Source organism: Ipomoea triloba, chromosome 5, assembly GCF_003576645.1.
Source record: "Ipomoea triloba cultivar NCNSP0323 chromosome 5, ASM357664v1".
Classification (NCBI taxonomy): domain Eukaryota; kingdom Viridiplantae; phylum Streptophyta; class Magnoliopsida; order Solanales; family Convolvulaceae; genus Ipomoea; species Ipomoea triloba.
Genome location: NC_044920.1, coordinates 2696038 through 2759194, shown reverse-complemented (window position 1 = coordinate 2759194; position 63157 = coordinate 2696038). Strand labels below are relative to the sequence as shown.

Sequence of the window (63157 nt, the reverse complement as noted above, 5' to 3'; positions counted from 1 at the left end):
TGGGGGGGGGGGGGGGGGGGGCTAATTATTGTGTTCTATAATCCAGGTTTATATCATATGGCATCCCAATAGCAACAAAAAAGTGGTCATAACTCCACTGATGATGACAGCACCAATTCAATAATACTAAAGTCTTTCTTTTTCAAAAGGTTAAATTTACAACCCTAAAGACTCCACATGTCCCGGTTTAACAAAGCATTTAGAAGGATGTAAATTTTCATGATAACTCAGTTGAACACAGAGGCTAAAATTTCGCTTACTGTGCACAAGAAGCCCCTCACTTTGAGAGGTCGTTACTCTCACACTCCACTGATGAGACTCAATCGATCTCTGATCTTTCTTTTCAAACTTCACCCTTGTGACCAACTGAGTTGTCCATGCATGCAAGCTGAAGTTGTAAGGAAGCTTAAGAAAGATGGATGAAGATAGCACCCATGAATGAGTGCAATTGTTATAACATGGACCAAGGTCTACATCATGGTATAATTTGCCCCATGAGTGGGGTTTGGCCGGTTAACGTGGTAGTACTACGTACGTTGTGCCTGCCTGCCTGGGCTTTTGAAGTTGATACATGCAACAGTGGCAATGTACTATAATGTTTTAGATCAGATCAGATTTAAACATTGATGTGAAATCTGCGGTAGCAATAGTGGCAATTATGGTTTTTTTTTTTTAAGTTTATTTTTTAAAACAATTTCTTACCAACTAGGGTGATTGCGAATCCGAAAACACTTTTGACTATCTATTTAACTATATAAATTTCATAATTATCTTTGCCGGTAATTAGTATCACCTATCATTTTTGACTAGTGGTTAGAAATAAGAATGAATATTTTTTAGATTTTCAAAGTTAGTCACAAACTCAATTTTTGACCGTATGATGGTAAAAAAATTAGAGTTTTTTACTCATGCATTTCAATTAAAAGATTAAACTAAGTTTATATTAATATAATGTATATTTATTCTTTAACATTATCAATTTAGCTTGTGTATTTTCGAATTGGGAGTCTTTCTAATTAATGACTCATTCACTCATTCTATTTATCTATCTACCCACGTTCAAAAAGTGTTTGGTATTTTATAATATAAAAATTAACATAAAAAACGTACACAAAATTAATTAATTAATCATCATTAATTCATTATCATAGCATGTCGTTGAAAATTGTAAGGCTATGTATCTTTAAATGTTCTCTTACTTTTAAAAAAAAATGGCTCTAACTTCTAATGTATCATTACATTTGCAATCCACCACTATTTACTCATCAACGTAACGTCTATATAGTTCCAACACATTTTCAAAATTATTCTCTTTATTTCATCAATATATAAATTAATTTCAAATGTTATGTAAAATGATTTTACAAAATTCAAAAAAAAAAAAAGAAGTAATCATATTATAAGTATGTATTATGTATTACAGTACACACGCACAGAATTATTTGTTTGAAGTAAATATACAAATATACAAAGTATAAATTTTGAATAAAATAAATACTTTTTTGTAATTATTATATAATAATTTTTTAAATTACAATTATAATAATTGAGAAAAGGACAAAGTTGGGTCCACCAATCTTATTACAAAATTACAAGTATGATTACAAATTTTGCAAGATTACAAAAGAAAAAGTTGAGCCGTTTTTATTAAAGAATATATTGTTATGAAACAAAAGGAAAATAGTGGATGTCCAAGTTGTGGTTCGAACCTTGGACCATTCACTTAAAAACTAAAATCTAATCCACTTAGCTATCACGGCTGTTGGTGACAGATTGCAGAACATTTAATAACTAAATGTTGTCTGGAAAGCTAATTCAGGATAGAGTCAAAAGCTATGGGTTAGGGGAATTGAACCCGTGACTTTAGGCTGGCAGCTAAGCTTTTAGGCGTTTGACAAATCCATCCAGACTAGGACAATTATGTGCAATTACTGTAGATATATATATTTGTTTACTCCACTCCTGATAGTATAAATACCCCCTCCACTCTTTGAAAAGATTATCTCAGAAACATCAATGAAAGTGCTTCTTCCTTCTTCTAGTTTCGGTGTTTTCCATTTCAGTTTCTTCATTTCATATTATCACTATCATAGTTATTATTAATATTATTTACAACACGTTATCAGCACGAGTGCTCTACCCAAACCCACAACAATACCTTCCACCACTTTTCCGACGAGCCAAGAAAAAAAAAAATGAAAGAACCACTGCCAACGTTCTCCATGGCTCGTCGTCCACCACCGTCGACGCCGTACTGTCCACGTTGCACACCGCACAGCCACCTGTCGCCGGCTACCTTGGTCACTCGCCGTCGCCTCCCACTGCCGCCGGCGCCATCACCATTTCTGGTATATCTCTTTCTCTCTTCCTTCTCGGTTACGGACAAACAGGTGAAGTTGGAGATGAAAATCACGGCTCACGGGTATGCTTTTACTATTCTTATTATTATTATTAAAATGAAAGGAATAAAGCAAGTGGGGAACCTGGAGATTCTCTACAGTATGCTGTATGCATAATGAAATTGCTGATCTTTCACTTTTTTATTATTATTATTATTATTATTATTATATTATTTATTAATATAATACGTATATCAGCCATGTGCTCATACACCACATTATAATTGATTATTAATGATGTTTGGAATTAGGCCATCCGTGACTAATCCTGTTAACATCAAACTTGATTGTGTCTCCTGGAAGCTAATCCGATTGACAGATTCAAAATTCGCAACTGGTTAAATACATTAATTATGGAGCACGACTGAAAATGATTAGGGAGAATTATATCGGAGATTTTGACCATACTTCGATGAGGTTTGCTTCCTTCATATTTTAAATATGATATAATATTATCAATGCCATATATATGACAATTATGTGCAAATGATTATTCATTGCACTAGTGAAATATTATTAGGAATTGATCATATTTCCTAGAATTATTATTATGGCATGTTTTAGACAAGAATATAGTCCATATATTTGTTTGATGATTAAATTTTGAGAGTATAATTGAATATTGTCACACTTTTTAGATCACCATTTCATATATTATATAATGATGTATATATATGAATATTATGTGACAATTGTTTTTGTCTCAATTTGCTCCATTATGGTTTATAAATATATGCCATATGATTTATCCCATTTGCTATAAATGTTTTGATATGCTTATCAAAATTATGGGATTAATATGCATGCGTATTAGGTATATGCTATCCATAAATATCATATATTGAAAATGGATGTGAACTATGATATTTAATGTGATGCCTAAATTTTAAAGGCTATATATATGCTTGAAAGAAGCATATTAAATGATCAAGTTGATGAGGAAGTTTAAGATGAACAATAAGTCATAATGTTTTTAATTGTCAGTAGTATTATTGGGAGGAGGAACATCTTCATCTAACAAAGCAAGTACTTCCTGTATGTCCTCCGGTGCTAATTCAGGAATATCAGGAAATATAGGAGCTTGTGATGAACTCTCAGGAATAGTAGAAGGAATAGCTGCCGGATCTATATACCTTCTCTTTTTAGAACTATTCCTGTCACATTTGTCTCTGAGTCTTGTTGTTGCCTCAGCCAATTCTATGTTTGGATTCTGTAGAATCGCTTTCTTCTCATCTTCTAGCCCCTTTATTACTCTTTGCAGTTCAGATTGATCTTTGATTTCACCGAATTCCTACACCACAAATTGTGTTAAACCTACTTCAATATATCAAGTTGAAAGAAAATTAGAAATTACCTGGACATTTGCTAATAGCCTGTCCAAACTCACAAGTTTCCGATAAGGCCAGTAGGCAATCCCTACTTCCCTACATTTTTTCTTGAAAGTTGCTCGCCCGACCTGCAATTCTTCTGCAGCTTGATCAGCGGTCAAATAGAAATATTTAGAAAACTTTTCAAAAGTTAGTGTGGTAGTATCACAAAAGGTTCTCCTAGTCCTCTTTCTCCCAATAAATACATTGGCATTTATATTTGCTACATCTACCGCTGTAATGGTATTATCTTCCTCTACCACTACAGTATTGCTTTGGTCTGCAACCACAACATCTGTAACTGCAGTACCTGCATTAAAAGCTATAAGTTAATATCACACTTATAGAATAAGAATTCTAGAAAATGGTTGAACCCTTACCAACTATCTCGTTCAATTCTGGTGGAGCATTCTCAAAATCTCCCACAGAAGTATGATCTGTACTCTGTGCACTATCCCTTAACGGTGATAGGTGAATCTCATCCCAAAAGGAAGAATTATCCTGAGATGAGGAATTAGTAGTATTTGCCATTTGCAAAAAGTACAAAAGAAGTAAACGAGTAATATGTCTAGAACGGTGAATGCTCAGAAGTGAATGTGAGCGATAGAATGTCAAAAGGGAAAAACGGATAATGAATTTATAGCAATGAGCAATCGGTATTAGAATGCTAATACTGTTTGAACCGATTGAGTATTTCAAAGTCTGTTGTCTCGTGATTCCTGTGAAAAGATAACAATTATCGCATTTTTCTGTTTACAACGATTGCGGTTTTCAAACATCTTTAGGGAATACTGATTTGTCAGGGCTAACATTGATTTGGGCTAAATATTGATAAGTCAGACAGTAGTCTCCCTATTTGCATGATTATTTTATGTAGCATGCTTAAATGAAAATTTTCAAATTATATGGGAGTCTAATTTGATATACTACTGTTTATGAAATCTGACACACTGCATATCATGATTATTCCCCNTTATTTGATCCCAACGATGCCAAGTCCCCAAAACTGGTTATACTAGGTTTTTACCGCATTGTCTTATAAGGAGACAATGAAGATAGTGTTGCATCTATGATAAATGAGTATATTATGATATCAGTATTATACCCACGTGAGCTCTAGAAGAGTCACGAGATTATTTACCCCATTAATAGTTGAACATATTTGTTCACAAAATCCCTTTCTATATTTTGGAGATATATTTCATATAAGGGATTTGAAGAATGTTACCTTCAGGGGGAGTATCATTTACTTGAATCATGAATATTATGCCCTGAAGTTTATATTGGGGTTATGGTTGCACTCTTTTTCCCTTAACTAAGTTTTTCCCATTGGGTTTTCTTAGCGTAAGGTTTTTAATGAGGCAACCGGTGCAACACATAATTTAACATATATCATGTACTCTTTTCCTCATTAGGTTTTTCCCACTGGGTTTTTCTAATGAGGTTTTTAACGAGGCATGAGTATAGTCTAGTAATCCTGAAGATTATACACTGAAAGTTTATGACTGGTTATCCCGAAGATTAGACCCTGAAGGTCATGAATGATTTATGGTTGTACTCTTTTTCCTTAGCTAAGTTTTTTCCCACTGGGTTTTCTTAGCGTAAGGTTTTTAATGAGGCAACCAATGCAATACATAATTAGACGTACCATGTACTCTTTTTCCCTCGGCTAGGTTTTTCCCACAGGGTTTTTCTAGCGAGGTTTTTAATGAGGCATGTGTATGATAAGATGATGGCCAATGAAAATGCTGTTAATCAATATGGCATCATCTCAAAAATCTTTAGAAACAAGGAGGAGCACACGAACTTGATCTTCAATGATGTCTTGATCAGGGGGAGCACATATTGTACTCTTTTTCCCTTATCCAAAATTTTTCCCCAATGGGTTTTTCTTTGGTAAGATTTTTAACGAGGCAATATAGTGTTCATCTTTTGGACATCCAAGGGGGAGTGTTATGAAACAAAAGGAAAATAGTGGATGTCCAAGTTGTGGTTCGAACCTTGGACCATTCACTTAAAAACTAAAATCTAATCCACTTAGCTATCACGGCTGTTGGTGACAGATTGCAGAACATTTAATAACTAAATGTTGTCTGGAAAGCTAGTTCAGGATAGAGTCAAAAGCTATGGGTTAGGGGAATTGAACCCGTGACTTTAGGCTGGCAGCTAAGCTTTTAGGCGTTTGACAAATCCATCCAGACTAGGACAATTATGTGCAATTACTGTAGATATATATATTTGTTTACTCCACTCCTGATAGTATAAATACCCCCTCCACTCTTTGAAAAGATTATCTCAGAAACATCAATGAAAGTGCTTCTTCCTTCTTCTAGTTTCGGTGTTTTCCATTTCAGTTTCTTCATTTCATATTATCACTATCATAGTTATTATTAATATTATTTACAACATATATATATATATTATTGTTCAAGTGGCATATATGCAATCCGCGCCCCTTTTAATGGTGTGAATAACTTAAGAATTATGTGGGCTCATACCATATCATCATCAGACATCAAAACCTCTCTAATCAATATATATAATAGGGATGACTTAGTAGAAAATTAATTAATTATATATGTCGAATGTTTTGGACTATGAAATGGAGAATTGAAGATGAGATCAGATGATGTGTTATCCACTCATTCCAAAACACACACATATATAATCTGAATAAGATGCAGCAACCTCACGTATAGATCTGAATCATTTGATGGATGAGCTCAAATCAAATCGTTGAAAATTAATAAAAATTGAAGAAAAAAAAATGTAGTTACACCACCAAATGTTGAACAGATACTTCATTGTAATATAGTCAGTAGTATTCAAAAAAAAAATGTAGTGGCATTTTTGTAATTTTTACACTAAGTATATTTTTGTAGTGTACTAAGTGCTGGTATGTGGTACACTAAGCGCGGGTCTGTGTTACACCACCAAATGTTGGATTGTGGTGCATTAAGTGTTGATATGTGGCGCACACAAGAATGCTTGATGGTGCGTTACTATCAAGCATATCTAAACGCACCAGCATATCATTGAAATGATTAAAATGTCACTGTGTTTTTTTTTTCTCTTTTTATTGATTTCCAGTCGTTAATATGAATTCATCCAATGGTTCATATTTGTCCCCATGTCCTTACCTAGGGAGACTACCACACCAAAATCATACCTCTATATATATGTATATATATAATTTGCACGATTAGGTGGGGACGTGGGGTCAAATCCACACCATCAAATTAATAATTTACACGGCCCAGATTAAACACCAATGCAACCCATATATATATAACCACCACTCTTAACTTTAAAAAACTACCCCACTCTTAAAAAAATTGCTAATAATAAATATATCAAAATAAATAATAACTATTAGATCTAACATAATCAGCAGCCATAATTTGTCCTACGTCCACACCTAAAGATTTATTCTCACCACTCTAATATATTAACCACTCTAAGTAATGTAATATATTTAAATCTATTTTTATTATATTTACTAGAATTTAATTTATAATTAACTTGACATGATTTATTTGTTTTGACTCACCAAACATTATAGGAAAAGTCTTATATAAGCCTCCTAAGTGAAGCGCAAGTGTGACACACCCCTAATTGGAGAAAACTGCAATTGATTATATATGCTACCTATCCAAAAAGTTACTATTAATTTGATATTGGTTAAACCTCAATGTGTACATTTTTCAAAGATGGCCAGATTGCACTAACATATAAGAAAATAGTGTTGACTAAGCTTTCACACTAAACTCATTTTTTTTAATAGTCATGGTTATCACAAAGATTAGAGCACCAAAGATTAGAAGATTTGACATCTTTTTAAAAATAAAAATAAAAAATAAAAGACAATATGATTGTATCAATGGTGGTTACGACTTACAAAAATTGTCAATAGCTAAATTATATTTTAAAAATTAAAAATAAAATTAAAAAATAAGTTATACACTTAAAATTCATGCAAGTATAAGAAGTCCATGTGTTTGTCACATTAGCAGTAACCTCTTGAACAGTTAACATCCAATCGTTATATCGTGCACCACGGTGCACATAGCAATGTGCACCCTGATCCAAAATGACGTCGTTTCGATGTTAGTGGACGTGGACGCGAATGAGTCCAGAGAATTCATTATCTATAATACACATAATCATTATCTAGAATACACAGAACGTTTGCCTAAAATACACAGAATGTTAGCCCTGAATACACAGAACTCATCCTCCTAACATTCGAATGCACAAACACATCACAACATGTGTTAATAACATGAATACACAGAATATTGACACAAAATACACAGAACTCATCCTCCTAAACATTCGAATGCACAAACACATCACAACATGTGTTACTAACATGAATACACCGAACGGTTGCCTAGAATACATAGAATGATTGCCTGGAATACACAGAGCGATTACCTAGAATACACAGAATATTAACATAAATGCACAAACCGACCGAAACGGGAAACGTGATTTCCAAAAAAAAAAAGACAATTAATTTACAATGCTCAAAACGACGTCGTTTACGTACGTGGTGCACATTGCTGTGTGCACCGTGGTGCACGGTATAATTTGCCGTTAACATCTAGGCTCAATTGTATAGAGGTTGAAACTTGTTTGTTGCACTTCTTTCTATTTTCAGCCAAGCTCGTTAGTGTGATTTACCTCTTTTGTGTGGTTTACAAGCTATTACAGGCAGCAAAGTCTATCTAGTGTATATACCCTATAGTAGTGGGACTAGTGGCTACAATTTCCCTTGTCGCGAAGAAAAAAAAATGTTTGATAGAATTTCTTTTACGATTAAGAGTCAAAACTCAATTCCACTATTTATTGGATTTTGGGGACTGATTTCACACTCTTCTTTTCATATATTGATGGGCATTAATGCATTATAATTGGGGGTAGAATGAATGCTAGAAACCAATTCAAACAGTGTATTTTGGGTGGTTGTATGGTCTTGTTGACTTGGTACAATAATATATATGAACATTCATTCCAGTGGGAAAATCTTGAAGAAGTGATGCTCAACACTGACTTGTCTTCCTGACTTTGTGGCAGCCAATTAATGCCTAAAGCTTAGACGTTAAAGCAACTCAAACCAAACCATTAAAACAATCATTTATTAGGTACCCATATTTGGTTGGGGTTGCAAATTTGTCATTTCAGGTTGAGTTTTACTTTTGTGGTATTTGTTTGTTCCAACTCATTTTGGTTGGTATAAGATGTTTTTAAAAGGTGTTTAAGCTTGACAAGTTTCAATAGGATAATGGACTTGAACCAACCCATATAAATTATCATGATCCAATTCAGATGCCCTAGTTCAGTCCAAAAATATTATAGTTTAATTTCAGGTCTTGAATGAACAATCATAGACAATTCGACTGGCACGGACAAGTTATAAGTATACTAGTAATGCAGTAACAAATTGAAGAGATGAAGTTTTAAACCTCATCATTATAATCTTATTATAGCAAAATTTATTGTTGTAAAATATAAAGCATTCAAACAAAGCCTTGTTCAAGACCAACATATTTGTTAAACCAACACTAGAACAAGATTGAATTTTGAGTTGAACAACATGGTTGTATGAGAAATACAGCCCAAAACAAGACCACCTTGGACCTAGGTGGAATGTATTGTCTGGTCTCCTGGCAGGTTTAACTTTTGGGCCTTGCCATATAGCTCTAAAACCCATTTACATTTCTCTAAGTAAGCCCATCTTTGAGCATTTCAAGATGATTTTCTTGCAATAGTTAAATCACTGGGTGATTTTTTATTATTTTTTTATTTTGTGAAAATGACCGTGCCTAGCACAATGAACGTTATCTAATTCTTCTCGAGGAAGCCTCGCTAGCATCTGCCGAGGAGTGTCAGAAGATTCTCTGGAAGCTCAGTCACAATAGTTATACCCCACTCCATGATTTGGCCCAAGTTTGTCAAGTAGTTAGCGCATTTGTTTCCTTCTCTCAACACATGGGAGAACCGGATAAAATTAAACACTTTGCCAGATGTTTACAATCGCGGATCAATCCAATTGCCCTGTCATCAGGGGTATCTCTGCCCTACATGATTTTGACAACGGCATCCGAGTCCATATCAATGTTCGCTTATTCACACAAAGAGCCCAACTCAAACACAAACCCCAATGTTTGTAACAAGAATCAAACCCCCACTCTACCGCTGAAAACAAGTCTTAGACTTCTCATCCATTAGACCAATGCTCTAAATGCAATTTTAAATCATTTAATGATCGAGAAGTCTAATGATCCTTAAAATGTGTTTCTATGTTAATCGCATTAGATGAGAGAAAAATGAGGTAAAAGTTGGTTAAAATGGCATTTTGTCCCCCAACTTTTTCCTATTTCATACAGTAGAAGAAGCACTTGCAGCCTCTTTCTCTTTCTTTCACTCATATCAAAGGATGTGTTCATGAACCTGTTTGCAGATGAGAAGGGGACATAGTAACAGCCGCCAACCATTATTTAGTGGCCAACAGCCGTACTTGATACCTGAAATGTTTTAAGGATTAAACTATGTATAATAATTGAGAATTAACATGTTCTCTCACTCATGCAGCCTACAAAGTAGAATTGAGTGAAAAAAACCAAAAAGAAGTGGCTTTGATGTTGACCTAAAAACTATTTACCATTACATATTTAAAAATAACACACCATCTGCTTCTTAGCACATGTATTTTAGGGCAACTCGGGCAATTTCTTATCTTTTACATGACACCGTCCCATAAGAGCTTTTTTTTTTTTTACGAGTAATATATTAAGTTTCACAGCTAAAGCTGGACTAATCATAAGCTCCTAGAACCTCTGCCCAAGAGTCATTGGATGAGGTAAATCGTGAGCAACCCAAGAAGCCTCCTAATCAGTTCCTGTCATTGACTCTGTGCACAAGAGATTTATCTCCACACTTCCCTATCGTTGACTCTGCTCACAAGGAATTCATCTCCACACTTCCGCCAACTTGAAGAGCCCAAGGGTCCAAACTCTAACCTAGGAAGCCTAGCTCCAAAATGTTTGTGGGAGTCAAACCACCACCCTGCTAATAAAATGCTGCCTTTAAGTCAGGTAGTCGACCACTTAAACTAACCTCACGGTGACTAATTCTAGGGTGGTCTGCTTCTCAACTTTCATCCTCAACCAGACCCCATGAATCCCTCCACGGGGTGTCTAGAACCCTAGTCCTCTTGTGCGTCGAGTGACCAAATTAACAAGAACCCTTAGCTCAAATGTTACCCTTACACGGGATGTGACTCGTTCAACTTCATCGAGTGTTTTAAATCAGAAAAAGTTCCAAGAGCTTACAAGAATGTTAGGTCAGCCGCATGATTTCTAGCCTTGAAAAAGAAAAAGTATATCGACATGTAAAGATAGTTTAAATCTAACCCATCTAGATCTCGCCTTAAATTATATTCACTAAAATAGTCCCAAGGAGGTTGTGTCTTTGGAACTGAGATGATGATGTTTGTCATAATTGCCACATGAGGGGAAGGAGGGGCAGTGCACTATAACAAATAATAAGAATTAAATTAAGTACTAATAGGCAAATTATATCTGATTACCTTTAGAGCCCAGCATGCGCCAAGATGATGATTAGGTCTTCCATTCCATTCTGATCATCCCAAAGAAAGGCTCTTTTAAGGCACTGCATTGCCCAATTTGTGAATGAAACTGTTGGCCATAAAGGAGACACCTAAAAGAATTTGTGTTTTAATTAAAGCATCTCGGTCCCATTCAGCCTCACTATATAACAACATATGACCCTTTTTCCAGATGATTATAAAGCTTGGATCTTGAGTTTGATATTCATTATATGAAAAACCAAGAGAGGCAAAAGTGCAAAAACGTACTTTAGCTGAAAGGGTTTGAGAAAATGACAGGACCTGGCTCGTCGTGCGGGGCGTGCAAGTTCTTGAGAAGAAGGTGCTCCAGTGGGTGCGTGTTTGCGCCTTACTTCTGTTATGACCAGGCGGCTAGCAACTTTGCGGCTGTTCACAAGGTGTTCGGTGCCAGCAACGTCTCGAAGATGTTGCTACACCTCCCGGTGGACTGCCGAGGTGAAGCTGCCATAGCAATATCGTACGAGGCCATAGCTCGGATGCAGAATCCCAAATATGGCTGCGTTGCTCAGATCCTTACGCTGCAACAGCAGGTTTCAATTCCCTAACCATGATTCTTCTTGAAAAAAAAAAAACAAAATTCCGTTTTTCCTTTTTAAATCAAATTCAAAAGACGCATTTATATATACTTTAGCTACTTACCTTGCAGGTGGAGAACCTCAAGCAAGAGATCGAGAATTTTGAGAAGCAGATGCCTCGTCCTGCCTGTGAGGTCCCCGAACAAAACACGATAGATGAGATACAGTTCTCTTCCAAGTACAAGAACACGAGCATTAACAATTATATGAATCAAAACAGTGAACAGTCATACCTGGAAGATATGTCTGTGAAGCCCTTCGATAGACAAACAACTATGCAGCACCCCCCAACAATGACCAGATGGGAGGACGAAATTATCCTCCCATCCTACGATACAGACATCTATGATCTCCTCGATGGAATGGAGCAGAACATTTATCTGCAACATCTACTTATGAACAGTGGCAGCATTTATCACTAAGGAAAGTCACAGGTAGAAACCATGTTCTTTTCCTCGGTGTGTATCCTAACCCTGCCAAGTTATCATCAACCATGCAGAAAATTGAGTTTTTCACGAGCCGCTGTTTATATGTAACTAAAACTCTCAAAGAATGTCACAAATAACAGCACAGGAGTTTTCCATTCAGCAAAATCACATTTGCAGCTCTGAACTTCACTAGAGAATATATGAAGGATATAAAAATCCATATTGAGTGTACATAATAGATCAAGTATGGAATACTAAGAAAAACTTGCAGGCTTAAAAGAAAAGCCCACCCTGTGTAAGTAATTTCAAAGATCCAAATTTGATGCCTCGTTTTTGAAGCAGAAAGTATTTTGAGAATTACATCAGTGATGAAATGGAAATAAACTTCTATTCAAAATTTATGTGATTTACATCGAAAAGGGAAAACTAAGCAACACAACTTCTTCCATCTCATACTTTAGAACTGTGCTCTTCCTTCTCTCTTTTGATTTGATTTGATAAGCGTTTCGGAACAGGAAATAAAGAAAAAATATGCCTCTTTAGTCCACCAAAGATCTGCACATTTGAATCAAACAGCAGAAATTTAGTACTGAATCATAGTGAAGTTTAAACAATGGTTGAATGTAGACTCGAGAGTTGAGACTAGAGAGTTACCTCATGAGCACCATTCTCTGGCATTTTGGAACATACGCAACCAAGGACTGGGCCCTTTCTTATCAACATCCCAGTGCTTCGGATACCATGGGAACTGCCACATCAAGAAGCAGCGTTCAGGGTGAGGCATCATAGCAAGGTGCCTCCCATCGGGAGAACAAATTGCAGCCACACCGAGGGGTGAACCATTCAGATTGAACGGATAAACTTCTGTTGGTTTACCGTCATCATCACAATATCTCACTGGGGCCAAGTTCGAATCAAGAACCTGATTTAAAATACTACCGTCGGGGAAATAAGCTCTTCCTTCACCATGCGCTGCCCAGACACCTAGAGTACTACCCTCCATCCCTTTGAACATTATGGCTGGTGATTCTTGTATTGCGACACTTGTAAAGCGACATTCAAACCGTCCAGACTCATTGTGTGTGAACCTTGGCTGTGATGGGTCTCCTCCTTTACCAAGAACACCTCCAACCTGTGGCCCCGGTATCCAACCTAAAAGAGCCATAAGTTGGCAACCATTGCAAACCCCAAGACTGAAAGTGTCTGGACGATTATAGAATTCTTGAAATTGATTTAATAGAGGTTGATTAAAGCGTATTGAAGCTGCCCAACCTTTTGCAGAATCAAGCACATCAGCATAACTAAAACCTCCAACAAACACAATCCCGCGAAATTCATGCAATGATACGAGTCCATTCAGAAGGTCTGACATTGCAACATCCCACGGTTCAAATCCTGCAGCATAGAAAGCTGCAGACATCTCTCTGTCTCCGTTGCTACCTTCCTCTCGAATTACAGCAACCTTAGGTTTTAACGTCGCAGTCATATATTTCCCATTGGTGAAATCTGGTTTGAAGGATAAATTCCATGAAGGTTCACGCCGATTCTTCAAACCTTCTTTTTCTAGCTCCACACAAGAGGCTAACCTTTGGAACTTTTCCAGTTCAAAACTGGTATCTTCCCAGATGTCACGCAGTAGAGAAGTTTTGTCATTCAAATAAGAAACACCATCAATTTTCAGGTCTACCATTGGAGAAGCAGTAACTTGTCCAATGACTTGAGCAGTAACACCACCACTGTGGAGCTTTGCCAAGACCACCTCCAAGTTCTCCCAGCTAACCTCAAGGATAAGGCCAAGCTCTTCTGCATAAAGTGTTTGGAATACACTACTATCTTCTGACGTCAAATTCAATGAAACACCACAATTCCCAGCAAAAGCCATTTCAAGGATGCCAACAAGAAGTCCTCCATCACTGATATCATGACCAGCAGAAATAAGATCACCAGAGAGGAGATTCTGAACCTCATTGAAAACTGTTTTAAGGTAAGAAACATCTTCAAGATCAGGACACTCATACCCAATTTGACCAAAAACCTGAGCAAGAGCAGATCCACCAAGACGCTTCTTTCCCTTTGCCAAGTCAATGTAGAGCAGTATACCATCATCTCCAAGCTTCAAGTCTGGTGTAACTGTTTTTGTTATGTCAGGACAAGTTACATAGGTACTGATGACTAAGTTTCCAGGAGCCTTCACAACTTCCCCTGAAGCATAGGCAGCCATTGAAAGACTATCCTTCCCACCATCAATTGCAATGCCAAGTTCAATCATAGCTTCTGAAAGAGCATTGGCAGCATCATACATGGCAGCTCCTTCCCCATCTAGCTTTGCAGCATACATCCAATTCCCACTAGCTTTCACATCTGAAAGGGATGTAACTTTTGCCCATACAAGATTTGTGAGTGCTTCCCCAACAGCTAGTCTTGCCATTGCTTTTGGATCCAAAAGACCTTTAATCGGTTGTTCTCCAATTGCACAAGCACCTCCAGTAAAGTCGGTGTAAGTTTGAGCAATAACAGCAACATCAGAAAGTGTTATTTGCAAGGGACCCACGGTTTGCTGCTGTGCCACTAGACCAGTAACACACCTATCAACTTTAGTGGTCAAGAACCTTTTTGAACCGACAGAAGGAAGCCTCAATACCCTCTTCAAAGTTTCCATAACTGTTGTCCCAGGAGCAATATCAAGAGGCTCTAGCACATTATTCACATGATGAAGTTCAAAGGTTTTTTGAGGCATATCCCCAAGAACTTTCTCAAGCTCAAGATCCACAGCTGGTGGAGGAGGAGGAAGTCCGTCAGATTTGCATCTTTCAACAGCTAAGCCATCCACCAAAGTAATGCGCCCCTCACCATTAATTGTTCCAATAACAGCCATCGGTAGCCTTTCCCTCTTACAAATTGCCTGTAGAAGACTGCCACTTTCAGGTTTGACCAATATTGCATCTTGCTCTTGATATTCAGCTCCCCAAATCTCAAGGACGGACATAGTGTGGTCACCAACTACAACTGCCCTTATATCAATCTCAGCACCCTGAGGATGTATGATTTCCTTGACAACATTGCAGTTTCCACCGGCACCCTGATCATGAATGCTGACAATTGGGTTATTCTGTCCCATTTCTACACAGGCACGAACAACACGATACAACTTCTGTGCCATCTCTGCATCTCCACGCTGTACAGCATTGAAATCAAGCTCAGCATCATTTTGGCCACTAACCATGCTTGATGCTGCCCCGCCTCCCATTCCTATGCGATATGCTGGGCCTCCAATCTTAACAACTAACATTCCAATCTCAGGCTCACCCTTTGATATATGGTTGTGATCAATTTGCCCAATACCTGCACTAAACATGATTGGTTTCAACCATTCCCTCCTTTCACCACTTGGGAGTCTCATTCCAAAGGTCCTCGTATAACCCTGAATCAAGGGCTCACCAAATTTATTCCCATAGTCAGATGCTCCATTGCTGGAATCAATGAGGATCTGCAATGGTGAAGCCAAGTTTGCTGGGTATTGGAATGAAGGATCTTCCCATGGAGCATATGACCCTTCAATATTAAGATTGCCAACACAATATCCAGCTGTAGATGCAACAACGAAAGAACCCCTTCCAGTAGCATGTGTATCCCTGATGCGGCCTCCTGCACCGGTCTCTGCTCCAGGATATGGAGCTACAGCACATGGGAAATTGTGTGTTTCAGCGGTAAATAAGATATCAAGATCATGAGCACTAGTTTGCAAGGGGCATGAAGAACCAGGATGAATAGGTCGCAAATGCTTGACTAAAAATCCCTTGATAGCACTGGAGTTGTCCTTAAATCCAATAACAGAATTGTTTGGATTTGCCGCTAAAGTGCTTTTAACAATTTGCATAAGAGTTCTATTTACAGGCTGACCATCTACTACTAGTTTCCCAGTGAAGAACCAATGCCTGCTATGTTCACTATTAGACTGTGCAATATCAAACAACTCAACATTTGTTGGGTTCCGTTTAATGTCATCCCTGAAGAGCTTAGTGTAATATTGTAAATCTTGTTCATCAAAGGCCAAACCCATTTTCTCATTTATTTCTTCCAATGCTTTGCGGCCCCTCTCCATGACTGGTATGAAGCGAACCTCCTCTGGAATGACACTTGTCTCAAAAGAAGTAAGCTTCTCAGGGTAAGCACACTCAGTCATTCGATCATGCAGCATAGCAGCAAACTCATTGATTTGACTATCAAGCAACGGACCACTTCCAGGCTCAAGAAATAACAGGTATCTCCTCGAACGTTCCATTCTAGTAATCTCTGTCAACCCACAAGCTTGGCAAACTGAAACTGCATTGGCAGACCAAGCTGTAGTGAAAGACAAGCGTGGGCCAACTTCCACAATAACTGCATCTAAATTTTTGGTCTTATCAATATGTAGAAAACTTTCAGTCCCCAAATTCTCAGGCTCATATGTCTCTCCCAAAACCCACTTAAGCACAGCATGCTTCTCACTTGGAAGATCAGAATTCAAACCAATATTGAAGCACTGCTCAGTTTTCAAGCCAATTATTTGATGTGAGATTTTTGTTTGAACCAACTTGAGAAGTTCTGCAGTTGCACTATCTTGAAGCAACGGGACACGATAAAAATGAACAACACTTTCTGCAGGCTGTTGAACCTTGCTTGCCTCCTCACCTAGTAATGTGTTTACATTCCCAGAAACTACTGCTTTGACCTTTGCAGAAAGATCTGATCGTACTCCGGCATTTTTATTAGTAAACTTGAGAGGACCTTGCTTTGGAGTTACACCCCAAAGCAGGTTCTGCCTAACTGAATGCCTTGATAAAGCTATTTTCTGTCTATTTGAGCCCTGCAATTAATTAGCCAAAACCAAAATTAAACAATTATCCAATTAATAATTGACCCTCACAAATTCAAGATCCAAAATAAAAATAAGAAAGCATACCAACAAAAATTCTTTTGCTGCAACATTCCAAGCAGTGGCCTCCATGGCGTCTACCTAAAATAAACAGTCAAAATGAATGAATTTTAGCTTCACATATCAAGCTGTGCCAACTATACCTCTAACACAACAACCATTAACTTCATTAAGAAACTACCTCAATTACCACTTACCAGGCAACATTCTAAGGTTCAAAAAACCAAAACTGCCCAAATTCCTAAACATCTATCCATGGTTAATCTATATGCTGCAGCCCCAGTGAACTTAAAAGAAAATAACTATTACAAATTCATTCCCTTTTTCATTATTATTTGCAAGTCAGTCCACAAAGTCAACCAAATTTTTGCATCATGACAATAAAGAGCTAGGCTGCTAGGGGTTTACCAATCATCATGAACTTAAGATTTGACCATTTTCTTCCCCACCAGAACAATAAGAAGCAGGAAATTAGATAAAAACAACAACAATTGAAAGATATAAAGAATCATGCAACCGATAATCTTTCGAAAATACTGTAGCTTTAGCTAGGCCGGGATAAAAATAAAGCACAACCGGTTTGCAGCCATATAAAAAGATGGAGGGGAGGAAGATATACCTTCGATTGAAAAGAAGAGAGCAACAAAGATTCGAATGGTACGAGGAACTGCTAAACGTTAGAACCCAAGGCTTGAAAACATGGCGAGACCCAAATGTTGAAAGAAGCCACTGTTACTAATACACTAGCAAAAACCCTACTAATACACTAGCATTCAATGTGATACTGCCAAAGGAGAATATATACAATGCACCATTGCACCGTTGAGAATCTCATTTTAAAAATAAAAATAACAACGGTTTGGTTCACTGGAAAAGAAAATATTTGATGATGAATGAAATTAAAATTAAAAAAAATTCAAAAAATAGATTTTATTGTTTGGTGGATTGAAAATAAATTATTTAGGAATATGAATTTCATTGTTTTATTAGGTTTGAAATGGTAAGTAATATATACTATAAATAAAAACAAAATCCTTCCAAACACTTCTATACTATTACTGGACGTTTGGTTGGAGGGAATTTGAATTCTATTCCTACCTAATTTCAAAGGCAACTAAATTCCTTAGTTTGGTTTGAGGGAATTGTGATTTCAAGGAATTGTAATTACCTCATTTTCATGGAATTAGAATTCCATGCTCCTTGGGATTTTAATTCCATGGATTTTAGGAATAAAAAAAGATAGCCCTAAGACAAAATTACCCCTCCCTTTTTTAACCTAAAATTAATGCCCAAACTTCCCTTCTAGATGATAGAGTGTATTATTCTTCGACTATTGTCAACAGAGAACGCTGCTCCTAAGCAATAATCATTCTAGACCAACCTTAATCAAGTATGTTTTTTCAAAACTCTCAAGTATTTAAATTTGATGTGTATATAGCATATTTGCCTACATTTTGAAGAACAAAATTTTGAATTTAATATGTTATATTTTTTGGGTGTTTGAATATGCAAATGTGTCCAAGAGATACTTGTCATATAAGATGATTAATAATAATAATAATAATAATAATAATAATAACAACAACAATGGCCATTTTGGACTTTGTACTACTTATTCACTTTCAATTCCCATGTATACCAAACATTTGAATTTAAACTCCACTTTATTCCCACATTATTCTTTTCTCATGAAATTACAATTCTTTTCCCACATAATTCATTCCCTCAACCAAACGCCCTATTAAGGTGTGGGTAATATCGTAAAAATTATGATAATACAATTCATATTCGTACTACAATTGTATATTAAAATATGGTAATACAATTTCTAATACAATATAATATTTTCTATTTTCTTATTCGTAATAGAATTTTAGATTAAAATTACTAATTGTAATAATACAGTATATATATACTTCCCTGCAACATAATCTACACTATTAATAAAAAAAAAATCCTTCATTTTAACTTATTGCCCAAAACACTCATATACTATTAAGGTTTGCATAATACTGTAAAAATTATGATAATACAATTTCTATTCGTACTACAATTGTATATTAAAATATGGTAATACAATTCCTAGTACAATATATTCTTTTATACTTTCATAATCGTAATACACTTTTATATTAAAATTACTAAGTAATAATACAGTATATATACTTCCTTGCAACATAATCTATACTACTATTAAGGTTTGCATAATCTATAGTCTATAGCATTAATAAAAACAAAATCCTCCATTTTAACTTCCCGCCCAAAACAGTCTTATACTTTGCTTAATATTATAAAATAGTGTAATACAATTCCCAATAGAATATATTGTTTCCTACTTTCCTATTCGTACTACAATTCTACATTCAAATTCCTATTCTAATATTGTAAAATAGTGTTAGCAGCCAAGGATGCCCTCAACCATGGTGGCTGAGGCCTCGATTTCTTCCAGTCACGGTTCCAGAGCAAGATCAAATCACGGTTGTAGTTGAGAATCCAATTGAGGTATGTGTCACAAATGAAGCTCAAGTTGAAGAGCCAGTTGAGATGTTAGTCACATATAGAGTCACAATCACACATAAGGATGTCGTAGCTGAAGTTGAGGAACAAATCATGATTCCTAATGTGACTAATGCTCATAATATTTCAATTTCAGTTACAGTTCCAGTTGAAGTAATATGTGAAGGGGCAGTTATTGCTCAGGATGAGACTCTGGTGAAAACTAACTTGGATGAAAATCAACATGGAAACCCAACAGACATGCCAGCTGCAACACAATCACATGAAATGGATGTTATTGAAAATCTTCCAAACACTTTGGAAAATACTAATGAAAATTTGTTTGAAAATTTTATTGATGCACAGGTGATTGATGAAGAACACTTGCAAAACTTTGAATCTGATGAGAAAGAAGCAAGCTTGAAATCAACCAAGAGAAGGAAAGTTATCATGTCCGAATCTTCTGATTCAAGTAAAGATGATGATGAAGATGAAGAGATGATCATGCCAACTAAAGAAGAGGGAATGCAACTAATCACAGTTCCCATTCACCATAAAGAAATGGAATTAGCCACGCAACTAAAGTAGATGAAGAAGAATCTGACGAAGAATATGGTTGAAGATGATGAAAACTTGCTGAGCAATTTGTTTATGACTTAATTCCAGCAATGGTCCTCCGACTATGTTGATTTTCCAAAATTAGTCCCCGACTTTTAATTTGGACAATTTAGGTCCATTGACTTTCAAATTCTTTCCAATGTTGGTCATTTCGTCAAATTTTGGTTAAGTTGAGGTCAAATAAAGGGGTAAAATTTTCTGTTCACATGTTTAGTTTATTATTACTAGTATTTCTCATGTCTTATACGCTGTATATATGAATATAATCTCAGTTGAAGTCTCAATCGAAGTCATATAATCTCAGTCGAAAACAAAAGTCATTACAAACTTTCTATAACTTAATGAAAATTAGCGTGAACAATTAAACATATTTTGTTTTTTTTTTTTTCCTTTTATGACAACTTGTATAATATATAATTTTCTAATCTTATAACAATTTAGCACAATATATATATATATATATATATATATATATATATATATATATATATATATATATATATATATATATATATATATAAACAAAAGTGGCATTTTCTCACTCATTTTAGAAAAAAGATTAGCTTGAAATTTGAAATAAGATTACAATACTTAACAAAATTAAATTAGTGAATACTTTGAATCCGATATGTGTGTGTATATAAAAGTGACATTCTCTCACTCATTTTAGAAAAAAGATTAGTTTGAAATTTGAAATAAGATTACAATACTTAACAAAATTAAATCAGTGAATACTTTGAATCCGATATGTGTGTGTATATAAAAGTGACATTTTCTCACTCATTTTAGAAAAAAAATTAGTTTGAAATTTGAAATAAGATTACAATACTTTACAAAATTAAATCAGTAAATACTTTGAATTCGATATGTTTGTGTGTGTGTGCATATATATATATATATATATATATATATATATATATATATATATATATATATATATATATGCCATGTTGGAAGAAAGAGAGGCAATTGATAGAAGATGAAAATTGCTCCTACAAATATGGAGTTTTTCGCAGAAAGTGGGGCCAATAATAAATGCTAGTTGCTTGGCCAGCTGCATTTTTTTCTTTTTTTTTTCTTTTTTTTTTTTAATTCTGGCCGCAACGACCAACTTTTTTTTTCAAATGTTGTTAATTAAATATTTACTAAGTAAAATTACTTTAAAATAGTAAATATTTATAATTATAAATTTGTTTTAATTTTAATATGTTTAATTTAAATATAATACAAATAATAATTATAATTATAATTTTTATAATTATAATAAATAAAGAAATAATGAAAATAGTGTTAAAACGGTGGGTCCACAAAAAAAAACTTAAAATTAATGCGAATAAAGATTTTTGTGATTGATTGAAATAGTAGATGATGAGGTGGATTTTGGGACACACAAAAAATTATTATTAAAAAAAAAAAAAAAAAAAAAAAAAACCTCAACTACTGAGGAAAGCCCTAGTAATAATATGGTTGTCACTATTGCGACTAGGCACACCGTGGTCAATAGCAACCCAAGAAGTGTCATGACGACCCCAACCAGCCCTCATCTTTCAACCCCAGTTGTTATATCGTGGACCATGGTCGACCGTTTCTTTAAGTGAAGAAACGGTTGCCGTCAAGTCTTAACGAAGCTCCGTAAGTGAAACTACAGTTCATCTCAAATAATACTACCTCACATTTGTTTTTACATTATTAAATGAAACTGTAGTTATATAGAAATGAAATTGTTATTGTGTTGAAAGAAAATTGTAGTGTATATCAAATTAAACTAAATAATAGTTTCACATATTTGAGTGTATATTTTCCAATGAAACTGTAGTTATATTGAAATTATATTGTAGTTGTGTTAAAAGGAAATTGCAGTGTATTATAAAAGAAAATATAGTTGTGGTGAAAGGAAACCGAATAACGGTTTCACATATTTGAGTGTATAATGTCGAATGAAACTGTACTTAGATTGAAAAAAACTATAGTTGTGTTGAAAGGGAACTGCAGCGTATATAAAATGAAACCGAATATGTTATACACACATAGTTAACGGTGCAAAACGAAGTCATTTCTGTCGTTTCTTTTCATTAATCAAAACGACATTATTTTAATTTATGAACTATCATGCATTGTGGATCGGGGTCCACCCTAAAATTTGTGTTTCAACCCCTTGCACTTCCGCAAATTATGCCGTGGATCCAGGTCCACCTTGCAAGGTGGACCTAGGTCCAATACGAAGCCGTTTCACTATATATATATTTTTAAAAAAATAAAATTACTAAACATATAACCCTGAAATGTGTGAATTGGAGGTTTCAAATTGTGAATATGGAGTATAGAATTTGTGATTGTAGAGTTATGAATGTGTGAATCTGTAGTAGAGTTAACAGAGTTCTAGCAGCCCTGAAATGTGTGAATGTGGAGGTTTCAAATTGTGAATATGGAGTATAGAATTTGTGAATGTAGAGTTATGAATGTGTGAATCTGTAGTAGAGTTAACAGAATTCTAGCAACTTGTAGCCATGTAATGTGTGAATGTGGAGTTTCCAAGTTGTGAATATGGAGTATAGGACTTGTGAATATAGAGTTTTGAATGTGGGAATGCATAACAGTGGTAATATAGTTACTAAACATATAACCATGTAATGTGTGAATGTGGAGTTTTCAAATTGTGAATGTGGAATATAGGGTTTGTGAATGTAGAGTTTGTGTTCTGTTGCGATGAGGAGCCATTAACGGTGTTAAACTTTTTTTTTAATTGTGAAACGACGTCGTATTGGACCCAGCGGTCCACGGCATAACTACTGTTGCACTTCACCCACAAACAATTCCACCCAACCTAATTCTTCAGCCCCAACCCAATAGGCCCATACACGGCCTCATCAATATTTAACTTTTGCATAGAGTGGTGATAGTATTGTTAAAATATTCATTAATATTCTATTATGAACCATCATCATATGTAATAAAATTACTCAAATTGTGATAAATGATTGTGATCCTAGTTGGACCTAAATTTTGATTTGGAAAATCCTAATCCCTCCATTTGGTTTTTTGGTATTATATTGGGCTTGTTTGATTATCAGCGGTTAGCGGTTAGCGGTAGCAGATTGTGTTAACGGTTGTCAAATAGCGGACTGTATTAGCGGGTTTGACTAACGGAATGTATTAGCGGTTTGTAAAAAGATGTTTGGTAAAATTAACTGTTTAGATTAGCGGTTAACATGAAAAATGACCAAAAGGATATACATATAATAATACTCCGTAACAATAATAATAATAATAATAATAATAATAAAACAAAAAAGAAACAAAAAAATATAATAAAAAAACTGAAAAGATGTAGGATGAAAATGATCCCACATCGCAAACTTAGAAAAAAAAAAGGGGGCATTGAGCTCCCTTATAAAAGGGAGCTCAACGCCCCTTAAAAGTCTCCTCTTGCCCATCCCACATCGGATGGCCAAGAGAAGAGAAGCATGAGGCTTCTTTATTAAAGATAAAGATGCCTCGGGCTTCTAAATAACCTTTTTTTTTAAATTATTATTAAGGGAGGGTGTTTTGGGGAAGAATTAAATCTTCCCAAAACGCCAACCTCAAACGTTGCTAATAGCAGCGTTTGGGATTTCAATAGTTTGGAGTAAACCGCTAATAACCAAAGATGGTCAAATTCATCAGTAGTTTGGAGTAAACCGCTAATAACCAAAGATGGTCAAATCCATAGAAAATTGACGGATCCGTCAACAATTAAACACGTTCATTATATCATTTATAGAAATAATAACGAAACAATTATGGTGTGCTATTTTATGGACTGAAAAATTTAAAAGGCAAATTAATAGAAAATGATTCACCATCTTTTGCAGTCATCCATTGAATAGTCATCATAGAATTTTCTTTTTAAATTTATGTCTAATCTAAGATCTATATAAATATTACTTGTATAAGTACTTTTATTTAGTACTTATTCTCAAATGTATTGATCAATTATTTATCAGAAAAAAAAAATCACTTTATTTCTATCTTCTTCTTTCTTTCTTTCTTTCTTTCTTTCTTTTTTTTTTTTTTTTTTTTTTTNTTTTTTTTTTTTTTTTTTTTTTTTTTTTTTTTTTTTTTTTCGTGCAACTAATCTAACAAGAAGAATTTGCGAGAATACAATAACAATATTCCTTTTTCTTTAAGAAACATAGCTTTAGCAGCTGTCAATGGTTGTGCTTAGACAACATGGGAGATGAGTCAGCCACATGATGTTCCCCAAACAACAATTGAGCATAAGTCGATTCCCACAAATTAAACGAGTCTCAATGAGAGCCGTGAATGCGGCCACCACGACACTAACCAAAATTTATTACTACCTATTTATTTTTAATAAACAAGGGAATAAAACATGATTCTCGTATTTTTTAAAATAAATTTTAATTTTGTTTATATATTTTGTTAAAATTTAGATTTATTCATTACACACCAATAAATCGTGTCTGTCATTATAAAACTTATAATTTTTATCAAATTGAGAAATCAAATTTTAGGCTATAATTTTTAAAGTCACACATTTTACATATTTAAAGTAAATAATGTTGAATAATAAAATATAAGCGGAAGAGTATACATTTTCATATTAAAAATTCTTATCTTCTAACACAAATTACTTCTACGTTGGGGGATTGACTTTTGTAGTAGTGTGGTACTTTCAAATTCAGGAAAGTTTATAACAATTTTTTTTTAATAAAGAGTATGTAATATCAAAATTAAATTATAGCTCTTTCACCCATTTTGTAGATATCATTTATATACTTACTATTTATTGTAGTTTTTAGATAAAATGACAACAATTTTATTCCCTTAGGTGTGGTTATGGTATACATTTATTATATTCTCGTACTTTTCATCAGAGAAAATATCGCTTTTGGTCCCTTGACCATTATACATGAATCACATTTGGTCTTTGACTATTAAAATTTTCTAATTAGGTACACGACTATGTAATTTGTATCACATTTGATCTTGTCATCCAATTTCTCAGCCAACTATTGCCGGAAGTACTCCTCCCGAAAGGAGCACTGCATTCATTTACTTATTCCGGAATGAACACTTTCAACAATAGTTGACCGAAAAAATTGGATGCATGGCATAACCAAATGTGATACAAATTACATAGTCATGCACCTAATTATAAAATTTTAATAGTTAAAAACCAAATGTGATTCATATATAATAGTCAATGGACTAAAAGTGAAATTTATTTTTTTCATATAATAGATTTACTCGTTATTTTTATTTTAATAAAATCGTAGATTTGGTGAACATATTTTAAATATAAACTAATTAACTTTAAGAACCAAATTAATCATTTTGCTAAAACTTTATTGACTAAAATTTACACTATAATAATTGAGAAACTAAAGTAATACCACATCCATAGTTGAATAACTAAAACTTTCATTTGCTTCTCATTTTTATTTTTTATTTTTATTGTATTTAATAGGTCTTTTACTCTATGTTTTAAATATATAAAATGTATTTACTAAACCTGAAATGAACATTACAAAAATTAAAATATAAATAATCCTAATTAAGTTTAATTATCCGAGTCATGTAATCATTTTATAACAAATGGAGTAAATTTTAATACATCTATCTCATTTAGAGATGTCAAATTACTTTTGAGTTACTCAAGTTTAATTCGGCAATTGTTTAATTAAATTCAATTACCGTTAAGTCAAATCTAAATTTGAATAATTTGAGTAAAAAATTGAGTTGAATTCAAACATTTTAATACATGATTCAAGTAGCATCGAGAACCTAATCAATTTTTTTAATATTTTATATGTAATATACACATAATATTACAAATTTAGTTGATATATTTATGTAAGTGCCACAACCTAGACATATGTTGAGTTTTATTATTATATTTTTATTACAAACTTTTTTTTTTTTTACATATATTGAGTTTACTTAGCTTGAGTTAATATTGAATAGCTTCAATTTGAGTCAAATCAAGTTCATACTCAAACAATTAGACAGTGATCAAGTTTGAATATGACTATATATCTTAATACTCAACTTGAACAACTTGCAGGTGAACTGTGTGTATACAAATTTACTAATATTATTATATTTATATAGGGAAAAAAATAAAATTTTTAACCCTTTCTTTTTAGTACTATTGATTCTATTACAAGATAATATATATTCTATATTTCCTCCGGTAGCCTAAAGAGTCAATATCACACTTTCGGTCCATTAATTGTAGGGTATAACTTTTATTCACACTTTATGTAAACTATTTTTGTATGTAAACCATTTTTTAAATTTTAATATTTATATTTTAGGAAATAATTTATATAGTACTCCAATATATAATGTCTATATATTATTTATATTGAATAAAATATATGAAAATATATGGTGTATACATGTGCATGACAAAAATAGTTAGAAAAGATAACGAAAATTATAATAGTAAAGTTATTTTTTTACCAAAATATTATATAATACAACTCTTATAGCATGATGTATAAAAAAATAATAGAAAAAATGAACATAATTTAAGGCAGCACAGTTCCATTAAAAATAGGGGTCCTGTCTAATAATTTTATTTGGACCTTCATTATTTTTGTTTCTGTTTCGAGATGCAATCTAAATATAATCCAGTAAACTACAAAGACAAAGACAATAATAGAGAGACAAGAACATATGGAGAGGGATAGAGATATTTTTAATATTTAAATTTTGCTATAATGATAGAGATTTCTAAGGTAAGAAACATAATCTCAAAATACATCTGGAATATGAAAATAGAAGTATAGAAGATCTAGAAAATCTCTACAACTGAGGTAATTGAGTTTAAATCCATTTGGATATCAAATTATTGTATTCTATGACAAAAATAAAGATGTAATTAAATTTTGTTGTCCAAATATAATGCATAAAAATTTAACAAAGAAATAATACAATTCAAAAGTTAATTTAAAAGTTTTATTTTTCGTTCATATTTAAATACAAAATTATTCACCAAAATTTTGATGTCAATTTTATTTTCAATTACAATTAAGACCAATTTTTTTTAAAAAAAAATTATCAAGTATAAAAAGTACGAGTAATAGATTATATCTTAAATATTAAAAAAAAAATTGAGAATCTAGTGCAGTCACCCTGGCCATACATGATCATGACCGTCCTTGAATTAAGAGTATAACTTTCATTCATACTTCTTAATTTTTAGATATTTATTTTTCTTTAAAATGAAGTAGAAATTTGAACTTAGGGGGTGTATTCAATCATGACTTTCATAGAATTTTAAAGACTTTTATGAACTTTAAAAGTTTGGAGGTATTCAATTCAAACTTTTAGAGTGTATTTAAAAGTCATGCAGTATTCGATCAAGATTTTTAAAGAGTTTTTAAAAGTCATGTGGTATTCAATTAAAACTTTTAAAGAATCTTTAAAAGTCACGTGGTATTCAAAAAGTTATGAATTTGTAAGGACTTATTAATTTTAGAACTTCTATAGACTTTTATATACTTTTCCTTCTCAAATATAAATAGTTGAAATCTAACCCCCAACCCCAAGATTTCAAAATTTTCTTTCTACCAACACTGAAGGTTTTTTTTTTTTTTTTCTCTCTCTCTCTCTCTCTATTTAAACTCTATTTTTTTCTCCTTATTTAAAATTTTAAACTTTATAAACCTTATACCTAAATTCAATAAATTATTTTTTTCTTCATTATCCTATATTTTCTACACACCTAAACTCTACCAATTTTTTTCTCTCCCCTAAACTTTACAACCTTCCTCTAAAAATTCAAAATAATATTATTTTTATTTCATTGTTGCTTGTATATTTTTATTTTTTTTCTATGAACTTTTTATCCCTAACTTCTAAACTTTTTCTCCTAAATACATGAACAGAGTAAATTTTTTTATCTATCACCGTCAATTTTTATTATATGTTTCATAATATTCATATCTTTATTCGTAATATATTTTTTCTTTTTTTTTTCTTTTTAACAACATGCTATTACGAATAGCGAACTATTGTTCGCAATAGCAATTTGAGGCTACAAAGAGAAGCACCTTGTTGTTGTTAGCAGTCTCATATTGTTATTGCAAATAATAGCTCTTTGCTTGATACCTAGCAGTATATCAAATATAATTTTTATATATATTATTAATTTTTTTTATTTTATGCAACTAGTAATTATATTTTTTTAAAATATTAATTTCTCAAGAAAAAGTAATTATATTTTTAAATATTTTATTTGAACAATTCTATAACTATCAATTTTAATGTTTAATATTGTTATGAATTGCTTATAAAAGTTTGTAAAGATGTATTCAATTTAGAATTGTAATGATTTTTGTGGACTTTTTAAAATAAAAAAGTTGATAAAAGTTTATGCTAAGTTTTTTATATAGACTTTTATAGAGTTTTACAAAGTTTTAAAAAGTTTTGAACGACTCTATGAAAGTCAATAAAAATTTATTAAAATCTATCATTTTAAAAGTTTTTAAAAATCTATAAAAGTCATGATTGAATACACCCCCTTAGTTATACAAATTAGACTCAGATTTGATCATACCTTAATTACAGTATAGTAGAAAAATGAAACAAAAGAAAAAAGAGTAAAAGCACATGTCAATATACCACAATAATCTATGAAATTATGGGAAGATTGGTTACGTACTACGTGAAAATTTTATAGCAGATGAAGTGAAAGAGACGGGTCGGGGCGTGTGCCCCGTGGAAGTACCCGGTCACGTGCTGGGCATCAAAGCTGTCTGTGGTTGCCAGCCCAGACCTGCTACGTGTCTTCCGCTCACTGGTGCCGTTTCAGCTTTTTTTTAACTACGGATATTATGGCCCCGCAAATCCTTGTACCGGCCCCACATTCTCGACCATTTGATGTTTTCCACGTTTTCTTTTCTTCAACATCGGCCCCTCAAAGTTTCCGAAATTGTAACTCGCCTCCCTCGAAATCTTCGAAATTGCATTGGGAGTTCTACGGGACTTGGGAGTACCGAGTACGGATAAGAAGGACACGTGTCGATTAGAAAGGTATGATTGAAGTTGGGATAAGACCCGTGCGTCACTGGTGTTGACATGTGGCCCATTGGCCCCCACTCATGTCTTCTTCTTCTTCTTCTTTTTTTGAACACCCCCACTTATGTCTTTAATTCATTTGGATTGTACAATTTTTTTATTTTTATTTTTTTACAGATTTCTCAATACTCAATAATCTAAGATATTTATAACTGAAACATAGTCTTCATCATTGTCTCGAGGCAACAGTATGGCGAGGTCTCTCAGTAGCCACATTTGGCAAATTATATGATATACCATATGCCAATATAGTGCAATGATGGAGTTTCAGTGGAGGAAATTACAGATATTACATTGTAAAAATTATGAGTGTTTTAAAGAAAAAATTATACACCATATATATACGAATAATATTGTAAAAATTGCATCAATTAATTAATTATTGTTTAAATATATTATTTTTTTTAAATAACAACAATGTTAAAAAAAATCTTGTTGAGATATTTTAAATAATTTATTAAATAGTTGAAAAAAAAAATTGTCCATATAGTGTCAGATCATTTAGAATACCTTAATTATATTTTTTATATTTTATTTGTACAAAAAGATAAAAAGAAAAACATAAATTTAAGTTTAAGAAAACAAAAGGTTAATACCACAAATGGTCCTTTGAGTCTTTGACTACTGGGCTAGTACTCGATTTAGTCATTGACTTTCAATTTGATCAAAACATGTACATTGACTTTCATTTTTTACTTATCAGGAATAAAGTGTTTGCTACTTATAAAGGGATAATATATAATAATATTGAAAAAAAAAATGTAATGTTTTTACATTTTGATGTAAAAGTATTATATTTTTAATCAAAAATATTATACATTCATTATAAGCCTTTCCTCGATAGTGGGGATTTTGGTGTGTTTTTTGAGGAGTGTTTATAAATGCGAATGTGTGATTAGGAAATAGAAAATAGGAGTGAAAGAATTTTTTAAAAAAAAAACAAAACAAAATAAAAGAAATTTAAAAATTTATAAACGCGCCTAGGCGGGTGCGTGAGGCGCGGTTATTCTGAGCAAAAGTGGGCCCCTGATTTCTTCCAAAACCTCCTCTCTTGCAGGAGAAAGAATCCATTCAAATTTTCTTTCCACATTTGTTAAAAAACTCATTCCAAAATTTTTGTTCTACCAAAATCCCATTGAAACTTACAAATAGGATGCCCTAAGTAATGTTGGTAAATGACTAAATGGTAACTATTTGTTACTTAAAACCAATAATCATTTTTTTTAAAAAAAAAAACATTACTTAAGAATTTGGAGTGTAATATAAATAATTTGATTTCACACAATACAAGCGAATATAAAAAATAATCATCACGTGTTACATTAGCCATAAAATTATCATATAATATATATAACTGTTAAGCAGAAATTTTTGAAATATATAACATTTAATTTGCTTGCACAAAGTCATTTATACTTGATATTCTTAACTTTGTAGTTGATGAAAAAATTAAAGAAAAAAAAATTATGCTTAGGTGTCGTTAAGGCTGCGAAGTGGGATTTCATATTGCACCCACAAAGTCAAGGGTACAAGTCCTATATAATTCCAAACAAAAATTTTATGTTGTTTTAAACGGCTAAACCAAAACTATTATTAGGTCATCCCAACAATGAATTTTGGGGTTTTATAATTAAAAAAAAATTAAAAATCATTTGTGGAGAGTTGGATGCGAAAGGGAATGAGATAGAAGAAATTTGATTTAGGCTGTTTTGAATTTTATATGAGATTTAAAAAAAATGAAAAATAAAATAAGATTGACGCACGTTATGCGCTCCACCTAGTGAGCGCGTCAGGGTTACTTTACCAGGCACCCTAAAAACTTTGTTGTTTTGTTTCACAATCAATTTCATTAAGACTCTATGTGACAAACTTGACCAAGAAGATGTTGACAATAAGCGAATTCGTGACCTTTTCGTACAAAAATCATGATCTAGCACGCGTCACTCCTTTCAGAGCTAAAAATGACATTTTTTTTAATACTTAGGTGATCCCAACTTTGACTGACTAATTCTAAGCCCAAAAGACTTCGCTTGTAGAGTATACATAAATCGCGCAATCAGCTTACCGGTCATACTCTACTCTTCATGTCCACACAAGGGACCAATAAACACCTTTCATTCTTTTTTTTTTTTTTTTTTTAAGAAATAAACACCTATCATTCTCTTGTGCCCTTTTTCCATTCATGTTTTCAGTCAGATTTGAACCCACACAGGCTTCAGTCGTGACTTCAAGTCAAGCGACGAACCACTACACTAATTCCCGTGGTAACAAAGTAACACTTTTTCTATGGGGGATAAGCGGTCAAGTTTTTACCATACAAATTTTAAAATAATTGAAAATAAAAAATTTATTCGTAAAGTAAATAACATTAACATGTAATATTTTTAATATCGCATTTATAATTTTTAAAAGAGTAAATTCCAGCAAAGATCCTCCGAGTTTGGTGTTATTGCCACCTTTCATCCTAAACTTTCAAATCGATCATCTGTGATCCTCTAAGTTTTAAAATGTACCACATATAGTCCTAAACTTTAAAATTGACCATATATGGTCCTCCGAGTTTCAAAATATTACCAATCATGGTCCTCCGAGTTAAAATGTTACCATCGTGGTCCACCTGTTAATTTGTTCAATTTGCACTGTGTAAATGAAGTGTAAAAATATACTTTCATTTTATTCTTGTATTTTTAAGTGAAAATATACTCTTTGGGCACACCAATGCACCAGGTCCAAGAGTTTAATAATAATGGCGGCATTTCCATAATTTTCAAGAGTTTACGTATGTAGAAGGTAGATGCATGCATACTTGATCTTGGGGTTGAATTTAAAAATCACACACCGTGAATATCGAATCACACAATTACCTAGCTTGATCTGTCGAATGCTTTACTTTTAATGAAGTGTTTATAAGTTGTATCGTTTGTATGTACATACATGTATACTTGTAAATAATATAGCAATATGTGATGTATTAAAATATTGAAAATGATATTTTATAAAATAAAATAAAATAAAATTGAGAAAATATATACTATAATTTTGTTATAATAATAATAATAACAACAACAACAACAATAACAACGTACACAATTGTCTTGTTCATTAACGGACAACTAGTTGTCTATTAACAATAACAATCACTTACTGTCATTAATGGTTGGAAGTTTTTTTAATATATATATATATATATATATATATATATATATATATATATATATATTAAAAATTTGTAATGTATGATATACCCATCAAAATGATATATGTAAGCCAAATCATATCGGTAATATGCTAGATAAAAGCATCCACATATGTGATTTTTTCACAGGTTTTTAGAACAACATTACTTATGTGGAGGATAGAGAAGAGTTGGGTATCTCCTACAACAATGGTTTTTTTTTTGTGGGATCCACCATAAGATAGAAAAGGAAAAGGAGAGGATGGGATGGTATGCGTGGCCTAAACAAACCGCGCCCAGCCAGGCGCATGTAGTGCACTTGTTCGCTGGCGTGTCCGGTATTTTTTTGATTGCGTGATTTTTATTTTTAATTTTTTCTCTTTCCCTCCTCTCTCTCCTAATTGACATTTCAAAACCACAAGATATTGAAGATGCTCTAAGTAAGCATTATGATCTAATTGCACATTTTGTTGGATTTAGGGAACGAATTTAACACTATCGTCCTTTTTTTTTTTTTTTTTTTGAAAAAAGATCCGCATCTCTTTTCAACAAACTGAAGGTTTCCTTCATCCTTGCGATGGAGCAATGTTGCAAATATGGCTAAGCGTCCCCGGGCGCCCATGAACCTAAATAAAATATATGTATTTATCATTTAACTTTATTAAAAAAATATTACGTTATTAAATAATAATTTATTTATGAAAATCAAAAGTCAATCTAGTGACTCAAAAGTCAAAACTAAAAATTAGGATATGAAACTCTCTCTTCGATTATCTGATTTTATCATTTCATGTCATTTAAAATATTTAATTATCTTCCTTTAAAGCCCACACTTAAAAATGAAATACACAAAAGAAAAAAAAAAGAAAAAAAACTTAATCTAACAACTTGAAGAGTGGCAACTATCAATTGACAAGGGGTGAAGATTGAAGAACAATGAAGTCTCCGAGAGTTTTTTTTATTTGAGTGCAAATGACCATGACAACTATCGTCCTTGTCAATGGTGAAACTGAAAAAGGTGATTGTAGATTTGTAGTGATAAGCAATTATACTACAACTACATGTTGTCTGTTGATGGCATTGTTATAAGGTAGATGACAGAAGTGGCAAAGGGCGACTTAACACTTAGCTTCTCAAGTTTGAGATTTCTCCTCTTTCTATTATTTCACGTGCCAATGACTATAATGTTTCAATTTTGTTGTTATAAATCTAATTTTATTGTTGCTTAACATAAAAGTACATTGTTTAGAGTGAAATAATTATTAAAAAATTTAAGTTCTTGATTAAACAAGGTGGGAAACTAAAAGAGAAACTACTATCGGAATCCTCTCATCTAGTTTATGTCGCATATAATTCGCTATTTGTTAATTGCTAATACAATTCGTTAACCGCTAAACACTTATTAACAAACAAGCCCATTGTGTAGAAGCATTTTAGTTTTTATACTCATTATCACTCACCATTCCAACTCCAACCAAATAATAGAATCAATATTCCCAATAAATTTTTCCACCAAACAAACATTGGAATCAATTTTCATGGTAATTTCTTTTTCATATAATTTCAATTTTATTTTCCCTCAAATACTTTTTCACGAACCATACGACTTTTAATGAGAGTAAAAGTTAGAAGTAGGTTTTAGACTGTAATTTGTATTTTTGTTGAGTTATATTACATGTATTTTCAAATTTTACTTCGTCACTTTTAGTTCATGATATGACAATTTAGAATAGGATATTTTTATTATGTGAATCCAAAAGAAAATATCTACATAAAAAAATTGTGAGAAAGAATAAAAGTGGAGAGTAAAAATAAAAATTCATGTAGTATTTTCCATATTTGTTTAGAAATATATAAGAATGTGTGGAATCACATGCGTGTCAGTGAAGGAAAAGTCGTTTCAATGTGATTGGTGCAAGTACAGTTTCCCCAACATACTCTCTCCACGTGTCAGGCTTTTAAAAATCTCACGGAAATATCACAATTATAATGGGTTTGGACGGTAGAGATCCGCTTTATTGTATTCACTGCTCTTACGTCACACCACCTTAACGTGTCCATCTCTGCCCTGGACGGTGACGGTCACTTGCCCCCCTTTCTCTCCTCCCTCTATTTCATCCCCCCCGGGGACCTCTCATTTCAATTCTTCTGGACTTTAATCCTTCTGATTTGAACAAAGATTCGAGATTGAAGTTTTTTAATTTTCTGTGTGTTTGTTCTTCAATGGCTGCCGTGCGAGGATGCGAAACGAAGACTAGTACTCCGGTTGAGCCCAGTTCTGAGGCCGCCAGACGCCGCCGCATGGAAATTCACCGGTTCCGATTCCTCGCCTCCGACGCCGCCGTGGCGCCGCCGCCGCTCGACGGCGGATTGAAGCGGCAAAGAGCTCCCTCGCCGCCGGAGCCTGAAACGGCAGTGGAAACTGTCACTGAGGAGACGAGTAGTGTGAAGCGACGTAAGGCTTATGACGAGAAAGTTGAGAGGAGTAAAGAGATTGAACAAAATCTAATCGAGAGAACAGAGCCTGAGGAGATTAAGGTTTCGGATCGGCCGGAATCCTCGTCTTCCTCGGAAGCCGAGCAGGATTTTGGTTCAGATTGTCCGAAATTCGGCATGACGTCAGTGTGTGGACGGAGACGAGATATGGAAGATGCGGTTGCAGCTCATCCCTGTTTTAGCAGGAAATCCCTAGAAAATTCTAGAAATATGCACTTCTTCGGCGTGTACGATGGCCATGGTTGCTCGCACGTAAGTTCGTTCTCCCCATACATCAAAACTAACGAACTCTCTGTAACCTTAAATTTGCTAATCTGGAGCTCTGGTTTGTCGCAGGTTGCGATGAGGTGCAGAGATCGGATGCACGAGATAGTGAGAGACGCGATGGAGAAAGGGGAGTCCACGTGGCCGGAGATTATGTCCCGGAGCTTCTCTAAAATGGATCAGGAAATCACTGATCTGTCTAACGGAGCCGTCGCCGGCGCCGTCCCACGCTCCGTTTGCCGGTGCGAGTTCCAGACTCCCCAGTGTGACGCCGTCGGATCCACCGCCGTCGTCGCCGTCGTGACACCCGACCATATTATCGTATCCAACTGCGGCGACTCCCGCGCTGTTCTTTGCCGGAATGGCGTCGCTATCCCCCTCTCCGTCGACCACAAGGTAGCTAGCCCCCTATCCAACGTAACAATTAACTTTACAGGAAGTAAACTATTTTTTTTTTTAGTATTGTTATCCTAGTGAGTAAATGGTAAAAAGGAGATAAATGAACATTTTTTTTTAAAAGGTGAACTGGTAATCTACTAACAATTGAATTTAGAATTTTGTAGTTACCAAGATAATAGATCAATTTAATATGTATTGAATAAAATTCACCTAGTGATTCTAGTCCTCACAAGGCGGTAAATCAACATTCCTAACCTTAAGAGCCCTCATGTCTCCTCTGAGCGGAGGTTCAACAAACACAACAGACATGACCAAATGTTAGTATGCACAAAGGATCGACTAACTTTAGGTATAATTTTACACTGTGATTGTTCAATTTTAAACTTTAGTCTCTTATTTTAAATACAATCTATTAAATCATTGAACTAATCCTGTGCTTAGTGAACCTATCTTAAAATCAATAGGCCAGAATTGAATTTGGTGCATTGATGATACTAGACGAATAGTTGATCAACTTAACTAAAATTGTAGAAAAGTAAATTATTTTGCATTTATTAAATCAAGTTAAAATTTTGTGTTGTAGCCTGATCGGCCGGATGAGCTGAACCGGATTGAAGAAGCCGGCGGGCGTGTTATATACTGGGATGGGCCCAGAGTTCTCGGAGTCCTGGCAATGTCTCGAGCCATCGGTGCGTTTATTTAATTACACCCATTTTTCTTTTCTTTTCATATTTCCCTTTTTCTTGCCCTAATGATTACTGTGGTGGTTTTTTTCAGGCGACAATTATTTGAAGCCGTACGTTATATCGGAGCCGGAGATAACGATTACGAAAAGAACGGCGGAGGACGAGTGTCTGATACTGGCAAGCGACGGGCTTTGGGATGTCGTGTCGAACGAGACAGCCTGCGGCGTTGCCCGCATGTGTCTCCAGCAGCGGGGGAAACCTCCGTCGCCGCTGCCGTCGCCGGGAAATGACGTCACCGTGACGCCATCCTCCGACAAGGCCTGCTCCGACGCCTCAATCCTGTTGACGAAGCTGGCGTTGGCACGACACACCGCCGATAACGTTAGCGTTGTTGTCGTGGATTTGAGAAACGATTTATAATAATTAATTAATTATTTACAGATTTTTATGTATAATTACTTAGTTTTTTATTGTTTTTTTTTTCTAATTTTTCAGTGAGGGATAGAAAGTGTAAATAGGTGCAAATTCGTGGGCAATTGTTTTTTCCCATGATTACAAATCATTAAAACTTTGTCAAACCTCAATTAAGTTGAGGAAGTCAAACATTTCCAGATTGCAATCATACAATCTTGGACCCTTATGAGTGGTTGATTAAGTTATTAAGGTTTTCTATTAAATTTTCTTTTTCTATGAACATTGTGCTTTGACCAATATGGATTTGAGCTTCTTATCAAATCTCACTAGTAAATTAACTTATTTATTTATTCTGTTTCATTTTATTATTCTTACTTTTTTTTTTTTCACTATTTGATATGGATAAAGGTTTCGACATATATTTGTCGGATTCAATTTTTAATGTAAAATTAAATTACGAAGTATCATTTTAATTGACCGGAAGTAATTATAATTTCGTTATTTATAAAATAAATACTCTGTAATTTGTAATGAGGTTACATTGAGTTGAAAGGAACAATATAGCCTTGATAGCACCTAGTAGAAGACTTCTTAATTCGGATCAGATTTATTGTCATCGATAAACTTAATTTGATAGTAATATATTGGTAGCACCTAGTAGAAGCTATACAGCCTTGCGTGTTTGACATATTAAGATATTTTGATATCGAATAACGGTTGAGGTTCAAAGTAATGGAAGTATACATTCTATCGGCAGATACAATTAATGAGTGAACATAAATAGCTTAGGAAAACATTATTAAACATGTGGATGTGACATTGTCACTAAAATAAATCCTAATTAAGGTGGTTAATGGGCGGTACTTGTGATTATGACTGCAAATGCAACCATTTGCTAATGCGAAGATAACATTTGTTATATGAAAAAAAAAAATAAAAAAATGAACGGCGGAAAACAGAAAGCATCCTGCGAAAAGCGACGTTTGTTTGGTCTAAAAGTTTGGACGGAAATAATTTAATCCGATGATTAATTAGCGCCATAAAGTATTATTACTATGGTCTAATACTAAATTAGTTGTCATTAAATTACTTTATTATTATCAATGTTGGGGTGACACGATTGCTCCATATAAATATTTGGAAATAAAAAATTAGCAAATTGCAGTGTTATTAGTTAGGAAAGAACACGTTAGGGGACAGTGATTATTCTTCTTTTAGAAGTGGTTGGACTACATGTGTTTTATATCAAAGGAATAACAAATACTAGTCTATGGTTCTAAATAATGTGGTTTATTTTTTATTTTTTTTGAGCCATAAAAATTATGAGATTCGGTGGTAACTTAATTACTTTCGTTGTTCTGTTCATAATTTTTGAATTTATAATATTATTTGTGTTAGATACGGGTTAATACTTATGAAATTATCATTAGGTCATCCATATTAGTGGATTTTGAACAAATTTTTGAGGTTTTGTAAATGATGTGGATGAGAGAATATGTGAGTTTCTCCGGCAAATGTTGGTTTTTTTGGGACCCGCATGAGAGAGAAAGGTGCTTAGGCGTGTGTGTGCCGCACAAATCATGGCTAGGCATGTGAAGCCCTGATTTTTTTTTTCTTGCAGCAAATCCCATTTTTTTTCTCCCTTATTCTCTTTCCCTCCTCATTCTCTCCTACTTGGCACCTTACTATTGAGGATGTCCTTAGTGTGCATCTCATGTCATATTTGCTGGAGTTACCCCTATGTCCTTCCGCAAATTTTACTGTGGACCGCAATCCACAATGCATGGTGGTCCATGCATCAAAACGATGTCGTTTTGATTAATGAAAAGAAACGACAAAAATGGCTCCGTTTCGTGCCGTTAACTATGTGTGTATAACATATTCAGTTTCATTTTATATACACCGTAGTTCCCTTTCAACACAACTACAATTTCTTTTCGATATAACTACAACTTCATTCGACATTATATACTCAAATATGTGAAACTGTTATTTAGTTTCCTTTCAACACAACTACAGTTTCTTTTATAATACACTGTAGTTTTCTTTCAATACAATTATAGTTTCATTTTGAGATAACTACAGTTTCATATGATAATATAAAAACAAATGTGGGGCAATATCTTTTGACATGAACTGTAATTTCATTTATGGAGCTCCGTTAAGGCTCGACGACAACCGTTTCTTTACTTAATAAAACGACGATGTTTTGGGACTATGGTCCACCGTATAATGACTGATATCCTTCTTTATATCTAAGGATAGGGTGTCTTAACCCAATCGTTATATCATGGACCCTGGTTCAATACACAGTATTCATGTTCAGACTACACAGAATTCATGTTTATAATACACATACACATAAACATAAACACGATATAATGAACATGAGTTTTGTACATTATGAACATGAATCTGTGCATTATGAACATTAATTTTGAGCATTATAAACATGAATTCTGTGTATTATATAACTGAGTACACATAAATAATTAACATAATGCACAGAATTTATGTTCATAATGTACATGAATTCTATGTATTATAAAGTCAAATCCTGTGTATTGGACTAAGTTCGATGATATAATTTGCGGTATTAACCATCCAACTGCTATTATATTCCATCTCTGTTATCCATCAATCCTGCCATAAATAATCCTACTATTGCTGAATTATTGCAAATGTACTCATAAACAGCTTTATTGTTACATTAATAGAAATATTTTGAGAAAAAAAGTTAATAGAAATATTTTGAGAAAAAAAGTCAATATGAAAAATTAAACTTTTTTTTTTTTTTTTTTTTTTTTAAAAACATATCCCGCATAAAATGGAGCAATTAATTTGAGGGACCATGACTATTTAGTATTTATCACATGGAATGATATGATGAGTCTCCTCTCTAATAATGATTGATGAGAAATAACATGAATATGATTTTGTAAGATTCAAATTCGAAAAATAAATAAACATATAATATTTTTAAGAGTTACAAAAATAAATATAATATTTCATATATATATATATATATATATATATATATATATATATATATATGTATGTATGTATGTATGTATGTATAAAAGCCCCAGGTGAGAAGTGAGATAGAATCTCAACTATAGATAAAAAAATTCGCCACCTACGAATTTCAATAATGTGCATTGGAAGAAGGAAAAATGTGCACTGAAAGAAGGGAAAATGTGTACTAGAAGACAAAAAGTGTGCACTTGAGGCACAAAGATGTGAAATAATTATTGAAAAAATTAAATTTAATATAGGATCATCATCACAAATCATAAACGAGCATAAATAATGAACAAATAAATAATATTCAACTCAAATTAGTAATTAGTGATCAAGATTAATTGATCTTTTAAAAAAAATTTGTTATCTACAATTAGAAAAAAACTCTAGAAGGCACAACCATGTGCACTGTATGGCATAAAAATGTGCACTGGATGAAGGAACAATATGCACTGTATGGCATAATGATGTGCACTGGATGAAGGAACAATATGCACTGTATGGCATAATGATGTGCACTGGAGGAAGGAAAAAATGTGCACTATATGGCATAACAATGTGCACTGGAAGAATGAACAATGTGCACTGGAAGAATGAACAATGTGCACTGTATGACATAACAATGTGTACTAGAATAAGGAAAAATGTGCACTGTATGGCATAAAAATGTGCACTGGAAGAAGGAAAAATGTGCACTGTAAGGCAAAAAAAATTAACTTACACAAAATTACAATAATGCCACCACGTTTTTTTTAAAGCTCTAATTTGGACCCTTGATCTGGACTCAATCTACGGATATTCACACATTATTTTTAATATAATAATTTATTAAATTTCCGATAAACAAGACAATTGTCTTTATTGGAATCTTATTCATCAAAGAATATCACTGCAAAATCTCTCCCTATTTTCTATACAAAGAATATTATTTTTTATTTTTTTCCTCATATTTATAAAAGAAAAATCAGAAAGAGGGGTGACCCTAAGAGCATTCTCATTTGTAGTTTTTGAAATGTTTTTTACGCGACCTAGCTGATGTGGAGGAACGAGAGTCAAGGAAAGAGATCGAAAGTTGAGATCCTCCTGCAAATCAAGTTAAAAATTTGCCTAAACGTGAGTAATGCGCACTATGTGCACCCAGAGAACACGTGATGTCCTTCTGACATTAAGTTTTTTTCCCCAATTATTTTATCTCCCCTTCCATTCTTTCTCTTTCCTAATGTATTTGACAAAAACCCACCCAAAAATTAAACAATTGAGGATGCTCTAAGAGTGCGTTAACTACTCCCTATGATAGCATGCCTAGGTGTTGGAACTCCCACGCAACCATCATGCAGATGTTGTATGATCCCATCCAAGAGGTTCTTCAATGTCACACACTCACACCATTGGCTACGTTGGTTACGTTAGTCGCTATTGATGCCCCTAGATTAGCCACTTAGTTCTATTTTCCGTAGACATGCTTGATAATCATATCATAATCTTTAGCCGCCCACTCTTTGCATTTCTCAATTATTCTCCCCAAGGGTACCCTAATGTTGTGCCCTCCATTAATCCACTCCACCGCTTCCATAAAGTCACTCGATCTGATCGACCATTTTCCAACTGCTTTTATTTCATGCCCACTCCAATCGTTTGGTGGTGGAATAATAATAATAATAATCTGGAAACTAGTTTGGAAAGATTTGAGAGATGAGATAAATATATGAAAATAAAAAATTTGAAAAATGTCTTTTGACTAAAAATTTAGGAAGACATTTTTCGTCAAATTGAACATTTTTTTCCGTTGACTTTATTTTCTTTGAATACCCAAATACAAAAAATTTCATAAATAAATTTTGAAAATTATTTTTCGAGTTTTCAAAAGTATCCACCTTGTTTCAATTTCAATTTAATAAATTTCAAAAGTACTCAAGTTCACATAAATTATGTGATATAAAATAGTAATGGATGATCAATAATTGTAATAATCCCTTGGTCCAAAAAACCTATAGACATTAAAAAAAAAAAAACAAAAACAAAAATTAAATGGTGTTCACTGCTCTGTTAGACCTGGTAATGTTGGCTTTTAGTATAGCTAGCATCTTAGATTGAGCTGTAATTCTAGCTTCTCTCATGCCTAGCCCCTATTCCTTGTTCTAAGTAACAAACATTTCATTGTGTTGTTATTCTTCATCCTATTTCCTTTCTCACCGGTTCTTATTTTTCTTGTTCCATGGCCTACCAATAGGGGGATCCGGAGTCCTCGAACTCTAAGGATCCGGTGACTGACTCTCCTTCTGTACCCCAGTCAATGTGTCTCGGAAAAGACGGCTAAAGCCATTGGGGATTTCATATGCAAATTTGTTTGTGTTGGTGAGAGTATGTAATGTGGGTTATAGTAGTGGGTTGGCTATGTTTTGGAAAGAAGTGATCGAAGTGGAGATTAAGTCTTATTCTATGAACGATATTGACGCTGAGGTTTGTTTGGGCCCTAGTGAAGAAAAGTGGAGACTTACTAGTTTTTGTGGTGTCCCCGAGTGACATCGATGTTTGGAATCTTAGAGCCTCTTAAAGCGCTTGTCCTCCAATAACTCTCTTCCATGGGTGGTTATGAGATTCTCCATCCCAAAGAGAAGCGTGACAGTAACCCCCAACCTAGTAGGCTAATTGAAGGGTTTAAGGAAGCTGTGGAATCTAGTGCATTGAGGGACTTCAGCTTCAAGGGTTATCAGTTCACCCTGGAAAGATCGAAAGTGGGTCGAGACTAAGCTCGATAGAACACTAGTGGCAGATTCTTGGTGCGAATTATTTACTTAGGCGAGGGCAAGTTCAATTATAGTGCAAGTGATCATCTTCCCCTTCATCTTAAAATTCTGCCACACTCTGCTTCAAATTCTAAGCCAATATTTCGATTTGAAAATCTTTGGCTTAGAGAATCCCCTTGCGAAGAGGTTATGATTGGAAGCTGGTCTAATTGTCACGGTCAATATCTCATTGACATAATTGAAATATGTGGGAAGGCAATTTGGAATTGGGGCAAAGGTTTTGCTATAGATTTTCACCCAAGGATTGCGTATTGGAGGAGTGATATAGAGAATACAAAGTACATGCGAGATCCTTAGGGAATTATCTTATTCAGAGATGCATAGTGCCAGTACCTGCGTGTTCTCCATTAACAAAATTACTATTGGTAACAGAGAGCTAAATAATTATGGCTTAATGAGGGCGATACAAATTCAGCTTCTTTTATTTTTTATTTTTTATAACACAGTATGGAGACAAAAACAAAATAACCGTATTACCAGGCTCAAAGGAGATGACAGTGTCTGGGTTGAGAAAGGTACAAAGCTTGATTCTTTGGTTACTACTTGTTTCAATAATCTCTTTAATTCAATTGGAGGGAATATGAATCCTATCGTATAAAGCATTTAGCCTAAAGTTTCAGACATTCAAAGTTCTATGTTGGGGTGTAGGGTAGTGATGTAGGATGTTAAAGATGCTTTATTTGATATGAAGCCTGACAAATCATGGGTTGAGTACATGTTCTTTTCAACATTTTGGGACATAATAGGGCTTATCTTGATCTTTTATTCTGATTACTTTCATTCTAGGAAGTTGCCAGGGGGTTTTAATAACCTTACTTACATTGTTTTTATCCCTAAAAATACCAGACCTCAGAGTATGGAGGACCTAATGCCTATTGCTCTTTGTAATATTCTCTATAAGCTTGTCTCAAAAGGCTAGCCAATCGTATCAAACCCCTGCTTAACCAACTAGCTAGTATCTGAATCCCATATAGCCTTCGTCCCTGGTAGATTGATGATTGACAAAGTTATGGTGGCTTATGAGATTAACCATTACTTGAAGAGGAAGAGACATGGGAATATTGGGTTCGTGTGAGTCAAAGTAGACATGAGTAAAGTGTATGATAGGGTCTTATTGAGGGTTATTCGATCTCTCAATAGACTATGTTTTTCTAAGCATGTGACTAACCTGATTTGGGAGTTGGTGTCTGCTGTTGAGTATAGAATCCTTTTGGAATGGAAGGAAATTTGGTTTGTTACTCCTAGGATGGGGCTTAGATAGAGGGATCCAATCTCACCTTTATCTTTTCATCATAGTCCTGGAAGCCTTCCATGTTATGCTTAAGAGACAATAGAGAGCAAGTCTGATTCATGAGTGCTCATGTGATTACCAATCTCTTTTTTTTTTTTTTCATGGTTGAAAAAAAATCGCTATGCGCCCGTGTATTTTTTATTTTATTTTTAAATTTTTAAAAATTTGTTTAAAATTTTTTAATTTTATAAGCTTTGATAATAATAAACTATTTATTACTTTAATAGTTAATACTAAAATATTAAATACTGACATAAAAAACATAAAGTTTGAACAATTTAGGGTTATTTCGCTTAAAACGATGTCTTTTTGAATGAAATAACCCATTTAAAAAAGAATAGAATAATAGCTAATCGGCTGACTAGACGACTTAGTTAGTGCCTAGGCGGCGCCTGGGCGCCGATTAATCGGTGTTTAGACAAGATTTTTGCAACATTGTTTTTTTTTTCTTTTTTTTTTTGGCGGATGATTGTTACATTTTCTATAAAGCTTCTATTTCTGAATGCTCTGTCCTTAAAGATGCTATTGGGACTTTTGTTTAGGATTCAAGTCCGATAGCGAATTATCCTAAATCTACGATTACTTTTAGCAAGAATGTCAATCGGGGATACTAAAGGGGTTGTGTGTGATATTTTGGGTATGAAAGAGGGGAATATGAGTGAGAATTATTTATGGTTGACTCCTTTGATTGGTAGGAATAAGAGGAAAATTATAGAGAAGGTAGTGGGGAGAATAAGAAGTTGAACTAACAAGTTTCTTTTGAGATCGAATGTTATTCAAGCTATCCCTAGCTACGTTATGAGTGTAATTCCTTGTTGGGAATGGAGAGGGAGATTGAGCAGGGTTTTTTTTCTGGGTCTACCCGCGTTCGTTCCGAGAGGTATGAGAGAATCGTCACTTGGGTGAATCGAACCCGGGTTCTCCCAAAATTCTTCCCCACAAAGAGAGCTCACTTGCTACTTGAGTTATCACATTAGGTTAGATTGAGCAGGTTATTGAGATTTGAAAACCAACAGTGTAGTCGAAATCTTGGTCTTCAAACTAGAAAATTGCACCTCATCCTCTTCAGTTAGCTCGTAGTCTAGTGCATCCCAAAGCGAGTCTTGTTGCAACTGAACAAGAAGACCTAAAGGCGATGTGACAAAATAATCATCACCGGTGGTCTCCTGAGTTGCACAACCCTCAGACTGAGATCCCTGACTTTATTAGCTACATAACAATTACATATAAGAACCCATAAACAATAAAGCCATATATTTAAAAACAAAAGACCCAGAAGCACCAACAAAATAACAAAAGTGCACACAACGTAGCATCGTCATGCACATACTAAGCAAAAGAAAAACTACCTAGAAGATATACCAAACACAAAACCTCAAAAACAGTGCACACAGAAATCCACATTGGTACACACACCAAGATAGTGAAACAGACATCCTACACTATAATGACTAGTGCACGCACTCAATCATTTAAATGCCAGATTCACATAGAATATACATAGAATCCGTCCCTCTCCAAATTTTATTGACTTGATGAGCAAGGAACTCTACTGTTTCTTAGTCGATCTTTCTAGATCTGTATCTTCTCCACAAAAATAAACAAAAAAAAAAAGAATAAATCAACATTTGCCTTTTCTTACAAACCTCTTTTCTTGTTTTAAAACGGAAAGTACAAAAAAACCCCTAAAGAAAAGAAAAAAGAAAAAAGAAAAAAAAGAAACTAAGATAATGAAAACCCCACGTGTTAATATTTGAGAACTAGTGCAAATCACGTATCAACCTTTGTCTCTCTCCATACAACTCGTCATCTGCTACAACGCTAAAAGCAAGATGAATTTAAGCCGAAAAAACTAAGGCGTAGAAGGAACGTCGTACAAGAGATACACGAAATGCTAGTAGAAGAAGAAATCTAACAACGTCGATGGTGAGTGGTTGATGTATGAAGGACGTACGCGTTTGACCTTTGTGCATAACTCGAAGAGAACACAAGTAATGGGCTCACAGAGAATATCTAATACCCTAATGTAAATTAGAAAAGAATCCAAAATTATCTTAACTTCATCCCTAAAAATATGCATACCATACCGAAAATATAAGATTTACAATTAAAAACCCATATAAATTATCAAAAAGAACCTTATTAAATAAAAGAAAGATCATTAAAAGGAAAAAAAAAAAAACACAGCCATTAGATCAAAGAAATAAAATGTTTCATATTAGTCTTTACGTTCTCATTTTAGTGGGTGTTCTCATTTGAATATTTTTAATGTGTGTGGAACTTTAATGATGCAAGAACAATTTTTTTTGATAAAAAATAATAGTACAATATCTGTAAGGTAATGTACAATTGTACCTTTATAGAAATACAAACAAAAAATATTAATACCATAATAACATAAATCATTCCAATAATACAAAAGTATAATTAAAATAATGAGTCTTTTTCTAAATAATAAAAAATATTAATTAACAAAAAAAGGAAAAAAAAAAACTTAACCTAAATTTATTTTTAAAAAAATATGCAAAAATAATTTTCAAGGTTCCTTATTTGTAATCTTTGATGATCAACTTAGAATTCTAGTCGGGCTAATTAATTGACCAAATTTAATATTAAATTTTATATTTATATTTTTTAATATACTCTAACATCTACTATACTAATAAGAGTCAAAGAGAGTTAGGCCTAAAATGGGTAGAAAAAATGGCGGTCAAATTATTTAATCAAATGGATGGTCCAGATGATTTATTTAATCAAATAGATGGTTAAGATAATTCAGATTAATATTATTAATAGAGATTACCTAATTTAACTTTACTTTTATGATTATCCGTTAAATTTTCCGTTAAATATTATCTTCTCCGTTAATATTCCGTTAACTTTTAACTTACCCATTAATTTCTATAAGAAAAGTCTTAGGTTCGAACCTTATCTCAATCAAATTTGACATAATTAAGTTTCTCACTCTATTTTTTTATTTATTTCATTTGGAAGAGGGTTACCCATAATGTAGTTTCTCACTCTATTTTACTCTTATTAAATTAAATAAATTAGTAGCTACAACAAAAAATGATACATATGTATTTCTTTAATTTAGAATTATGTGTCTATTTATTTGAAAAAAATATTCATTATCAAAAAATTAAATTAAATAATAGAAATAATTTCATTAGTTATATTGTCTTTATTTTCTCTCATGCAAAGATTCTTTACATTCAAATTTATCAATTAATATTCATTACATTGTCCATTATCTTATTTTTACAATATCTTGTAATTAAATATCAAAGTTATATTACAAAATAATGTTATATATTTATTTACCAAGTATTTTATTAATACTATGAAAAAAAAATTTAAAATAATTTGAAACTAATTATATTAACTACTTGAGGATTGGTTGACAAAGAGAGTACTCAAATAACCCAACAAATTGAAGCGAAACCGCTCTATTTTACTTTTATTTAATTAAATAAATTAGTAGTTACACCAAAAAATGATACATATATATTTCTTTAATACCATGAAAAATATAAAAAAGAATAGTTTGAAACCAATCATATTAACTATTTGGGAGATTTGTTGAGAATGAAAGTACTCAAATAACCCATCACCCAACAAATTGAAACGAGAACCTACCTTTTAATATCTTTGGGATATATAATATTTTAAATTTTCAAATTTTTATTAATTTATTTAATTTTTTTCTTAAACTAGGGATTTCTTTATCTACAATAACTCATTCAACAATAATGGTTGAACCAAATGAACCCCAAGCAGAACACTTAAAGGAAAGTCCATAGCTCCTATATCATAATCTCATTGTATGACGTTGTCGTTTATGCTACCAACAATAACCGAATTGCAAATAACACACTACCAACAAAAAGGAAGAGAACAAATAGTAAAGATGAAGATAATGACAATGTTACTCAAAAGAGAATTAAGAACACTTAGAAAAATTCAAATGAAAAGTAGTATTTACTTAGACTATCATTTTTAGACCAAATATTTAGACTATCGATTTTACAAGGTTGCAAACATTTATTTTAGTAATAATTATAATGAATTTTCTATATTATCTTGGATTCATATACTTTGAGTTAGATATTTAAATAAAAAAATTCGATATTCAGTTACCCATGTATAAACTTCTCCTATATAATCTTGCATTTATATACTTTCAAATATTTATTTAAATATAAACATTGGGCATTAACCCATACGCGCAATGCGCGTATAAAACTAGTATTCATAATATATGTTAAACAATTATGTCAATTCTAATTGGGATATTGTTCGAACCTAAAATCTCCTTGTGAAATAATAATAAAAATATTAAAATTAAAATAATATAAACTATTTATTTCAATAAATAATTAGATGAACATTTTTTAGTCTATTATACATATATATGGAGGTCATGAGATTTGTTGAAAAAAATATCGTTTTGAAGAAGAATTTACCATGTCAGGTGAACTCTAATCATGGGATAGTTTGTAAATTCCATATTAACCGTTCCTTACAAAAATGACAGATGTTAACAGCTGGAGAGAATCTATTTGACCTCTATCCTTGTGAAAAATAATTACAGATATTTCCGTGTCATGTCTAGCGCTACTTAATAGTTAATACTATACTATACTCGTCAGAGAAGAACCATACTAAGACACTGGGCAGTGATGCTGAGAGACAAAAGCCCTAATTCTCATCAGAGCCGCCCTTTAGTCTGGCTGCTCCGGTGATTCGTTTCTACTGATCATTCCGCCGGCCGGTATTTTCTCGAAAAGGTTTAATAATTATTACAAATCGCAATTGTTTGTTGTTTCGGGAGCTGTTGTGGTGTGCTTTGATTAATTAGTTGAAATGAAGACTGAGTTGATTGCGCATTTTTTTAATTGGTAGATTTCATTTTCTCCGTTGGCGATTCGATTTTGGATTTGGCTTTCGGAGCTATGGGCAACCAATTATGGTACCTTTCTTGCCCTATCAGTTGGTTTTTTTTTTTTTTTTTTGGTTTAATTGTGTCGGAGTGAATGCTTGAACTTAGTAGTTAGTACTGTTTATGTGTTCATTTTGGTGTTTTGGTATTCATGTTTTACGTTATTCGTAGGTGAGGAAATTATCCTATAATTGGTTGCCCCATAGCTCCGAAATCAAACCCAAACACAAGTCTATATCTGGATCAATGGTTGCTATACTGGAGCTCCCTATTCTTCTCCCTTTGTTTTTTTTTTGTTTGGTGGCGTTCTTGTGTGAATATGGGGCCTCGCAAGGATCAGGATCCTCCTGTGAAAAGCACTGCCTCGGGTTGTTGAATTACTACCCAGATACCCTTGAGGCCCTTGGAGTAAAATGTCCCACTTACTGATCAAATGAAGGCAGGATCCTCCTACCGAGGCCCCATTTTGATGGACCTTGTGACACTTTAGCTGCTGCTTATTTGTTGTGCCCTGAATAAGGCATACATATCTAAATCTATCTCTGATTGGCACTTATCTCTAGCTGACCACGAGGTTGAATATCATTTTCGCTTTAATTGTTGTTAAAAATTGCCTGTTAAAGAGTTTCATTGACATTTAGGTTAAACTGCATTTTGCCTGATAACATAAGCATCCTCAATTCATTTGAACCTCTGTGGTAAGAATTTGCTGTGGCTTACTAGAGCATCTACTTGATTATAAGATGAGTAAATTATGTTTAGTCTGTGCAAAATTGCATTTGTTATTATAGGAATAGAATATGCAATTTCTCATTAAATTACTGTTTAAAGCACCAAATTTATAGAGTTTTTGCTAGACCACATAAGCACAATAGTCAATAGGGGAGAGTTTGCAACTCATATAATTATTAAAGGAAGTGTAATTTTTATTTACCTTGTATATGATCAAATCAATTTCTTAACTGAAGTGCAACACTTAGTAATTTATGTAATGTTTTTGAATTTGATATGAACTTCAATATCCTTTTTGGACGCCCTGTGCTTTATTTATGAAATGGTTTTTGCCATACTTTCTACTGCTGTATTTTACTTGGTTTATTAAATACCATCAAACATGGTTTTCTTTATGATGTTAATGATGTTGTACTATTATTCATTAGTGGTTGAAATTTTTATTGGGCGTGGCATTAGGAAAATGAAAACATTTCAATATCTAGTTGAGTAAAACTCAATTGAAACCTTGAAAGGTCTATTATTTTCCAGTTTTGAACCTTTCCCAAGTCCCTGACTATGTTTTAGTAATTAATCAGGGAAAAATCTAATTGAATAGCCACCATTGCTTTTCTAGAGAAGTTTAATTATTTGTCAATTGTCATGAATTAGTTTTTTGTGCGTGACCATTTTACTCTTCCAAAGTCTGCATTAACACTTTGATATCATTTAAGTCCAAAAAATAATTTGCGGATCCTATGGTTAGATCTTCTCCATATGGAATGCCTTAATGAGAACTAGTTAACTTTTTCAGTCTTCAGGGCTATTTTAAATATTGGGCTGTATTGACAAGGGGTTTTAGATTTTTTCAATGGCCATTATTATGAAATTGCTTTTCAGAATGCATAACTTATGGAAGGTCAACCTGAATGCGATTTATACTGTAAGGAACTTGTTATTGAAAGAGCTTGGATGAAATTTAATTGTTGTTATTGTTGTTTTTACTTTTTATTGATTGAAACTCATTTGTTGTCCTTAAATTGAAAGTATTTGTAATAAATGTGACAAATGCCTGAAATATATTCTCTTTTTTTATTTAAACATATATTTGTTATTATGTGGTTATTTGATTTTGTTGGAGTTTTGACTAAGCAATGTCCATGATGTGATTGTTTAACACAATTACCTTCTTGCTGGAATTATATCTATGCTTTAAACATGGTAGATTGCTTTTTATTTTCTTTGTTACTTCTAGTTCCAAGATGAGACTTTTTATTTGAGGGCTGGTTATCTCTATCCTTGCCTCCTTGGGAAATACTTCACCTTCTATTAACTAACTTTCAAGCTATGTTTCTCTAGAATGATTATTTGTTGTTTTTACTGATTCATTTTTTTACAGTGATGATTATCCCTTCTTTTATTCAGGTAATTCTTTTTCCAGTTAAGATTTGGCAAATAATCTTTCTGTTGGAAAGAAAATTCAGTGCTCAGAATGAATGGCTATAGCCCATTAGAGCATACACTCCGCTACATTATTTGCGCAATCAGTCCCTCAAAAGATGACTGGTCTATAAGATTTCAATTAATTGAAGAACTACGAGCCGTTGTGGAACCCATAGAAAGTTTGAGAGGTATGTAAATCATGTTTGATTTCTATCCATTTTATGTGGCATACATACCTTTATATGGGATGCCCTTATTCACTGACATGTTTTGTTTACATAACAAGGGTTAATATTTTGATCAATGTTAAAATGTTTGAAAAATTCTTTGAAAATTCAATTTCATACAAAATGTGATGTTTTTATAGTTGGTTTTGAGATAAAAAAAAAAAAGTAGCCAAGTTCCATTGTAAATTTGAACTAACATACTACTCTGTATATTGTTATATTCTCTTTTTGTTTGGTCCATAAAGTGAAGATTTTGTTAATTCTAATGTACTTGGAATGTTTATTATCTAAACCACCGTGAAGACCTAAGCTGCTGTTTTTGTACTTTGACTTTATCACAAAAAGCCTTTTAGAAAGGGAATGCAGCGTATGAGAATCCAGTTTTATTTATTATCCTGGTTCCTCTCTCCATATATTTTTCTGTTAGAAGGCATTGTGATGCAAATCATGCAATATGTATTTGGTTTTGCTGGCAGCATAGTCTCTGAGAACAAACGCTGATTGTTAATAAAATAAAAGAAATTAACTTGCCTCTTAAGTCACGTTCAATTGTCTATTTGATACTAATATGGCAGGAAGATAACTTTTTTGGTTATGTCATTTTTGTGGTTCTTGATTTCTTTTTTGTTTCTTAGCAGTTACCTGCTGGGGTTAGTTTTCTGGTTACAAAAATTTATCATAGTAATATGGCTTTACATTTTATAAGCAGGTGCAACGGTTGAACCATTTGGATCTTTTGTATCTGATCTCTTCACAAGGTGGGGTGATCTTGATATATCTATAGAGTTGGCCAATGGTTCCTATATCGCAAGTGCTGGGAAGAAGCACAAACAAAATTTACTTGAAGATGTACTAAAAGCATTGAAAATTAAAGGTATAATCCTTCTTAGTATGGGTTGCTTGCTTATTTCTTAACTTGATTATTTCCTTTTTGGTGTCATAGAATATTTTGGTGTTATCAATTATAACATTATTAAGAGGGATAGAAAGTTTCATTTATCTGTTTAGGCTTTTACAGCTGAATTAAGTTAGTTTTAAGCACACACTCAAAAGCCCTTCAGCTAAATTGTTTTGCATCCTGATGAAAAAGAGTTAATAATTGCCGCAATAGTTAATTCTTGAATGGACATGTTACGTATAAATGTATAATTACTGTTAGTTAGTTGAGATCTGATCATCTGCAAGTGAATAACCTATTGGTAGTGTTACTCTTGTAAACAAGATAAAGAGAGCTATGTTGTTGCACCTATATAGGAGTGTTCACTCTTTAAAAAAAAAATAAATAAACAAACAATTATATGTCCCTGCAACTTTATGGGGGATATTTAACATCAACTCTCAAGAATGTGCTGTTTGATTCGTTGTATGACATTGCTTTACAGGTGGCTGTCGGAAATTGAGGTTTATTACCAATGCAAGAGTCCCTATATTGAAGTTTCAGGGCAAGTATAACATCTCCTGTGACATATCAATAAATAATTTGAGTGGACAAATGAAGTCCAAATTGCTATACTGGATCAGTACAATTGATGGACGTTTTCGTCACATGGTTTTACTGGTAAGTGCTTGTGAAACAGCAAGATGCATTTTTGGTTAAATGTAACATAATTCTGACAATTTGTTCCCATTTCTGCAGGTCAAGGAATGGGCAAAGGCACAGAGTATTAATGATTCAAAATCTGGAACTCTAAATTCCTATTCTCTTAGCTTGCTTGTTATATTTCACTTTCAGGTCTGTTGTTCATGGCATTAGCTCCATTCCAACTGTTTCACTTCCCATCCTACATCCAAAAAAAGCCTCACCCACATGCACAGCATCTCCATTCCTGGGGATAGAACAGATTAGAAAAGGAAAGCAAACATGAAATCCTTTAATGCAATAGAACATATGTATATTCTTAACTTCTGAAGTAGGGTAACAGTAGAATAGAGAAAAGGAGATAGAATTGGAAGCTAAGAATAAGCTAAGCTAATAGTCTAACCAAATGATAGTTTCATCAAGTGAGAACAGAAACTTTTTGGAAAATAATCCTCACCATTTTGATTATATGAAGTGGTTGTAGAGGGTAGACCATAAGTATAGGCACAACCCACATAATAAAGATGATGTAAATAGCAAGTTTACGGAGCATTATGTTTTATTACAATGCCCTTTGTAATGTTTTCTATTTGTCTTCTTTGTATTGTGCTGGATTGTTTTTTACCTTCACATACCTTGTTTATCTATCATATGCATGGCAAGTAATGACCTGACTTTTTACTAGAGAAAGTGATATATACCTACTCCTTTTCCGTCTAAATCGACATGTTTTCTGCAGACGTGTGAGCCTGCTATTTTACCTCCACTGAAAGAAATATATCCGAGAAATATGGTGGATGATCTTACAGGTACAAATCAAATTCTTGTATATTTGGGTTGCACTTAGGGTTTAGCATCTGTCGGTTTTGGTTAATAGCTGAAATAACCGAAAATTTAAGTATTTAACTGAACCTTCATAACCGACCGACCAATCACAATAACTGATATAACCGAAACTGATGATTTTTGGTCGGTTTCGGTCAGTTAAATTTAATCAATTGTTTTTTTTTTTTTTTTAATAGTAGTTTAGTGAGATATAAATGGATTATATTTATACAATATATGCTTAACAAATGCAATGCAATCCAATAGGTCATTAAAATTAATGTGATGGACTATGAACTTGCAAAATGTAAATGGAATGAGGTTATATATACTTATATCCTTTGGATTAATCTTCGGTTTTTCGCTCTGCTTTCGGTTTTCTCTTGAAAAACCGATAACCGACCGAAAAACCTAAATGACCAATTTTTTTTTACCTTAATAACCAAAACCAAACCGAAATATTCGGGCGGTTCCGTTTTCAGTCGTCGGTTTTTTTGGTTGGTCCGGTTTGTTTGTAACCCCTAGTCACACTAATGATTTAATGTTCTGTTGCATCTTCTTAAAGTAATAGAAGTTGATTGTGGTTCTTGTGGTATAGTTATGCAATTTGCTCATGGCTAGTTTTAATAACGTATGTTTTAGCATTTCGGCTAGCACAACAACTTCAAACAGTTTGAGAGGCAAATAAAGCTGGTAGTATTGTTGTTGGGTCCTGTTTGGGATGGATAAAAGTTTCTATTTCCACTGTTGATATATTGATAACATTTATGGGTGCATACCCTTTGTGTATCTTAATATGATTTTTTTCTTACATTCATGTCTATATTGCAGTTTTAATGGACTGTCCTTAATCTTTTTATCTGGGTTTTGTAATTATTAAAAGATTTGATTCCAATAGTAGGATAATAAAAATAGACAAACAAATATAGTAATGGGTACTTGTGCAATTGATAGCTTTTCACAATTGTAAACAGTGGATCTTTCAACGTCAAATTACCTTATGAAAAGATGTTAGAGATTACCTTTGTATGGTGTAGAAATTTTCAAATCAAGATTCACTGCATACTCCTTTTAGTTGTGATGATATTTCCCACCTCTAGCGTGTAAATGGTATTTGCTAATGCCTCTCTGCTTTGGACATAGTTAACATCCTATGATACCTTACCTCTTCCATGCCCACCTTACCTGCCAATTTAAGCTAATGTTTAACAGTTGGTGTGAATTATCATCTGATCCTTCATATAATCAACCAAATAACTAATCCAATACCATATTGATACAGAATGAAATTCAGAGATCACTTAATTTTTGCATTTCTACTGATATATTATGTTCTGATCCTTTTGCTTGGTGAATACTTTTACAGGTGTGAGGGTTACTGCAGAGAATCTTATTGAAGAAACATGTGCTGTCAACATAAACCGATTTAAATCTAATAGTTCCAGAGCTCAAAACGACAGTTCTCTGGCTGACCTCTTCATCTCATTCATTGGGAAGGTTAGAAATTCATCCAACTTGTAGCTTTCCACGCATAAGTTTCTTCTGTTATATGTCTTGTAAAATATTACAGCGAATAGCTAATAACCAAACCATCCTGGAAATATCTGTCTCCTGTCTATATAGTTCTGTGACATTAGTTCCAAGGCTTCAGATCAAGGCATAAGCACCTACACTGGACAGTGGGAAGACATTGAAGGCAACATGAGATGGTTACCAAAAACATATTCACTATTTGTAATCTCTCTCTCTCTCTCTCTCTCTTGCAAACTCAGACACACACATAGGGACACGAGCACAGTCTAACATGGGAAACCCATTACAAAAGTAAAAAAGTTGAGTTAACGCTAATAGTTCTCTTTATTAACAAAATCATTGCTACTTTGTTCAGATTGAAGATCCGTTTGAACAACCTGCTAATACAGCAAGGAGCGTTAGCAGTACACAACTTGCAAACATATCTGAAGCTTTTCAGTCAACCTACAATATGCTTACATCTCCCAATCAAGATAAAAAATTGCTCTTGTCTACTCTCATGAAGCCACCCACTACGAAATTTGCGGGGGGAACACCTACTAGAAACTATGGCAACTATAGTAGAGATGGCGTCAGGATTCAACAAGCTCAAAGAACCACGCAACCATCATTACAACATCAGTTTCAAGACATGAGGATCAACAGGCAGCAGCCGAACAGGGCAATTCATAGACCTTCCCAGGATTCTCCTGCTCAATTACAGCCAGTATGGAGGCCTAAATATGACAAAAAGATTGCAGAATAATTCGCCTGGCTTAGAGTTTGCATCCTTGAAGAAGCTGAGGTTCCATTACGTTTCGTGATCTCCTTTTTCATCAGAGAGGTGCCTGTACCCAGAGTTGGAAGGGAAGACCTTATGATGAATCTGTTGTTTGTGCTCATTTCCAATTCAATACACAACTGTGCATTGTTCTGAATCCAGTGTTTTGGACCTTTTAAATTTGATAATAGGATTTAAAAAAATGTAATGAGAGATGAACATTAAACTCTAAGAACGTGGATAACATCTTTGTTTGATGCTTTGTGGAATTGTGCTTGTGCTTTGCTCTGTAGAGTTTTTGTATTACTGGTTAACTCTGGCCAGTTGGACTAGTGCTACGCGAATTGTCAATTTTATTATCCGTGGATGTGGGCATATTTTGATTGATTCAGAAAAAAATAAATTCACAGATGACAGATTCACAAGTTAGATGCAATTGCACAAGTAGGAGCATCCTTAGGCCTTGTTCAATAGTGATCGATTTTGAAAGGAGAGGAGAAAAAAAATAAAAAGAAAAATCTGACAACAATTTAATAAAAAAAGGAATAAGAATTACGCGCTCAAGGGAGCGTGCAGTGCACGTGCCCCTGTACAACTTAGTTGGCTGTTTTCCACATTGGGCCCACTAATTCTGCAAAATCCTCATATTTGCAGTAAACATTTTTTCATCTCTCTCCTGTTTATCACTCGTCCACCTCATCATTTTTTTCTTAAAATCGGTGTATAACTCATCAACGGGGAAGGCCTTATCAGTGGAGTTTTTTCACAGTAGAGAAAATGAGAGGGATAAAAAATAAAACAAATTTGATTTAAAAAATAATAAATCAGAGGGTCGGACGCGCTTGTTGTGCCTGACGCGCGTCAAGCACAACAAACCCTTTCTTTAAAAATCAATATTTGCAGGACTTCATTTTTCTTCTTTCTCCTTGCCTCTCTTTAATTCATGTGTAAATACTTTGTACCAAAAACCAACAAATAACCCCCATTGTAGATGCTCTCAGTACATAAAACTTTGTCAAAGCAATAATTTAGTGAATGCAATTGCACAAGTTAGAAGACATCACAAGAAAATGCAACTCAAAATAACAACAAAGCTGCATTCAAGAACATGCATTACTGAAGTGGATAAAACCACTGGCATGGGTTATATTTAGAAGAATGACATTCTCACTCTCAAGATCATAAAAAACATTTAAAGAAAATTTCACCACTTATAATCTCCCATTCTTAAGTATTACTTACTATAAAAGCAAACATTTTTCAAAAGTTCAGTTTACCTCTACTTCATGCATATTATTTTCAAACAAATTAACTTATTAAAAAAAAACAAGCACACTATTAATTTTATTTTTGGCAGTAGATTATATTCAACCTTCAATGCACTAATGACTACATTTCTAAATTATGGAACTTTAACTTGAACTAGCACTATTGTATGCATTTATAAATATTTATAATAACTCTATGCTCAAAATCTCTCTCTTAAGAAGATTTTATGACCTTATGAATCTACTTTACCTACCAATCCTTATTAAAGAAATTTTGTCCGATTTATTTGTGTAAATCATAAATTTAAAGTAAATGAAATTTACACTGAATATGTTTTGTTTTAGAGTATTTTGATTTTTCACATTGTTCATAATATATTTTTCTATTTCTGTGCAAGTTATCTTTATATGAAGATTGATAGGTACATTAATGCCATATTTTTAGGGCAGAGGCCTATTTTGTAAAAAAAAAAAAAAATTAAAAATCTTTTTATACAAAGTTAATTAAGTTAATCAGTATAAAATTAAATATAATTAGAAAAATAGAGCTAGAAGGCGAGAAAAAGAAAATCAAAGCTGAACTGACTTGTAAATCTGATCGGCGTCTCCATCCCTCAGAGCAAAATTACATACTGAATGTTCACAATTTAGATTGTAACGGTAGGTAAATTGTGATGATATAACTATCCATCCCTTAGTCCATCAGCCGATCTGCAGTCCATCACTCATCTGTCTATCTGCATCTCAATTCCTCGCCTCACCACCCTCACGCGAAAGCTTCCAGCCGCCTAATCCGGCAATTTATATCGTGGACCATGCATTGTGCACCCCATACCAAAACGACGTCGTTTTGGTCAATTTAATTAACGGTTTTTTTTTTTTTTTTTGGAAATCATGTTTTCCATTTCGGCCGATCTGTGTATTTGTGTTAATATTCTGTGTATTCTTTAAAGAGATTATGTGTATTGTAGACTACGATTCTGTGTATTCATGTTAGGGATACTTAAACATAGGTTGTGACGTGTTTTGTGTATTCAAATGTTAGGATGATGATTTCTGTGTAGTGTGTCAATATTCTGTGTATTCCCTCTAGTCATTCTGTGTTTCATGTTAGTGGTACTTAAATACATGGGTGATGTACTGATGTGTTTGTGTGCATGGTGTTTTCATATTCTGTGTATTCTTTGAAGGCATTCGGTGTATTGTAAACTACGACTCTATGTATTCATGTTAGGAGTACTTAAACATAGGCTGTGACGTGTTTTGTGTATTCGAATGTTAGGAGGATGATTTCTGTGTAGTTGTGTCAATATTTTGTGTATTCCCTCAAATCATTCTGTATATTCTAGACAAGAATTATGTGTGTTCTAGACAATGAATTACCTAAAGTCATTCGCATTCATGGTCCACTAACATCGAAACAACGTCGTTTCGGACCCGAGTCCACAATGACGATCGGCCTAATCCCTCGAGCCTAAGGCGGGGCAGCGTGGGCCGCCCATGGGCCCATAAGGTAGCCCGCTTTGACGGGCCTCGTAGTATAAACACCAAGGTATATATATTTATTTTTTGTTCTTGATTCAGAGATTTCTGATGTCATTCCGTCTCACATTAGGTATCTAATTATTACAAATCCCTCATAAATTAAAACCAGACCCCATCGAGGAGGTCTGAAATTGGAAGTAAAGATGTCGGGAATGGGAGATGGTTATGTCGGTACGGCCCAGGACGCCGTGAAAATCCGCCGGCTAGAGAAGCAGCGAGAAGCCGAACGGCGAAAGATTCAGGAGCTCAAGAACAAAACTGCTTCATCTATAGGACAGCCTGGTCTTCTTCAGTTCGGCTCCAGTACATCTGAGGTCATATATCCATACTTTTACAATTTCAATATAACTTAGCTAATTCTAGGGCTTTTGCTTTTGTGAACTTACTTTGCAAGCTTCCTTCAAACAAAAACCCTTTTAAATTAAGCATTTCAAATTTTCTCCGTTGTTTTCATATTCAACTTTCTTTGTGATTATTCTTATGTTGTATTGTTTAGATTCTAGAGACAACATTTAAGAAGGAAACTGTTGGTCTTGTTACTAGAGAGGAATATGTTGAAAAGGTACGTGTTTTGCTTCTAAATTTAGATGCTATCACAATTGAATTGGCAATTGGCAGTTTTGTTGATTTGACTTCTGACTTACATTACTTTTGGTCTTATTTATTGAAGAGGGTGAATATTAGGACTAAAATTGAAGAGGAAGAGAAGGAGAAGCTTCAGAAGTTGCAACAAGAGTAAGTACAAATTTTCAACTTTTTATGCTATACATGCTAGGGGTTATTGCTATTTGTCGTTATTTGTTTAATATGCAAACCTATTGTTCTCTTGTAGGGAGGAGGAGCTTTTGTTACAAAAGCTTAAAAAGCGCAAAATAAAAGCAGACCCTCGATTATCGTTTTCTGATGATTTTGACAATGGCAATGAAGAGGAGGATGAAGACAACAGTAAGCCTATCATTTTCTCAACCTTGACATTTTGAAACTGTGTGCTGTTATTACTAGGTTCTGATTTTATTAGTAAAACCATGGAGTGATATGTGTTGATACTTATCTTAGTTTTGCTTTCCTTTTCATTGAGAAATCATATCTGTTCTCATTTTTCTTTTGAAATCATGTTCCCATCAGTGTGGTGACCAAGTGTTAACTTGGATGATTAAATTTGCAAAGTATTATATTCTATCTTTACAGTTTGAGAGAGTTTTGTATATGTATCTCCATATTTACCAAGTCCATATTTTGCATAGAAATCAAAGAATCAGAGGCCCTTGCAAGGAGAAAATTTGGGAAGGATCCAACAGTGGAGACCAGCTTTTTGCCAGATAGGTTTGGCATCCTTTTGTACCCCCACCCCCTTCCTTTCTCTTACCCCATTTGAGAGGATTGCTTTTATTACTCATACATGGCCCTTTGAATTCAAAGTTGACTTCTTCAGTGAGAGGGAGGCAGAGGAGCAGGCTGAACGCGAAAGGCTCAAGAAACAGTGGCTTCGTGAACAACAACTAATCAAAAGTAAATACATCATTCTACCACAGTAGATTTTCTTGTAGGCATGCTATAATTGCTGAAGTTTGAATATCCTTTTTCTCTTGGATCTATTGTTTCAGATGAACCTCTTGAAATCACCTATAGTTATTGGGATGGAACAGGCCATAGACGAGTTATCCAAGTTAGTAAGCACAACTTTTGGGTTAGAATCGCCTTTATTTTAAATATAAAATATTTTGAATTTTGCATTTTGCATTTATGCCTCTATTTGTAGGTCCGGAAAGGGGACACTATAGGAGAATTCCTTCGTGCTGTTCAACAACAGCTTGCCCCTGAGTTTCGAGAGGTTCGGACTACTTCAGTGGAGAACCTGCTTTATGTGAAAGAAGATCTTATTATTCCTCATGTAAGATATATGTATTATGGATTCCTTATATTATGTATACTTTGCCTCGGTTCCTTCTAACTCTTATTTTCTGATGACAATGGATGCTCAGCAACACACTTTCTACGAGCTGATAGTTAATAAGGCAAGGGGGAAGAGTGGACCGGTAACCTTCAGAACTATATACTTTTTATTGTCACCCTCTCCATAGTGCGTGTGATTTAGTATGGGAGAATTCATTAGCCTTTTCTTGGGTTAAGATGACCTTGGAATGAAAATTAATTCAAACTATTTATTTGTGTTTACATTTTGGCTCAGCTTTTCCATTTTGATGTCCATGAAGATGTGCGCACAACAGCAGATGCAACTATAGAGAAGGATGAGGTATGTTCTCATTTATGTTCACTTAGTCAAACTATATCCATGTTTCCATACATCCTTTTGCCAATTGATTGATTGATGCATATTTGTTATTTGTGAGCTAAAAGTGTGATAGATTGTATAAGACTATCTGAACTTTGGAAGATAATTATATTTTTATTTTACATATTTATATTACTCTGTGACTGTCTAGTGTGTCACATACATGAATTTTGAGAGTTACTAAAATTTATGCTTGTAGGTGAACATGGCTATGTTTAGTTAATAGCTACTTTGGGGTGTAAATGTTTTGTTTGTATTTTTTGTTTTTGTTTTTCTTTGTGCTTGAATAATGGTTTGAGGTGAAATATATTTCATTTTTTTTAATTTAAAATCTTAAAATTCAATGCGCCACGGTCCACCTTTTACACTTTTCAGAACCTTTATTAATTGATTGTTGCTATCATCATTCTTAGTATAACTGTGAAGAAATTCAATTGGTAAGCAATCTACATGTCAATATTACTGATTAAATTCTTTGATATAACCAACAGTCACATGCTGGGAAAGTTGTAGAAAGACATTGGTACGAGAAAAATAAGCATATTTTCCCTGCTTCTCGGTGGGAGGTAAACCTTTTTCTCCATTTATTTATGTGTGTGAAAATTGTCATACCGTGTGCTTGAATGAGAGTTGGGGTCATGAATCACCATTTAGTAGAACTCTATGCTTCTGACCCTAACTTGGCACCTGGTGTAGCATGAAAGGATTTGGTTGTCGATTAGCTGTTAAATGCATCTTTTATTGCAGATTTATGACCCGAACAAGAAGTTTGACCGGTATACTATCCATGGGAATTAATTTATCGAGCACAATGATATGATATTTGAAGATATTGGTGCCATATTGTTACCATTTCATCTTGATTGATCTTTTAACTCATCAATTCTATTGGCAGCATTCAGGAAGATGTAGGGGTTTTGTTATTAGGGGTCTAACTTCAAATGTCATGTGCAATACTTTTGTAGGCCTATTGTGTTTTATTAATTATTTTATGTATTACACAGCGGAGAATTGAATTACTGGTTTTTATAAGCTTATGGTTTTGAGCAATTGGGTAAATTTTGCACTGATGTGTATTAATAAGTGCTGTTTGGTGTTGAGAAATGAGAATACATCAATTCGTCAGTGCCTGTATATATATTGAGTACTTTATTGACATTATTAAAAATTCAAGATAATTTATATTTCCCCTTTATTTGATAATATAAAGAATAATGTAGTTTCTTTCTTTTTTTTTTTTTTTTTTTTTTTTTGAAAGGAGAAATAATGTAGTTTCAAATTATGCACCTTTACTTTTATTCATGGTCCACACTAGTCTATGGAATAATGATTTGAGTTATAATTCCGAGGTACGCTTGTTACTAGAGGTCCTGTTTGGTAAATAATTAGTTTATCAGTTAATTTTGGCCTATTTGAACATAATTAGTTTATCAGTTAATTTTGGCCTATTTGACCATTACTAGTTGTTTGATTTGATTAAAAAAAATCAATTTAAGTGTTTGGTTAATAAATTTTTTGTAACTCCAAAATACTAGGGCCTTGTTTGGTAATGGCTGTTTGCTGATGCTGTTAGCTTATTGGGTTATAAGATATAATTAATTGATAATATTAGTTGATTATAGAAAAATGTTTGGTAAATTAGCAGCTGATAGATGTTTGATATAATTTCTTTTCTCAAAAGGCTAATTGAAAAGGTTAATTTGAGTAGCTTTTTGAAATTTAGTATTTTGGAGTTACAAAAAGCTTATTAACTAAACACTAATATTGATTTTTTAACCAAGTCAAACAACTAATAATGGTCAAATAGGTCAAAATTGATTGATAGGCTAATTATTTACCAAATAGGGCCTAAAATTCAAAAAGCTACTCAAAGTAACATTTTTAATTAGTTTTTTGAGAAAAAAATTATACCAAACAGTTAATAGCTAATTTACAA

At 33.5% G+C, this 63157-nt stretch overlaps 6 protein-coding genes and 1 long non-coding RNA gene across 15 annotated transcripts; 4 read left to right on the top strand and 3 right to left on the bottom strand.

Moving 5' to 3' along the window:
• Window positions 1-3372: 3372 nt before the first annotated feature.
• On the bottom strand, window positions 3373-4297 carry LOC116019662 (protein RKD1-like). The gene is made up of 3 exons (XM_031259949.1): window positions 4147-4297; window positions 3754-4076; window positions 3373-3690 (listed from the first exon to the last, which is right to left on the bottom strand). The coding sequence occupies exons 1-3, from the start codon at window positions 4295-4297 to the stop codon at window positions 3373-3375; spliced, it is 792 nt and encodes a 263-aa protein (XP_031115809.1).
• A 5762-nt stretch (window positions 4298-10059) lies between these two features.
• Window positions 10060-11765, bottom strand: LOC116018929. Its single transcript, XR_004098632.1, has 3 exons — window positions 11649-11765; window positions 11361-11491; window positions 10060-10296 (listed from the first exon to the last, which is right to left on the bottom strand). It is a non-coding gene; the product is annotated as an uncharacterized LOC116018929 (long non-coding RNA).
• Window positions 11510-12575, top strand: LOC116018928 (LOB domain-containing protein 33-like). The gene is made up of 2 exons (XM_031258976.1): window positions 11510-11950; window positions 12067-12575. Exons 1-2 carry the CDS (start codon window positions 11672-11674, stop codon window positions 12415-12417), a joined length of 630 nt encoding a protein of 209 aa, XP_031114836.1. The 5' UTR covers window positions 11510-11671; the 3' UTR covers window positions 12418-12575.
• Window positions 12576-12672: 97 nt separating this feature from the next.
• LOC116018927 (probable phosphoribosylformylglycinamidine synthase, chloroplastic/mitochondrial) lies at window positions 12673-18101 on the bottom strand. Its single transcript, XM_031258975.1, has 4 exons — window positions 17958-18101; window positions 17366-17419; window positions 13078-17269; window positions 12673-12978 (listed from the first exon to the last, which is right to left on the bottom strand). The coding sequence occupies exons 2-3, from the start codon at window positions 17408-17410 to the stop codon at window positions 13079-13081; spliced, it is 4236 nt and encodes a 1411-aa protein (XP_031114835.1). The 5' UTR covers window positions 17411-17419; window positions 17958-18101; the 3' UTR covers window positions 12673-12978; window position 13078.
• Window positions 18102-34801: 16700 nt separating this feature from the next.
• LOC116020097 (protein phosphatase 2C 37-like) lies at window positions 34802-37297 on the top strand. Its single transcript, XM_031260572.1, has 4 exons — window positions 34802-35465; window positions 35550-35873; window positions 36460-36565; window positions 36654-37297. The coding sequence occupies exons 1-4, from the start codon at window positions 34941-34943 to the stop codon at window positions 36980-36982; spliced, it is 1284 nt and encodes a 427-aa protein (XP_031116432.1). The 5' UTR covers window positions 34802-34940; the 3' UTR covers window positions 36983-37297.
• Window positions 37298-48711: 11414 nt separating this feature from the next.
• LOC116019906 (protein HESO1-like) lies at window positions 48712-56474 on the top strand. Of its 9 annotated transcripts, none has more exons than XM_031260284.1 (11): window positions 48712-48869; window positions 49001-49067; window positions 49209-49286; window positions 51174-51379; window positions 52128-52292; window positions 52801-52976; window positions 53055-53150; window positions 53737-53806; window positions 55189-55319; window positions 55446-55556; window positions 55711-56474. In XM_031260284.1, the coding sequence occupies exons 4-11, from the start codon at window positions 51241-51243 to the stop codon at window positions 56098-56100; spliced, it is 1278 nt and encodes a 425-aa protein (XP_031116144.1). In that variant the 5' UTR covers window positions 48712-48869; window positions 49001-49067; window positions 49209-49286; window positions 51174-51240; the 3' UTR covers window positions 56101-56474. The 9 variants fall into 9 exon arrangements, with proteins under 9 accessions (XP_031116144.1, XP_031116138.1, XP_031116145.1 ...); XM_031260278.1 differs by having other exon boundaries at window positions 48712-48885; XM_031260285.1 differs by lacking the exon at window positions 49209-49286 and having other exon boundaries at window positions 51148-51379.
• Window positions 56475-58983: 2509 nt separating this feature from the next.
• LOC116019008 (protein XAP5 CIRCADIAN TIMEKEEPER) lies at window positions 58984-62416 on the top strand. Its single transcript, XM_031259070.1, has 12 exons — window positions 58984-59242; window positions 59425-59490; window positions 59599-59663; window positions 59761-59873; window positions 60173-60251; window positions 60361-60437; window positions 60533-60594; window positions 60688-60819; window positions 60911-60964; window positions 61117-61182; window positions 61713-61787; window positions 61969-62416. Exons 1-12 carry the CDS (start codon window positions 59072-59074, stop codon window positions 62017-62019), a joined length of 1011 nt encoding a protein of 336 aa, XP_031114930.1. The 5' UTR covers window positions 58984-59071; the 3' UTR covers window positions 62020-62416.
• The last annotated feature ends 741 nt before the right edge of the window (window positions 62417-63157 follow it).

Coding starts and splice junctions, on each gene's coding strand:
- LOC116018928 (XM_031258976.1), top strand. CDS start 11,672: ATGACAGGACCTGGCTCGTCGTGCGGGGCGTGCAAGTTCTTGAGAAGA. Junction 11,951..12,066: donor TCCTTACGCTGCAACAGCAG/GTTTCAATTCCC, acceptor CTTACCTTGCAG/GTGGAGAACCTCAAGCAAGA.
- LOC116019008 (XM_031259070.1), top strand. CDS start 59,072: ATGTCGGGAATGGGAGATGGTTATGTCGGTACGGCCCAGGACGCCGTG. Junction 59,874..60,172: donor AGAGGAGGATGAAGACAACA/GTAAGCCTATCA, acceptor TATTTTGCATAG/AAATCAAAGAATCAGAGGCC. Junction 60,820..60,910: donor AAGATCTTATTATTCCTCAT/GTAAGATATATG, acceptor ATGGATGCTCAG/CAACACACTTTCTACGAGCT.
- LOC116018927 (XM_031258975.1), bottom strand. CDS start 17,410: ATGGAGGCCACTGCTTGGAATGTTGCAGCAAAAGAATTTTTGTTG. Junction 17,270..17,365: donor CAGCAAAAGAATTTTTGTTG/GTATGCTTTCTT, acceptor AATTAATTGCAG/GGCTCAAATAGACAGAAAAT.
- LOC116019906 (XM_031260286.1), top strand. CDS start 51,241: ATGAATGGCTATAGCCCATTAGAGCATACACTCCGCTACATTATTTGC. Junction 53,807..55,188: donor TATGGTGGATGATCTTACAG/GTACAAATCAAA, acceptor ATACTTTTACAG/GTGTGAGGGTTACTGCAGAG. Junction 55,320..55,445: donor TCATCTCATTCATTGGGAAG/GTTAGAAATTCA, acceptor CTGTCTATATAG/TTCTGTGACATTAGTTCCAA.
- LOC116019662 (XM_031259949.1), bottom strand. CDS start 4,297: ATGGCAAATACTACTAATTCCTCATCTCAGGATAATTCTTCCTTTTGG. Junction 4,077..4,146: donor AGAATTGAACGAGATAGTTG/GTAAGGGTTCAA, acceptor CTTTTAATGCAG/GTACTGCAGTTACAGATGTT. Junction 3,691..3,753: donor GGCTATTAGCAAATGTCCAG/GTAATTTCTAAT, acceptor TTTGTGGTGTAG/GAATTCGGTGAAATCAAAGA.
- LOC116020097 (XM_031260572.1), top strand. CDS start 34,941: ATGGCTGCCGTGCGAGGATGCGAAACGAAGACTAGTACTCCGGTTGAG. Junction 35,466..35,549: donor ATGGCCATGGTTGCTCGCAC/GTAAGTTCGTTC, acceptor GGTTTGTCGCAG/GTTGCGATGAGGTGCAGAGA. Junction 36,566..36,653: donor GGCAATGTCTCGAGCCATCG/GTGCGTTTATTT, acceptor GGTTTTTTTCAG/GCGACAATTATTTGAAGCCG.